The following is a 62,064-nucleotide window of genomic DNA, read 5'->3' on the forward strand; positions in this document are numbered from 1 at the left end:
CCAAGGTGCGGAGGCAGGAAAAGAGAGGCCTCCTGGCCACCAGCTCAGTGAGCACCTTGCCTGGGGCCCAAGCACGGAGTCTGGTCAGAAGCTGGGCGGCACTTTGGACTCCCCAGCAACTTGAGGCCAAGGGCAAGTTAGAGACCCAGGCTGGGAGCCTGGGACCAGGGTCCGGGTCCTGGCTGAGCTCCCACCTGGGCGCTCTGAGGCTCTTCACCTGCTCTGGGTTTTTTTCCTCACCTATGAAAGGGGAATATTGAAACTTGACTTCCCTCCCGATCTTACTTACTATCGTGACTGACCATCGCGTGGGAATATGACATTTTAAATCAGTAGGTAAAATGCAAAGTCCTGTTCTTCAAGGTGAAAGAGAATTCGTGGACCATCTACACGGCTCTGGGGGAAATGCAAAGGACTAAATCATTTAACGAGGAGGCTTGTGAAAATCATCTAGTACAATGCCTGACTCATAATAGTAGCTGAATGATCTCTTTCATAATTGATTGGTTGGTGGACTCACTCATTCAGTCATTCATTCAGGGTTCTTGGAGTACCCACCGCAGGCTCGGTGATGGGAAAGAGGTGTGCCCAAGACAGGCATGGGTCCTGCCCTGAAATGCTTACAAGCAATTCACGAAACTGGCAACCTGAGGGTGTCCCTGTGCCCCACACTAGCAGCTTCCGTCCCGCTGGCCGTCTTCTGGCTTCTTTCAAGGATTATTGCTGTGAGACAATTGCTGTGGATTATTGCTGTTTTTTTTTTTTAGGTTGATTTTAGGCTCCCAAGACACTATCCCCATGGGTCTGCAGAACACCTCCTCTCTGCCCTCTGCTGGCGGGGAGTTGTAAGTGCTTCGCAGTAAACAGCTCAACGTCCATTGCCCCTCCACACCAAGCGTTCTGTCTGCCTTCCATCACCCCTGAGATGAACTGAAGTGCCTTAATATTTAAAAAGGAATGAATCTGTAATTAGCACCTTAACATTATATCAGGGCCATTCCGGAGGCTTTCTATTTAAATGCAAATTGAACCTTCCTGAAGAAAAGCTAATAAGTGATGAAAATAGATAGCAAGAGAGGAGGAAGCAGGCAGGAGGAGGGAGGAGGGGCAGATGTGGAGTCGCCACTGGGGCCACTTTGTTGCTGCCTGTGGACCACACTCCCCTCACCCAGAGACCAGGCGCGGGGCACCTGAGGAGAAGTCCGGGCACCTAAAGCCTGAGTCTCAATTCCCCTCTTTGTTCAGGGGGCGGATCTCCAAACCAGCAGCCACTCGGGTGGGCCCTTCCGGGGCTGCTGGAGGTCATCTCAGAGTCATGGCGGCCTGGAGAGGATACGGGCTTCGGCTACAGCCAGACTGGGGTTTGAATCCAGGATCCTCTTCTGAGTAGCTATAAGATCTTGGCCAATTTCCTAATCCCTCGGAGCCTCCGCGCCTTCACAACGTAAGCGGCTGTTAGTGCTCGTTCCTCTCAAGATTGCTGTAAAGATTATGCGATAAACAGAAAAACGTGCCTGGTATACAGTAGGTGCCTAACAAATGTTAGTTCCCTACCCTTGTCTCGAGATCTTGCTGGACCAATTTAACCGGTCAAGGTGACAAGCAGGTTCTCAAGAAAAAGGTGGCATCCATGCTTTCCCTTCAAATAACCTAGGCGAGGGGTCGGGGAACACCAACACTTTCTGTAAAGGGCCAGATAGTAAATATTTCATGCCTGGTGGGCCATATGCTCTCTGTTGCAACCACTCCACTGCACCGTCGTAGCGGGAAAGCAGCCACAGACACCACACAAGTGAATGAGTGTGGCTGTGTTCCAATATAACTTTATTTATAGACACTGAAATGTGAATTTCATACAACTTTCATGCATCACAAAATATTTTTCTTTGGATTTTTGTCCCCCCTAAACATCTAAAAATGTAAAAACCATTCTTAGATCACTAGCTGTACAAAGACAGGCGGCGAGCTGGGTTTGGTCTGTAAGTAATCGCTCCCCGAAGGTTTGACAAGAGACCTTCACCTGTGATTTTGTGGAGTCTGCACCAGGGGACCTCTCAGAACATAACTCCTAAGGCTGGGACTAATGGAGAGGGACGGCATCCAAGGAAGCAACGAGCCCTTTCTGGGCCAGGACCACCAAGGACAAAAGGACACATAGGGTCCCTGGTGGTGGTCTCTGTTGGGGTGCCAGCCATTAGGTATCAGGGCACGAGTACAGGTGTCATTCTACTTTTTCCCAGTGATGTCCAGGAAGGAACCAGTAGCTCCTTGGGCACCGAGCCGGCCGACACATTCTCCTGGTGACAGGCCCGAGCCCAGCCCTCGGAGGAGGGGGAATGTGACACCTGAAAGAGATCCAGCCTGGGAGCCTGAGACCAGGGTTCTAGAAGGGGGTTCAAGGGCTCAGACCCTGCTGCTCTCTCCCCAACCAGGAGAGCGGTGAGGTTCCCCGGGCATCTCAGCCCACCCCAGGAGTGCCTGCTGGTAAGGACGGGCAGGCCCTCTGATTCACCCGAGACTTGGCCCGTCTCCCCCCTTTCCTGGGCTCTCTGACATCTGTCCTTAGAGACACACACAGAGCGCTCTTGCAACTAGTCCGCCATGCCTCCCCACCTCCTCTCTGTCTTTAGCACAGAGAACACGGGTCACCACACCAGATGGCAACCTCACCGTTGTGGCAGATTGCCGGGCTCCCGGGAGAGGTGGGGGTTAAAGCAGAGCACTGGAGGCTGTCCGTTCCACAGTCCCCACCCCTCTTCTTTAACATGCCTCCGCCCGGCCCCTTCTCCAGAACCTCTGGGGAGGAGGGCCTGTGTGCGTGCACGTGCTTGTGCACATGCATGTACGTGTGTGCGCGCGCGTGCGTTTGTGATGTGAAGCAACAGGGAAGAAGGGGAAGGGGTGAGGAGAGACCGCGCCAGAGTGAAAGCCACTCTGTACCTCTGTAGAGGCCCCGCCCCTCTTCCCAGCTGGAGGGCGAACTGGACCCTGCCTCTCTGGCACCCATCAAGGGGCCCTTGGAGGTGAGCAGAGGCGTGGTGTGGAGAATGAGGCCTCTCTGTTTTCTTTATTTATTTTTATTAAAAAAAAATTTTTTTTTTTAACATTTATTTACTTTTGAGCGACAGAGCATGAGCGGCGGAGGGGCTGAGAGAGAGGGAGACACAGAATCCGAAGCAGGCTCCCGGCTCCGAGCTGTCAGCACAGAGCCTGACGCGGGCCTCGAACCCACAAACCGCGAGATCATGACCTGAGCTGAAGTCGGACGCTTAACCGACTGAGCCACCCAGGTGCCCCTGCTCTGTTTTAGAAGCTGCCCTTGGGCCTGGCTAGAAGGGAGAGGCCGAAGAGGGGCAGGGCCTCTGAGGGTGACTGTTCTCACCTCCTGGCTCTCTAGTGTCATCTCACAGCAATCCAGCCTGTGGGCCCCCCACCGCCCCTTCCCAGCCCCATGAAGGAGCCAGAGCCTTGGATCCCATCAGGCTCAGGCAAAATGGTGCTGACAGGCAGAGAAAGAAGGCGAGGCGGGCCCTGAGAAACCCTCCTCCCAAAGTAAGTGGTAATAACCAAATAGAAGCCAGTCATGTTCCTTAGCAGGCGAGCAGCCTCCATCTGGAAATAAGGGGAGCCTCTAAGGAGTGGCCCTTTTCTCTCCTGGGTGGAAATGGGACAACCACCTCACAGCCCAAGCTTTTGTCCTCCAGATAAGATAGTTTTGCCCCTGGGAGGCCTGGGGGGACTCAGTCGGTTAAGCTTCTGACTCTGGATTCAGGCTCTGGTCATGATCCCCAGCGTGCTTCGAGAGAGACCGAGCCCCCCCTGGAGCCTGCTTGGGATTCTCTCTCTCTCTCTCTCTCTCTCTCTCTGCTCCTCCCCTGCCCGCTCCCCTCCTCGCTCTCAAAATAAATAAATGAAGGTTTTTTTTAAAAAAAGATAGTTTGGCCAGGATGAGGGACGCCAGCAGGAAGTAAGCAGGAGAGCTTACTTCTGGTTACTTCTGCACCTTACTTCTGCCCCTCTGTTGGCAGAAGGCTGTGATCTATGGGACTGGGGGGAGTGGCTGGCCTTGCTCACTCGGAGCCTGTCAGCAGGACAGCCAGCCCCCCTTACCGCGCCCCTCCCGCGCGCACACGCGCCCTTCATGACAGGCAGGCTGGCCCATCTGCCAATCAATTTTCCTTGCTGATTTCCTAGCCGAAGCAGCGGGGCCGGTGTGTAAATCATTCAGAGCCCTCTCTCAGCTCTGCCAGGACATGGAGCTCTTTTTAATTAAGAAGAATGGAGGATGTTGCTGGCTCTGGAAATGGCGATATTAACTTACTAATGGGCATTTAAGGAGCCGTGTTTGAGTGGCTGCTGCCTTCCCAGCCTGCACCCTCCGCCCCTCTGCAGAGCCGCCCAGGCCCCCACAAAGGCTGTGCTGTCCTCTGCATTAGAAGGGTCAGGGTATAAGCACCGTCCTCCCGCCACCTACATTGGCCCCAGGGATCAGCCAGGCTCCCGCCTGGTGACCTGGGACAAAAAGGCACATTTTCGCATTTATTTAAAAAACATTTTTTTATGTTCATTTATTTATTTTTGAGAGAGAGACAGCATGAGCAGGGGAGGGACAGAGAGAGGGAGACACGGAATCTGAAGCAGGCTCTGGGCTCCGATTCAGAGCCCGACGCGGGGCTCGAACCCATGAACCAGGAGATCATGACCTGAGCCGAAGTCAGACGTTTAACCGACTGAGCCACCCAGTTGCCCCTATCTATCTATCTATCTATCTATTTTTAAGATATCTTTTTTTTAAATTTTTTTTTTAACGTTTATTTTTGAGGCAGAGAGAGACAGAGCATGAACGGGGGAGGGTCAGAGAGAGGGAGACACAGAATCTGAAACAGGCGCCAGGCTCTGAGCTGTCAGCACAGGGCCCGACGCGGGGCTCGAACTCACGGACGGCGAGATCATGACCTGAGCCGAAGTGGGCCGCTTAACCGACTGAGCCACCCAGGTGCCCCATCTATCTATCTATTTTTAAAGTTCATTTATTTTGAGAGAGAGAAAGAGAGAGAGTGTGTGAGTGCGCATGAGTGGGGGAGGGGCAGAGAGCGAGGGACAGAGAGAATCCCAAGCAGGCCCCCTACTACCAGCCCCAACGTGGGGCTTGAACTCATGAACCATGAGATCATGACCTGAGCCAAAAGCAGGAGCGGAAGGCTTAACCGACTGAGCCACCCAGGCACCCCTCATTTTTGCATTTAGAGGAAAGGCCGGAAGCAGGACGACTTGAACCCTTGAGTCCTCTGCCTCTTGTCCTGGCAGCCTGTGGGAAGGCCACAGGCTCCCCAGAACTGTCAGGACCCAGCAGGAAACATGGGTAGGCCTCCAGTGGGTGCCCAGTGCCCACAAGGAGCCAGCCCGTCAGCAAAAGCTGCAGCTGTTGCAAATGAGCAGCCGAGCCAAGCAAGGGCCCTCACTAAGTCCCGTCTGATGACTGAACCTGGGGTAGCTGGCGGTGCCCGTGAGCGCCGATGGAGCCAGACCCCTGCGTGTGTGCCACTCAGAAGAATGTGAGGATGTCCATTCTGGGGCCTGCTGCTTTGTCACCATGGCTAAGTGACTCTTCCTGTGGGACTTCACACCCCGGATCCCCCTCAGAGTAAAGAACACCCAGCTGGGAGACACCTCAAGCCCGCTGTGCTCTTCCTCTTTCTCCCTTCTAATTTTACAGACTGGTCCGGAGGTGCACGGCCCAGTTGGGGCAAAATGTGGCTGGAACAGAAGTCTCCTGGCTCTTGGTCCCGTGTCTTACCTATTTCCAGTATCTCCCAGGGCAGGTGACGCCACGGCCTCTCCTCCCACCTCATGCTGCTCTTTTCATTTTCTGAGGCTCTTGGGCCTCTGAAGTTCTTCCCTCTTTATAACCCAGATCCTCAGGCTTTATTCCAAGTCCCATTTCCTCTCACGACCTCCTCAGTCAGCACAGGGCAGGGGCCGAGGTCTTTCAGAGAAGGTCTCGCTTGCTCCTGTCCTTCTCATCTCTATGCATGAAACAGCAGAGGAGGGGGCAGCTTCCTGACTCTTCTAAATCATGCAGCTCCTGAGTCTGAAAACCAAGATGATCCCTTCCCCCCATCCCACCATCACATACCTGAGCCGCACTTTCCATCAGATGCACCCCTTAACTGATACCCACTGAGTCCCTCTGGGCCCCACGCCCCGCCCCCCACTCTGCCCTGGGGGAGGAGGGAACAGGGCTGGTGGCTGAAGGAAGGTGGCCGATTCCGCCGCCCATCTAGTCAAGGCTGCAGGGTCAGAAGGAGGCCATTCCTCGGGACCCCAGACTGCCAACCCCACGGGTGGCAGTGCCACGTGAACAGAGGCCGATTATGGTTCCGACTGCCGGCACCTGTGTCACATCATCTCCAGCCGAGTCCTCTGGAGCCCTAAATCCTTCTTCTGGGCTGCTGTTGGGACGGGGCGGGAGGACGCCCCAGGGAGGCTTTTCGGTGTGGGGGAGGAATTTACCCCTCCCTCGGTCTACAGGCAGCCTCAGTTCTGATTGGATGGGCCATCGTCACTTCCACCCCCTAAACACAGCCAGGCTTCTGGTGAGGGATGAGAAGGTGATTCTCTGCAGGAAGGGCGACAGCTGTTCTCCAGATCAGAATGCAATTTAGTTAGTGGGAGAGATTTCGGTGCGCTCAGAGGGTAGAAATCCTGTCCGAGACGTAGGCCCCGACACAGTGGGGCACAGGAGCGTGGGCCCCGGTGAGATGCCTGCTGTGTGAAATGGGCACCTGCTGTCTGGGCTCACCGGTCTGGATACGCAGAAAGTCAGGGTGCAGGAACTTGTCGTCACACAGCGGGGAAAGAAGTCTACTCGTTATAGACTACCTCCTACATGCCCAGCATCTACACCAGGCATCTCTTTCCGCCCGTAACTCTAGAAAGTAGATTTTCTTATTCCCCTTTTCCCAGATGAGGAACTGAGAGTCAGGGGTATAAGTGACTTCTTCACGGTCACACAGCTAGAGGGGTCCGAGCGAGGATTCAGACCCAGTCTGCCTAATGCCAGAGTCCACACACTTTCCCCTACCCCATGCCCTGTGAGGCACTGCAGACAAAGAACTAAGGAGAGAAGGTGGTCCCGGCCTCCAGGAACTCAAGATGCATCTTTCCAGCCCTCACGGTACCCTGCAGAGGGCGTCCAGGTGCCCCCCCCCCCCCACCGACAGGAAGGTAAACTGTATTTCTGAGGAGGGAGAAGGAGCTGTTCTAGCTTCTAATAACTAAACAGCTCCCCTCTCCTGTCTCCCCAAAATGTACCCTGCACCTGGGATTCCCCCAGTCCCTTGTGGCCCTACCTACCTCCTCCATCCATGGTCTGCCACGCCGGGACTCTGCTAGTTAACGGGGACAAAATTGTCCCTACCCACCCTCAGCTTCCCCACGAGCTACCCCAAGGTGGTGACGGCGGGCCCCTGCTGAATACCTAATAAACCCAGTCACTACCGAGTCAAACTGTGCATTGTATTCTGTATGAAAGAGACTGTACTAGATCCTAGGTGCAACTTTAGAAAAAAAAAAAATACTGAGTGACTCTGGAGCTGAGCACCCCTTCAACAAGTCTGACGCGGCAATATCACATAAGAAAGAAAGACTCCACAGTACCAAAGGCTTTATCATTAGAGGCTTTCATCAACTTTCCTTCCCCCGCTTCTCTCCCCTCCCCGTGCCACCTTGTGACCAAGGCAAAGAGTCAAAGCCTTTTTAAGAGAGAAGAGAAACCCAGGACTGATGTGATTGCAAGGTCTCAGAGCAAGAGGGATTTGGGTTTGACGTGAGGAAGAACTCCCCGACAGGGAAATGGCCACCCTGTGGAACGGGGTGGTGAGGAATCAAAGGGGTCACTGGACTCCCCGCCTCTGCACGGTGCCCCTTCAGGCCCCAGCTGGGTGCACTCTGCCCAGGCATGGAAACCTCCCGTGACTCAGGGAATCTTAAGTGGCGGTTGCTAGGTTACAAGTTTCCTCAATGTGCACTCAATGTAAGGATTAAAGGATGTCACCTGGCTGAGAGGAAGAGCCATGGGGGAAGGAGTTGGGGAGATGGAGAGAAGCCAGGACTTCCAGAACAAGCAATCAGGCCACGACCTGAAAGGCATCCTATTCTCAGTACTTTTCCAAGGGTCTGAGTCCCTAGATCCCGTGGTCCTCATGGAGGGCGGTGCTTGCAGAACATGAGCGTTAGGCTGGAAGGGGGCCTATTCTGGGATTGGATTCCAGTCCTTCCCCAGTTATGCTGCCCAGCACACAATATGGCAATGCGCAGAGCCATTGCCGGAACCCTTTGGGGGCCTGGGCTCCTTCCTTCAGTGTAATTGGACAAGAAGCCGGAAGCCAGGTGACGGTTGAAAAGCTTGGTGTCCTTAGGAACACACAATTCTTTCATTTGTGATTTAACGGTGTTAAAGTGGAAGAGGGTTAGATTTGGAATTCACAAGCTAGACCCTGGTGTCGGCCCTCGGACGGTCGTAAGTCCGTTACTTCACCTCACTAAGTCTCAGCTGCCTCACCTGTAAAAAGTGGAAACCGGTACCTGCCCCCGTCATCTTTCCCAGGGTTGTTTTAAGATTATGAGAAAATGGATGTGTGAGGACTTAGGTCAGTTCGAGGAGTTCTGCAAACACAACATCATATGGAACTGTGTATAACTGCTTAGTAAGCTGCCCCAGCTGGGGTGGGTGGGGACTCCAGGAGCCTTGCCCCATTGCTTTGGTAAAAGGCTCAGTAGACAAAAGAAGCTGAAGACGGGTCCCCCACGAGACCTTTTGAGGAAGACCTATGGCTTTCAGTCTTCCTACTCACCCTGTGCTGGTCTTCTGAACACAGTTCAAGTTGGGGGTCGAGGATCTGTCCCCTATTCCTCTGGGCAGATTGGGATCCTTGGGAAGGAAGAGAAACGGTTGGCGTTTCCTGTAAAACTTCATTAATTCAGACCACATTCTTTTGGAATTTATGAGTTCTTACTGAATAGAGAAAACAGAACACAACCTTCCTCTGAAGGTTCTAGAGGTGCTTACTTTGTAAGCACAGAGAATTCAAACAAAAAAAGCAGTTCAATTTCTAAGCCAAGAACACAAGATATTAAGATGAGTTGTGACTTCTGTTTCTCACAGGAAGTCATTTCTAAACAAGGGGCAAAAGTTTGTATTTGTTCCGTTTCCCTTTTTCTGCATTTTGTTGATAATAGTTGCTGGCCATGGTCTTAATAGCGATTTACCAAGCCCTTGCTATGTGTCAGAAACTGAACTGTTTTACAAACAGTATCTCATTTAATCCTCACAAAAATCTACCAGGAGCCATCCATAGCATGAAACACTACTCAGAAATTAAAAGGAATGACCTACTGGCACATGCAACAACCTGGATGAAACTCCACAGAATTATGTTGGGGGCGGAGGTGGGGTTCCTAGTCAATCCCAAAAGGTTACATACTTTATGATTCTATTTATCTAACTAATCGATTCTTGAAAAGACAAAATGAGGGAAACGGAGAACAGAGTAGTAGTTGCCAGGGGTTGGAGAACAAAAGGTGGGAGGGAAGCAGGTGTGGGTATAAAAAGGCAACACAAAGAATCCTTTTCTTGTGGTGAAAATGTTCTGTACCTTCACTGATCAATTTCCATATCCTGGTTGTGATATTACTGTACTATAAGTTTTGCAAAATGTTACCTTCGAGGGAAACTGGGTAAATGGTTCTATTTCTTCCCCCTGCATGTAAATCTACAATTTATCTCCAAATAAAAAGAGATAAATTCAAATAATATAAGGAAATTGGGGCTCAGGGTGGTAAAACAATTTCAGGGCCAGAATTCAAACTCAGGTGTCAGACTGCCAAACCTGAGCGTTTGGAGACTTGACTCTATTCAAGGGAACCAAGAGGAAGGAGGACCCCATCGGCCTAGAAGTCCATTAGACCAGGGGACCCACGGGTGTCATGGGCTGATGTGTTACCGGGGGTCTACTGTCCTGAAAAGGCTGAGAATGTGGCTTGGAGAAACTATTTGGTAAGCCCTGTGGGTTGGTGCTGAGTGCCAACATTGAACAACCGGGTTTCCCCTTCCCAAGGTGTGTGAAAAAGGGATGAGAGTGTGTGTGGGGGGGGGGTCCCCCTATGTGTTTGTCTATGTGGGTGTCTCCAGTTAGGTATCCACATGTCTGTACCTTTGTCAGTTACTCCGTGAATATGTCAGTTTCCGGGTGAGAGAGGGTAGGGTGATGTGCAAGTTCTGCCTACGTGTGTGCAGGTCGGTGTATACGTTATGTTTGGGTGCACCTGGGGCAGGTCTCCCCGGGTCACACCCACATAACTTGTTTCTATGAGGTTAAACCATTTGATAATACCTCCCCCAAAGCAAAGCTGACTATTGAGCCAGCCTGTCACGAACTGGGTCTGTGTACTGTAGATAAACTGGGTAATTGGACTCTCCGCCTCTTCATCCAAAACAAACACTCACAGACCGCCCACCCCCACGCTGGAAGGAGTCTGGTTCCTGTCATCTGGGTACTTGGCTCCAGTGCCCCGCCTCTCTGACCCTGTAGACAAGGTGAGCGTCTCCCCGAGGGGCCCTTCCCCTCCCCCGCGGGCGGACGCTGCCAGCGCTTATGTAAAGAGGTCACGGCCTGCTCCGCCGCCGCCGCCGGGCGCACGCGGCTTCCTGCACAGGTGTGGCGGCTGCGGGCGGGGATGTGCGTGGAGCAGCCTGGCGGGCCTCCTTCTCCCGGGCGGCTCCGCGTCTCCTTCGCGCTGCTCGTTCCTTCTCCTCGTCTGCATGTGTGACAGCGGTGTGCGGGCTGGGGAAGGACAGCGCGCCCTGTCCCCAGCTCCCCGCAGCCCTGGGGGGGCTCCCCGCTCCCGGGTGATGCGCTGTCTGCGCCTCGCCGCCGCGCTCCTCGGGCCTGGCTGTGTAAGTGGCGCGGGGGCGTGGGCGGGAGGGCGCGGGCAGGGGAGCGGGGGCGGGGGGAGAGAGGCGGCGGCGCCCGGAGGTGTTAACTCCTTGTTCCGCCGGGAGGCTGCCGGGCGCCGCGAGCCCCGGAAAGCCCCCGCCCGCCGTGCGCCCCGCGGGTGTCCGAGCCGCCGACCGGGAGGGGCGGGGCACACCGCGCTGCGGGGCGCGATGCCGCCGCGGGGTGGCGCCCTCGGCCGCCTTCCCTTTGAAGTTGGCCAGGACCTGGGAGCCGGGAGCCAGCCCGCCCCGCCGGCGGTGCGAGGAGGCGAGGGCGCGGGGCCCCGACCGCCCTTGATTCGCCCCATCCCTCCCGCAGGGCCAGGCGCGGACGCCGCCGGACCGCGCAGTCTGGAGGGACTGTGAAGCGCTGGCCGGCGTCGGGGCCCTTGCCCCGGGGTCGGGCGGGAGCCGGCGGACGGGAGCCAGATGGAGGCGGCGAGAGGGGGCGCGGAGTAGCGGGCGGCCCCCCGGGCTCGCATCTCCCGCGGCGCCGTGGCGCTCCGCGGGCACTGGGGCGCGGCGGGCGGGGCCCCCGGGGCTGCCATGGAGGTGCCTAACGTCAAGGACTTCCAGTGGAAGCGCCTGGCGCCGCTGCCCAGCCGCCGGGTCTACTGCTCCCTGCTGGAGACCGGGGGGCAGGTCTATGCCATCGGGGGATGTGACGACAACGGCATCCCCATGGACTGCTTTGAGGTCTACTCCCCCGAGGCCGACCAGTGGACCGCCCTGCCCCCCCTGCCCACCGCCCGGGCCGGGGTGGCCGTCACCGCCCTGGGGAAGCGGATCATGGTGATCGGGGGTGTGGGCACCAATCAGCTGCCCCTGAAGGTCGTGGAGATGTACAACATCGATGAGGGCAAGTGGAAGAAGAGGAGCGTGCTGCGTGAGGCCGCCATGGGCATTTCTGTCACGGCCAAAGGCGAGTGGGGCCAGGGCTGAGGGAGGGAAGAGAGAAGGGCGTGGGGGACCACGGGGAGAGGGATGGGAACTAACACTGAAGTTGGGGGCCCACTGTCACAGTCCCGATCCCATTTGATCCCTACAATAGACACGGAAACTAGAGACCCACAGGCCTTATTTTACAGATGGGAAAACAGACTCAGTAGGTGAAGTGTGTAGTAATTTCATGTGATGCCAGAACTCCACTCCACCAGCCTCCTGCCAACAAGCTGGGCAGGCCTGGCCAGAGAGGAGAGCTGGAGACTTAGTGCAGGGTCTCCACAGACCTCTTCATTCAGCAGAATGAGGAGCCTCCCACCCATAGCACCTCATCCCCTGAAATCTGCCTTCGAGGGACACCACCTCCAGACACATATTTGGGGTCCTGGGGGTGTTCACTGCATCCCTGTACCATCACTAGGCCTCTCTGGTGGGGCTTTGAGGCCTGATTGCGGGGCCTTTCCCACTACCCTCAACCTCCCCTTCTGCCTCTGAGTCTCAGAGATACTAGTGAATGGAGACTAGAATGTTCCTGAGGATTGTGCTCCTACAGCACCTCACCCAGGTTCACAGTTCTCAAGGGGTGTATGCAGGGACCACGAGGTTACTGGATCTTCATTTCACTTTCTCAAAACCCCTCATTCTTTCTCCTTGGGCCTGGTACAGCCCAGAGCATAGAGCGGGCTCCAAAAGTTCTTTGGCTGAAACACAAAGGGTTTTATGGGAAATGGTCCAATAGGAATTAGAAGACCCCAAGTGCAGCTCAGACAGACAGCCTTGGTGGGATGCAACCTTCCCTCCCTCTCTTGCAAAACCATCCCATTTGCCTGTGGGGTCTACTGTAGATCAGGAGCCAGGATTTCTGGAGGGTCTGCTGTGTCCCTGGCACATTTCCAGGTCCCAGGGAGGAAGGAAAGAGGCAGAAGGTCTGGCCCCTACTTTCAGAAGTCGGAGTCTGATCAATGAAGGTGACCAGTGAGAAACTCTAAGCCTGAATCCCTCAGGGTAGTGGCCAGTGAGGCCTCCACAGGCCATCAGTAAGGATAAGAGCAGAGGGCCCATGGGGAAAAAGAGGGAAAGGGTATTCCTTTGTTCCCAGGCTTCAGTAAATGGTGCTGAAAGACAGAACTAACGTTTATTGAATCCTTACCACGGGTGCTTTATATATTTTAGCCCCTTTGATCTTCAAAAACCTATCTGATGAGATAAGTGCTATTATTATCTTCATTTTAAAGAGAAGCAACGTGGGGCCCAAAGAGGTTAAATAATTTGCCCAAGGTCACACAGCTGGTGAGTAATGATGGAGTCTGGGCTCTTAACTGTGGCATTGAATGGGTTCAGGAGTTAGTTTAATAAGCTTTCACATGCCTGTGTGGCAGACACGGAAGCAGAGGCTGGGGTCACGGATGACCAAATTCTCTATTTGGAAGAAACCGACAAGGATTATTTCCATAACGCATGGTGAACAGGGTGAGCAGGTACCTTGGGCGGTACTGAGCCGGTGCTCTCAGCCCCGCTTTGCAGTTCAGGGACACCCAGGCGAACCCGAAGGGATGATTAAGAGCTGACACAGGAGCGGTGGTGTGGCGGGAATGAGGGCTGTCGGCTGGACGTGTGTTTCAGGTGACACAGGGATGGGAGAGGCGGAGCTTGTGTAAGGGAAGTCCTTCTAATATTAGCAGACCAGTCTCCTGGCCGCAGGCTAAGGTTAGGATTTTTTTTTTTCTTTGTTCAGTAAGATTGGAAATAGTACTCAGTAGAAGGAAATAGTAGTCTCCCTGCAATTCCCTTACAGAATAAAGGTCTCCTAGAGCTGGAAGCAGTGAGGACCAGCTACTGGGAGATAGAATCCCGGGCAGGGGTGGGTCCCCGGGAAGAAGAGTGGCTTGTGGGCTGGGGGAGGAGGGGAAGCTGTGTCTCTGATAGGCTGCAGGAGGCACTGGGGTGAGGCCCAGGGAAACGCGGGTGCCTCGCTCATCCTCTCTGATGCCCTGTGTCAGGGGTGTGCCTTGAAAGGCTACCTGCAACCACGAGCAATAGAAAAAGGGAGAGAACTCACTTCTCCTCTCAGAGTGCCCAGCTTACTGCCTGGGTTCCTTAAAGGGGCCGCTTTTCTCTCCTCCAAAGCCTCACCCTCATTCACCCCTAACCCTATCCCATCTAGCTCAGGATGTCTTCTGGAGCCCACAAGCCTCCTCATGTGTGAAGGAGGATGGCATTCCCCCATGGGGATGGCAGACAGAGAAAGAATCAGCAGCAGTCCAGGGTCCCACAGGGCCGGCGGCGACAGCAGGGCTGACCTCATTTCCAAAGGCTCCTGCTGGGTCTGGAGAGTTCCAAGCAGGGAGTGCCTAAGGAACAGGCCACTATTGGAGGACATCAGAGGATTACCCCTCCTCTTCGGCATCCCCTCTGGCTGCCCAGGAGGGAGGAGTGTAGAGGGGACAAAACCTGCAAAGGGTTGTCCAGGCCTTGACTCCACCGCAGTCTCTCCGCCACGGGCTGGGCATCGAGGCGTTCAGGCCTGACATGGCTTCAGGCTCAACCATGGCAGAGACTCTCCATGGTTCCGTCAACCTCACCCCGGCACAGCAGCGGTTGGGAACCTGGCCTGGCCTCCGTGCTGGTGTGCGAGGGGTTGATGGGGCCTGGCCTGGTAGGTCATTACTGATGGGCCTGTCTCATAGTGTGCGTGAGCTGAGCCAGGGGTTGTGTGTGGCCTTTCTCCTTAGATTACCGAGTGTATGCGGCAGGCGGGATGGGCCTGGACCTCCGTCCGCACAACCACCTCCAACACTATGACATGCTCAAGGACATGTGGGTGTCACTAGCACCCATGCCCACCCCGAGATATGCTGCCACCTCCTTCCTCCGAGGCTCCAAGATCTATGTGCTAGGTAAGGACAGGTTATCTGTCCCACATCTATCCCTCCTTCTCTTCCTTGGGTCAGTTTCCACAGAAAGTGGTCAGTGTCTGTGTGCTGAGCATCTCCTTGGGGGCAATCACCGATGCCTTACCCCGCAGGGAGCTCCCTGTGTGGTTGGGTAAACGTGGAAAGGGGAAACCCAGCCCCCCGCCCTCAGGGACTTACTCTGGCCCAACCCCCCTGCCCTCCCCCCACCCTCCCAACCCTGGTCCGGCCTCCAGGGGGACGGCAGTCCAAGTATGCAGTCAACGCCTTTGAGGTTTTTGACATCGAGACTCGCTCCTGGACCAAGTTCCCCAACATTCCCTGTAAGCGGGCCTTCTCCAGCTTTGTGACCCTGGATGACCGCTTGTACAGCCTGGGAGGCCTGAGGCAGGGTCGGCTCTACCGGCAGCCCAAGTTCCTCCGGACGATGGACGTGTTCGACATGGAACAAGGTGAGCAGGGCACCAGCCTCTAGCCGCCCACCCCCCTCTGGCTGAGTCCCCATCCCATGTGCCCGCCCAGGCCACTGATCCAGGGGGGGCGAGCCTTTCAGGGGTCCGAACAGCCCTCTCCACTCAGGCCTCCTCTTGGGATCGCATTCTCTCCTCTGGACAGGGCTCCTCTGGGTTGGCTGGTTATTTTTATCAAAGCCTTTCCCATTTTCTCTTCTTACGACATTCAGGCAGGGCGCGGTGAGGGAGGGCTTTTCCAGCTTTTTACCGATGCAGACACAGAAGGATCCCGACTCCCACGCTCACTGCCTCTAGTTAACCTCCTCTCCAGCTCAGAGACCTTGAGAACAGAGGTTAGAACAAGGTGATTGGTTGTAGGGGATTATGGTTCCTTGGACTGTAGCAAGCCTGGGAGAGGGTGTAGAGGCCCCGGAGTGCATCATTTCAAACAGCAGGAGGCGTAGTTTATGCCCTGAGCACAAAGCCTAGATGGGGTGGACGCCCACCCAGGATGTGAGCTCTGGGGACTCAGTGTGTACTTGGCGGGGGAGGTCAGCGTCTCACTCTCTCTAAATTTATCCTGCCGTGATCCACGGCCCGCAGGGGGATGGCTGAAGATGGAACGCTCGTTCTTCCTCAGGAAGCGGCGGGCAGACTTTGTGGCCGGCGCTCTGAGTGGACGGGTCATAGTGGCCGGAGGACTTGGTAAGGATGAGGCTTCCAGGCTGTTACCTGACACCGTGCCCGAGCAGGAGAAGGCACCGGCTGCCTGCGCACTGCCTGCCTACCGCGTTCTCCCAAATCGTTCAAAAACCCCTCTTCCCAGCTGGGCTTCACAAACCCATGGGGGCGGATTTTTAGTAAAAGGCAAAAGAGAGGCAGCAGTGACTAGAAACTTCTGGTAAAAGCAGAGGGTGGGGAAAGAAAGCCTTCCTCTCGAGGAGACGGAAGGACGGAGAGAAGGCAGGAGGGGCAAAGTGGCTGTCGGACAAGAGCGAGGGCTCAGGGTAGGGAAGGAGCGTTTCTGCAGCCCAGGAACTAAAGTCCCTTGGCTTCTGCTTGTGGATTCCAGAGGGGGGGGGGTGGTGGGGGCATGGATTGGGGGCTGGACTTCTTCGTAAGGTCCGGTTCCCTTGGCGCTTTCAGGGAACCAGCCCACTGTCCTGGAGACAGCAGAGGCGCTCCACCCCGGGAGGAACAAGTGGGAGGCCCTCCCCACCATGCCCACGCCCCGCTGCGCCTGCTCCAGCATTGTCGTCAAGAACTGCCTCCTGGCTGTGGGGGGCGTCAACCAGGGTCTGAGCGACGCAGTGGAAGCCCTGTGTGTCTCTGACTCCTAGCTCTCAGCACAGCGCCTGTGCCCCGGACCGGATCAGCCCACTCTCCACAAGAGGAATGGTCTCGTCAAAGCAGTGTGGGCGACTTCCCAGGATGCCAGCTCCTGTCAGCAGCTAGTGGGGTCAGGCCCCGGGGTTCTGAGGGACCTCCCTCCGCCTCCAAACCCTACCCATCCCAGGAAACCATGCGAAGTCCCAGGGACTCAGCCAGCCTCCAGCTGGAGGCCAGCTGAACTCTGAGGAGAGTCCCCCCTTCCTGCTCAGGCCGAGAAAGACACAGGAGTACTGGCTACCTGCCCTTCCTGTGAGTTCCACCTCCCCCCGTGTCCAGGGTAGGGGGTGGGCAGGGCCGAAGACAGCTGCTATCACTGTCCTCTCCCCAGCTCTGAACTAGTTTGAGGGTCCCTCGGGATGGAAAACGGAGAAGGTTCGCAAGGAGTCCCAAACCCCTCGCTTCTCCCTTGGTCTACATCCCTTCCCCATTTGGTGGTCAGCCGTGGGCCTGCCCTAGCCCTCGTCCCCTCAGCAAGAATTGGCCTTGGAGTCAGGTTCACGGGGACTGGTCCAGGTCAGTAGCCTCGGCCAGGAAGGACCCGTGCCTCTCGGGTCCTCGACGGGAACGTGACGATGGGGAAGCAGCAGACGCCCAGCCCAGGCTCTGCTTCCCGCTCCTCCCCTCGCTCACTTTCTCCTTCCGCCACCCTCCCCTCGCCCTTTTGTCACCCGCGGCCCCAGCGCATTTCTGGGCAAAACCTTCTCATGTACACTGTGGCATCCAAATCCACGAAGGTTGGATTAACTGCACTCTGGTTAACAGCAGCAGCACAACAATTAAAATCTATATTCCTATTCTCTCGGGTACCTGGTGCATGGGTGGGGTGGGTGGGTGTCTTGATGGGTAGAGGGGACCCCATGAAATAGTCCCTCTGACTGTCTCAGACTAAATAGGGCCCCAGGCGACCAGCTGTTGTGGGTTCCGCCTCCAAAGCACCTCCTGCCCGGTCACCTCACTCCCAGTACAGGGCAGCCCTCCTCAGTGCCTAGTCTCCTCTGTGTTAGGAAGGGCTGACCTCTTCGTGCCTGGCCTCAATTCACTCAGCTGAAGTTCACTTCTGTCTTGCCTGAAGTTGGACGGGGATCGCTCACTGACTTGCCGTGAAGGACGTGCCCCCTCCTGGCTCGTAGAGCGCCTCTTTCTGATTTCCGGTTATTTTGAAAAGCTGTGCCAGCACGGGGACGACAAAGGAAAACCTGCTCCCCCCCCCCCACCAAGGGCTGTGGGGGAGTCAGCACTTCCTGTGTGATGGTGTCATTCATTCTAATGAGGCAGGAACAGAGGGAGCCTCCTGGAGGAAGTGACTCTGCCCCTGGGTCTTCGAGGGACAGGGGTGTTTGTCCCTTCCTCAGGCCCCAAGGGTGCTGCCCCCTGCTGGCCCAGCCTTGCCTTCCCACCCTGGCTAGAGGCATCCTGTGGCCAGGGGGCGGTTCCTGGTGAGCGGACTGGGAGGAAGGGTGCCTTCTTATTGCTTCTGGAACCCCGTACTTCGGTTCTGTTAGCTGCTGAAGTAACTGTTAGAAGATCCTGGAGGAACCACAGATCCTGTGAGGGATGGAACAGTATGTTAGGGAAGCCACTCCAAAATCCAGCCCTGGTCTGGTCTTCCCCTTCCACGTTACTTCTGTGCCATCCCCTTCCATTCTCCCTGAGAAGAGGGGTCTCTCCCCACTTTCCAAGAGGAAACCAAAGCCGTGTGTGTGTGTGTGTGTGTGTATGTGTGTTGGGGGAGGGGACTTTCCAAGCACACAAAATGGTACCCGATCTGTGCATGGGACTGAAGTATTTTTAAATGGTCGGAACCTCAGGGGTACAGCCAGTCTGAAAAAGGTTCTTCCCGTTATGAGAATGGGGGACTAGCCACTAGAATCTATGAGGGCCGCTAAGAGCTGGAGCTGGTACCTGCTGAGGACTTACGTCTTGGAGGTCCATTTCGGGGTGCTTCACCGAGCTGGGGAAATAGGGAATGTCAGCGGTAAACCCCTTGGTCTGCACCTCATGGTGCCATGGAGGCAGCTCAGGATCTGGGGTGAGATGGCCTGACTCCAGGCCTCCCTCCCCCTCTCCCCCCATAGGCTTTCCTATCACCATCCCTCCCTGGAAAGATCCCTCCCCTCCTCTCATCTTTATTTCCCAATCTGTATAACAAGAGCGATGATGATGCCATCTCACAAGTACTCCAATCCTTAGATCAACTTTACGAGGTAAGCAGTTTCCCATTTTGCGGATGAGAAAACTAAGGCTCGAAGAGGTTATGTAACTTGTCAAAGGTCACAAGCTAGGAAGTGACTGAGCCATGTCTGATTTCAAAACTTGTGACCACAGCACCGCTTTACCTCAAATGAACTAGCATACAGGGAAGGCGAGGAAATCAGCCGCGCCGCACCGTGTAAGGGGTTCCACATGCCAAACCTGGAAAGATGGAGACTCTTTTCCCAAGGAAGGAGTCTGAGGATTAACAAGGAAAGAGTAGAAAGGGCTCCCTAATAAGAAATAAACATAGGGGTGCCTGAGTGGCTCAGTGGGTTAAGCAGTGGACTCTTAAAAAATTTTTTTTAATGTTTATTTTTGAGAGAGAGAGAGAACACATATGTGTGCACATGGAGGAGGGGCAGAGAGAGAGGGAGACCCAGAATCTGAAGCAGGTTCCAGGCTCTGAGCTGTCAGCACAGAACCTGACGCGGGGCTCGAACTCACAAACTGCCAGATCACAACCCGAGCCAGGGTCGACCGCCTAACCCGCTGAGCCACCCAGGGGCCCCTAAGTGGTGGACTCTTGATTTTGGCTCGCTGTGCAGAGCTTGCTTCGGATCCTCTGTCGCCCTGTTTCTGGCCCTCTCCTGTGCTCGCTGTCTCAGAAATAAACGTTAAAAATCGAAAAAAAAAAAAAAAAAAGAAATGAGCATATTTCTACATTTATATCCCAGGAAAGCTCCCTTCCAGCTTTTTCGTTCCATTGGCTGTTCCAAAGCATTGTTTGACATTCAACACCCATTACCTAGACGTGAGTTCCCGCCCTCTGGGCAGTTGCAATCTTAGAAGGGAGACAAAGGGACTAAATCTGCATTTCCATTTGATGAGATAAGTGTCGGGCCTTTGCTAGCGCAATCCAGAGGTACCCTACCAGTGGTGACTAGGCAGTAGAGAAGGACTGGGGGTGTCAGGACAGGTTTCCAGAAAATCCCAAACTGCACTTTGAAAGAGGAGAGAGACCAGCCAGGCAGAGGAGGATGACCCCAGGCTTTGAAGCAAGAGAGATGGGCTCAAATCATGACTGTCGTGTGCTGATTGACTATGGATATGTTGTTAACCTCTCCGAGTCTGTTTCCTTATTTGTAAAATGGGCAAAATAATTCCTCGCTAGGAGAAAAAGAGCCCCCCCGCCCCCCGCCCCGTAAGTAAAATGATTCGTGTATATTAGGTGAGTAGCTGACTTGTTGTTGTTGTTGAAGGAGGGGTAGGGGCATTCTCAAGCCAGCTGGGAGAAAGGGTCTGGCTTATTTGGGGTACAGCTTGCACATCGTGGAGATTCTAGGGGCCAGAAGTGCAGGCAGGGCAGATCAAAAAGGGCCTCGCGTACCTTGCTAAGGAATTTATCCATATGAGAAATTGGGAGCAGATTAAGGATTTTAAGCAGATGAGCACCACGATCAGATTTGTGGGATATCCCAAGGTCCTCTTCTGAGGAAAATGAAGGAAGTGAAATCACCAAGACACCATCTAAAACGAGAATCCCAGCTGGGGTTGGAGTCCTTGGAAAACATGGGAGCCAAGCTCCCCAGGCCTTCTCTGGAGGAAGGTCCATTTGTTGGGCAACAAGCTCCGGGGGAGGGGGGGTGGTCGGGACCACAAGGAGTAAAGAAGTCTCTCCCCTCCATTGCTTCATTTTCTCCAGATTTTTTTTTTCTAATAATCTCTTACACTTGCGTTGGGCTTTCTGGCTGGCCGAGATCTTACACAGGAGGTGGGGTAGGGTTAGCCATTTCCAACCCCCGTATTAAAGAAGAAACGGAGACCCAGAGACCCCCTGTGGCTGACCCATGTGGCACAACTTGTAAGTGAGGGGAGGGAAATTCTAACCCAGCTCAGAGGTGTGCAAGACGCCTCCGAGCTCTGCAGTAAGGGGAGTGGCTACAAAGGTCAGTCATCTATCCATGTCCCCAGGTGGCTACAGACTGGACCAAAGCCTTGAGCCAAAGGCCTCCAGCTCCAGAGAACTGGGGTTATCCAATGGATGAGATCAAAGAGGCGGGCACATAAAAGGACCCAGGCAGGTTGGGCAAAATAAAAGCTGCCATTCGCATTGGCTTCCTAAGCCTGCCCAAACAAAATGCCATAAACTGGTGGCTGAAAGCAACAGAAATGGATTCTCACAATTCTAGAAATCTGAAGTCAAGGAAGGGGGCTTCCTCGCCTCTTCCTAGCTCCTCGTGGCTCCAGAAATCCTTGGTGTTCCTTGGCTCGTGGTCACACGACTCCAAGCTCTGCCTCTGTCTCCACGGCCTTCTCTCCTGGGTGTCTGTATCCACGTTTCTCTCATCTTGTAAGGACACCAGTCACGGGATTAGGGCTGTCCTAATCCAGTATGACCTCGCCTTAACTTGATTACATCTGCAAAGACCCTCTTTCCTAAAAAAGTCACATTCACAGATATCAGGGGTTAGGGGGTCGACATACCGTTTGGGGGGTCCCAGCTCAACTCAGTGGATGCCGTGGATGGACGAGTGAGGCAACAAGAGTCCCCTGAAGACTGAGCTAATCTAGGAAGGCTTCCTGGAGGATCCTGTTGTTATAACTGGCTCTCAAGGGGAGGGAGACTTGCGGTGCCAAGTGCACCCACGAGTGGGGAGTGGTGTGAAAAGAGGTCAGGATGGGGCGCCTGGGTGGCTCGGTCGGTTGAGCGTCCGACTTCGGCTCAGGTCATGATCTCGCGGTCCGTGATTTCGAGCCCCGCGTCGGGCTCTGTGCTGACAGGTCAGAGCCTGGAGCCTGTTTCGGATTCTGTGTCTCCCTCTCTCTCTGCCCCTCCCCTGTTCATGCTCTGTCTCTCTCTGTCTCAAAAATAAATAAACGTTAAAAAAATTTAAAAAAAAAAGAAAAAGAAAAGAGGTCAGGAGGCAACGAGGTGTCTGTGCAGACCTCGAATAGCAGACTGATGCCTCAAGAAGGGTTTGGGGAAGGTCAGCTTAAAGAGTGTGATGTCTCGCTCCACCCACAGTGCAAGGAGTGACAGGGCAGAAGAGATGGCCTCTGGAGAGAGGATGACAGGCCAGCTGGCTGCACGGGCAAAACATCTCCAGTGTCCTGTGTTAACTCATGCCCGGTTGGCATTCTCCATCGTGATATGGCCCTTTGTTTTAATGCTTTACATGATGGGCTGTTTTTCCAAATATCCCAGTTCGGTTGAGCTCCCAGAGAGCTGTGGGCCTGGCTCAAAGGACCCCCAGCACCCATGTTCCCGATGGTGGAAAGCAGAGCACCAAGAAGCCATTGTCTGCAGCCCAGAGGCCCGAGTACGCCTCTTCCCAAGAGCGAGCTCTTTGTAGGTCACGTGCAGTTGGCATTTCGTATCAGAGGAGTTTCTTGAGACTTCACCCAGCATGCTCTGGGGCAGCCAGCCCCCCAACACACACGCACTTCGTGCTCACAGACCCCTCCCAAATGCCCACTCATGTTTATCTCACACACTCACACACCCCTCACTCTTGCACAGACACCTTTTCCATGCACATTTGTGTATTCACACTCACGTGATCATCACCCGTGCTCACACAACTCACACAGCTCACTTTTATGCCTCGTGCTGGCCGCATCTCTTACAGCGTACCTCTCAGTTCCACGCGTGGAACACACGTAGACACACTTACCCAGTCACCTCTCACACCTATACGTATATCTGTTCACACACACGTACGTGCTCTCATGCCTCGCACACACTCGCACACTTGGCCCCGGTGCCCAGGCTCAGAATCCTTTTATTTCTTTATTTTTAATTTGTATTTTTTTAATGTTTATTTATTTATTTTGAGAGAGAGAGAGTGCACGAGCTGGGGAGGGGCAGAGAGAGGAGACAGAGGATCCGAAGCAGATTCTGTGTTGTCCGCGCAGGGCCCGATGCGGGGCTCGAACTCACAAACTGGGAGATCGTGACCTGAGCTGCAGTCGGACGCCCAACCCAGGCAGGCGTCCCCTCTCCGAAGCCTTGGATGGTGGAAGGTGAGTTGCTGAAATGTCAGGCCGTCTTCTCCAGGGCCAGGTCCCCTGGGGCTACGGACTGTTCAGGACCTTCCTGAACCTGCGCGGGTTTGGCATAAAGGCTGGAGGGCCTCTTGCGCCCTCATATCCCTGTGAGTTTGGGAAAGACTGGGGTCAGTCTGTTCTACAGATGGGGAAACCGTGACTTCCACAAGTTGTCATGAGCTCCGGAAATGGGGGAACCCGGTCTTTCTCACCTGCCCTCACGGACTCGGCCCCTAGTTCATGGCCAGCACAGAGCCAGCGCTGGATAAACATGCCTTGAGTGAGTTTAGGGGATGGTTCCTTTAGGGGAAGAACTGGGAAGACTTTCCTAGAGGCCCAGTCCCAGCTTCTCATTTAGCCCGACTGGACAGTCCTGACTCCCGAGACATTTTGTTTTGTTTTGTTTTCCCGTGCAAAACCTCCTCCAAAGAGGAAATATTTGGCAGATGATTCAGAGGGTCAGTGGGGTGAGGGGCTGGAGGCGGGAAAGCGTCTGAAGACTTCATGCCTCAGGTGACACCTAGAGTTGATAAGTTTTCTAGGAGGTTCAGAGAGAAGTCTGTCTCCCCCAGCCTCCCTCCACCCTCCACACTGCTGCTGTGGAGACAGGGGGGTGAGGACGCCCAGGCTTGCAGCTGGTGGCCTACTTGGGCTCTGGCTGAGCCATCCTGGCTCCTCCTCGGGAAGGTGTGGCTGTGCCCTCACGCCTAGGGACTCCTAAGGCCCCACTCACTGTCTCCCAAGGCGGCCTGCCCTGCCCTCCTTTTCTGGAGAAGAGAAGGAGGACTTTGGGGCACCCTCCCTCCCATTCAACAGAAAATGTGCAACTCACATTCTTAAGGGAATTTGTCAAGGAACAGTAATTTACACATCCCTTTCCCAGGCTCCCCTATCCAGATCCAGGAGAAGGGGACTGGACTGGAGCTGCCCTTCCAACTTGGTCTCTGTTCACCTCAGACCTCTGCTTCCAACACCTGCAGGAAGCGGGCTCAGCCCTGGTGACAAGTGACCACCCCGCCTTCACTCTCCTCATCCACACATCCCGCAGGCTGGCCTCTCCCCCATGCCCATGGCCACCATCTGGGTTCACACGCTCATCTTCCTGCATGAAGACCACATCACAGCCTCCCCCTGTGGCTGTGCTGCCCATCACTCTCCTCCAGCCCACCTGCCACATCGGTGCTAGAGCCCCTGCACTTTCAGAAATCTTTCTTATTGGGGCGCCTGGGTGGCTCAATCAGTTGAATATCTGTCTCCTGATTTCAGTTCCGGTCATAATCTCTTGGTTCGTGGGAATTGAACCCCATGATGGGCTCTGCGCTGACAGCTCCCTCTCTCTCTGCCCCTTCCCTGCTTACACGAGCACACACACTCTCTCTCTCTCTCTCTCAAAATAAATAAATAAACATTAAAAAAAAATTTGAGACAGAGAGAGACAGAGCATGAATGGGGGAGGGTCAGAGAGAGAGGGAGACACAGAATCGGAAGCAGGCTCCAGGCTCTGAGCTGTCAGCACAGAGCCCGACGCGGGGCTTGAACTCATGGACCGGGAGATCGTGACCTGAGCTGAAGTCAAAAGCTCAACCGACTGAGCCACCCAGGCGCCCCTAAAATTTTTTTTAAAAAGAAATCTTTCTCATCCCCAAATCCAGGTGTCCTTACAGAGCTTAACATCCCCTTTCAGCTTCCCCAGCCCTTCGGGTGATTTCCAGCCTCAGTCTGGGCCTCTGAGCCCCTTGACAACAGTCCCACCTTCCTGCCACCCTTGCCTCTGAGCAGGGTTCCTGTCCCTTGTGTACCTGGTCAAGGCAGCCACCGTCTCCACACAGCACCCCCATACACAAAACTTTCTAGATTCTTCTCAGGACCATGACAATGCCATCCACCCTTGGAGGCCCAGAGCATCACAGGGTGCTGGGTACACAGTGTCTAAATGTATAGCAAACAACTGAATAGAATACATGTGTAGCAGACAACTGAGTTGAATGAAGCCAGAAAATCAAAGAGCCCAGAGACAGCACTCTGAGAGTAACCTTTACAATGCTCCCTCTTCCTCTGAGCCCAGCTACAGCCTGTGGCTGGCACAAAGAATCCAGTCCAGGAAATCAGCAGTATTTCAAATCCCCTTGCTTAGGGACTGGGTCCCCTTTCCCTTTGCAGCAGGCTCTGACAGGAGGAGTAGGTCAGGATTAGGCCCTTCATAAGCTGTGGGTGACAGCCAGCCTAGTAATCCAGGCTTGTGATAACAGCCCCCAGCACCAGACTGTGCTAATGTCGTTCAGGGCCAAGAGAAATGCGGGCTCCTGCCTTCCTTACCAAGGGTCAGGAGCTAATGACCCAGCTCAAGAATGTGCTTTGTTCGGGGTTTGCATTCCAGGATCAGCCCGGGAGGGCCAAGGCTCAGGGTGCCAGTGGGAGCCAGGCACGGGCAGCGAGGTGGCACCGGGCAGACCTTCCCCCTTTCCTCCCTCCTGGGCGTACCTCCCATGCCCTAACCTGCCTGGTTCTCTGTGGACCTCCATGAGTGTAGGATGGCAGCTGTGGAGGCAGGACAAGGAGGAAGAACACACTCAGCCCCTTCAAGGGAGCAGCATTTAAATGGAGTATGTAGGAAGAACAAATATCGTTAAAATGTCGATACTACCCAAAGCAATCTACATATTCAATGCAATCCCTATCAAAATAACACCGGCATTCTTCACACAGCAAGAACAAATAATCCTAAAATTTGTATGGAACCAGAAAAGACCCCGAATGGCCAAAGCGATCTTGAAAAAGAAAACCAAAGCAGGAGGCATCACAATCCCAGACTTCAAGCTCCACTACAAAGCTGTAATCATCAAGATAGTACGGTACTGGCACAAGAACAGACACTCAGATCACTGGAACAGAATAGAGAAACCAGAAATGGACCCACAAACTTATGGCCAACTAATCTTTGACAAAGCGGGAAAGAATATCCAATGGAATAAAGACTGTCTCTTCAGCAAGTGGTGCTGGGAAAACTGGACAGACACATGCAGAAGAATGAACGTGGACCACTTTCTTACACCAGACACAAGAAGAAACTCAAAATGGATGAAAGACCTAAACGTAAGACAGGAAGCCATCAAAATCCTTGAGGAGAAAGCAGGCAAAAACCTCTTCGATCTTGGCCGCAGCAACTTCTTACTCAACACGTCTCTGGAGGCAAGGGAAACAAAAGCCAAAATGAACTACTGGGACCTCATCAAAATACAAAGCTTCTCCACTCATCTGAGGACTTTAAGAGACAAAAACAGATGAACATAAGGGAAGGGAAACAAAAATGATATAAAAACAGGGAGGGGGACAAAAACTTAAGAGACTCTTAAATATGGAGAACAAACAGAGGGTTCCTGGAGGCGTTGTGGGAGGGGGGATGGGCTAAATGGGCAAGGGGCACTAAGGAATCTACTCCTGAAATCATTGTTGCACTAGATGCTTACTAATTTGGATGTAAATTTTAAAAAATAAAAAATAAAATTAATAATAAATAAATAAATAAATAAATGGAGTATGATGTACTCAGCTCGGAGTCACGGGACCTACCACCATAAATGCCCAGCCACCAGGGAGCCTTTAACAGTGTTCAAAGAGGCTCCATGTTCCAGGTCTCCTTCTATCAATTAGAAAATGAGGTGTAATGGGGCGCTCGGGCGGCTCTGTCGGTTAAGCGTCCAACTTTGGCTCAGGTCGTGATCTCATGGTTTGTGAGTTCGAGCCCCATGTCGGGCTCTGTGCTGACAGCTCGGAGCCTAGAGCCTGCTTTGGATTTTGTGTCTCCCTCTCTCTCTGCCCCTCCCCTGCTCACGCTCTGTCTCTCTGTGTCTCTCTCTCAAAATAAATAAACATTAAAAAAAAAAGAAAGAAAGAAAATGAGGTGTAGGGAAACAAAGCACCTGCCCCAGGTCATGTGGCCAGCTAAGGGTAGGGCTAGGTGTAAAATCCCTTTCTCTGACTGCCTTTTTGGGGCTCATGTACCCCTGGCCTCATGTACTTCGACGGCCTCTATACCGCAGGATCCTGTAGCAAAGTTCCTGTCTTCACAGGATCCGTGAAGGATCAATGGTGGATATGAAAAGCGTTGACCCTGTAAAGATGAGGACTTCTTTCTTATGTGCTATAAAAACTTTTACCCCAGTCATAAGCATAGGTGCCTCCCGCCCCACCTGCAACCTCACAGCTATGGGAGATACACAGCTTCAGACACTGAGAACAGCACATAGGAATGAGGGGCAGGAAAAGAGAAGGATCAGTTTGGTTTGCCATTAACAATAGGGTAAGAAGCCGCCCACTCCACCTCCCAACTCTTAGAATATCCCTGTTCTGGTTACAACACCAGCACTGAGAGTGGTTCTCAGGCCCTTCCTCTTCTCCCCCAAGTCAGGATCCCTCCTCTCCTTTCCCCAGCACAGAGCTCCTGCCTTGGGCAGTTTCAATGACCACTTCCTAGCTCTTAGCTTATCTTAACAGTCCTGTGTCCCAGATGAGATCAGCTGTAGCTCAGGGAGTCTGATAAGCCCCTTACTGTCATAGCGCGCGCACGCACACACACACACACACACACACACACACACACACACGAATCTCTGCCAGGACTGGGGGGGAGGGGACTTGAGAGGATCAGGGCTCAGCAAACCCCCAAGCAGACATAGGAAATCATCAATCTGACAGCTTCACCTCTTGTTTCACCCCCACAGAAAGCCCAGAAGACAAGTATGAGGCACATTTCAGGTCGGGTAAAGTATGACATAGAGAATCAGAGTTTACTGGAGACTCTGGGCAAATCAAGTATTCTCTCTAAGCTGAAGTATGATGGCTAAGAGTGCTGTTTCTGCAGTATGGAGGTTCCTCAAAAATTAAAAACAGAACTACCCCACAACCCAGCAATTGCGCTACTAGGGATTTATCCAAGGGATACAGGTGTGCTGTTTTGAAGGGACACATACACCCCCATGTTGATAGCAGCACTATTGACAATAGCCAAAGTATGGAAAGAGCCCAAATGTCCATCGATGGATGAATGGATAAAGAAGATATGATATATATATAAATATATATATATATATATTTATATATATATATACACACATATATATATACACAATGGAGTATTACTCAGTAATCAAAAAGAATGAAATCTTGCCATTTGCAATTACATGGATGGAACTAGAGGGTATTATGCTAAGCCAACTTAGTCAAATAAAGACAAATATCATATGATTTCACTCATATGAGGAACTTAAGATACAAAACAGATGAATAGAAGGGGAGAGAAGCAAAAATGACAAAAACAAGGAGGGGGACAAAGCATAAGAGACTGTTAAATACAGAGAACAAACTGAGGGTTGCTGGAGGGGTCGTGGGCGGGGGGACGGGCTAAATGGGCAAGGGGCATTAAGGAAGGCGCTTGCTGGATGAGCACTGGGTGCTATATGTAGGCGCTAAATCACTAGAACCTACTCTTAAAATCATTTTGCGCTATAGGCTAACTAACTTGGACATAAAAAAAAATAAGTAAATAAATAAATAAATAATTTTTTTTTTTTTTAAAAAGGTAAGGGGTGCTGTTTCTGAAGCCAGATCGCCTGGGCTCCAATCTGACTCCATGACTCGCCAGCTTTATGACACCGCAGTTCTTGAATTTCTCTGTCTCAGTTTCCTCATCCGTGTCATGGGGGTAATCACACGTCAGCACCTACTTCACAGAGTTGTGGTGAGGATAGACCCCATTTGTGCAGTGGTCAGCGCACAGAGTGTTAGCTATATATAAAAGACAACAGTTCTTGCCCACGGAGTTGCCACGAGATGAGAGATAGTCACAGCCAGTGAGTGGCAGAATCTGGATTGCCAGATTCCTGAGCCAAAACGTCATTCCAGCCCTGGGGGTGGGAAAGGGGGTGGGGCTCCTGAGTGTCTCGTAGTGATGGAATGACCTCCCAGGTGGGCAAAGAAGGGGAATGACGAAGATTTCAAGTGTGTCCTTTCTTAGACATGACAGAGGAGTCACAGCAGAGTCGAAATGGAACTCAGAGCTGGTTTATTCAAATCCCTTTTGAAAGATGAGAAACTTCCTCGAGAGAGAAAGTCCTTGGCCATGACCGCAGTGGGTGGGTTGGCGGTTAAAAGAGGAGCTGGAACCCAGGACCCCTGACTCTTCATCTGCATGAGCTCTCCCCGCCACTCCAGGCAGGAGACAGGCAAGCTTTCTGGTGTGGGGACAAGAGCTAGGGTCAAGCCTCTCCCAGGCCTAACCCGTGAATGACATTCCATTTCCCATAAGAATCCAGCAATCCGGGGACGGCTTTCAGTGTTTGCTGCGCACAATCCCCCCAGGCTCCTGGTAAGGCTTACAGAATTTAGACTGTGAGCAGCTCACCATTCCATCGTGTATTTCCAGAGCCCATTTGGGCACCACAAAGCAATGCCACCCTTAGGAACTCGAGCTACGATGCTGGACTGATAGGGTTGGCCTCTCAGCTCTGTTACTGCCGGCTATAGCCAGGTGGTCTTGGACATAACACTGTATCTAAGCCATTCAGAACCAGGGCTGGCTCAATAAATGTTAGATATTCTCATACCTATTATTGTCGTCGCTCAGTACATATTTGTGGAATGAATGAATGAGGGAATGAATGAACGAACAAGTGATTGGCTCATTGCAGGAACAATTACCTAAGCAGAACAAAGCTTGTGGTCACAGCTTTGGGCATCCCATAAAGCTTGCTAGGCTTAGGCTGGTCAGAAGAGAGCAGCATTGAGTCAGGGATCCTAACTTGTCAGCCACTTCCAGAATTTACAACCCTCTCTTTGGACTCTCGCCTCCTGATCTTGGAGGGCCACTTCTAACACACAGTTCCTATCCAGACAGTTCCACCAGCCCCTGAGAGGGGAAGGTCGGCACCTTCAAAGCCAGATTGTCCACTACCTGGGGGTGACTGAGCGCTGTAACCTGTCCTCAGAGCTCCGGGGGAAGAAAATATATAATGGTTGGGGTCTCAGGCTGGAAGGGCATGATGAGCTGGGCCCTCCAGCCTGCAGTAGCTCTTTTCCCAAAGAAAAGGAAAGATGGGCTCAGACATCAAAACTGAGATAAAGCCCAAGGGAGGAGATGCTCTAGGGCCTGGGAGTCCCCCTAAAGCTCATCAGATCCAGAGAGTGCTTGGCTGGTCCTTTTCTACTCTCCTTCCCTGCCCTCCCCGCTCCCGCACCCCCTCTCCCCGCCAACACACTCAGTATCTCCTCCAATCATCTACCCTGACCCCATCCCTGAAGGCTGTTCCTCATACTTCTTCCTTCCAGGCCCACCTGACCCCCTGTGAGGCCCTCCCTCAAACCCCTGAGCCAGAGTAAGACCCACGCTTTCAGCCTCACATGGCACCTTGCACCTTCCCACCATCTGCCTCGGGTTATACAAGAAATTGTGCATTTATCTTATTTCTTTTACTAAACTGTATACTTCCTGGGAGCAGAGAGCTAATTCTTAGTCACCCCCCCCCAAGGCTCATCTTAGATGTGTTTCTTTTTCAAAAGAAATGCTTCACCCCTCACCCCCAAAACATGGCCTTGGTGTCCCTCACCTGCTCTCCCACCAGCACCCTGCCCTCCACACCCCACAGAAGTCCTCACTCCGAGCCACATTAACATCTGCTTTTACTAGTCTAGACTCACACAGACACGCACGCACACAGGTTGTAAAGTGTGTCTGGACTGGCACAGACACTTGTTTCTAATTGCTTGCCCACTGTGGCATCTAGTAGGCCCAAAGAACGGTTTTCCCCAGAGCCCTTCAGACAGTGATCAGTGACAGGATGTGGGGGTAGGTGGATAGGCTTCCCCTTCCCAGGGTGGGATGGTGGGGAAGCAGGACTGACATGGCCTAGCTCAGCCCAGCTTTCCAGCCACGTCCGAGCACATGACCCAGGAATGTCCTAAAAATCTGCAGCAGCCGAGGCCCCTGACATAATCAGATTCCCTGTCAGGGAATTCTCACTCTGCTGCGACAGACCAGGTCTCCCTTCAAGGAATCTGAGAGTTGAGTTTCAGCGGTGAAGCTCATTTCCGAGTCGCAAACTGTTCCGGTTCTGTCTGAGTCTGCGTCTGCCTGCTTGGCCTGTCTCTGTGGACAGAGAGCAGCAGCCAGGTCCGCTCATCACTGCTGTCTTGTAGTCCCCCAGGGGCCATCAGGCTGCACGTGGCTGGAACAGGGCAGATCTCTTTTCTCTGGGGTCTTTGATCATGCCTGGCTTGCCCCCTAAAGAGGGATTCACATTCTGGTCAAAGGAAGCTGAAGTGGGGTGGGGAGGGCCCAGGAGGCGCAGGAGATCGACTCCCCACGGCCATGGCCAGTTCAGCGGTGATGGAGGAAAATCAATCATCTATAGATGCTTTCACTTTAGTCTTTGAATCACATTGCATATATGTTCTTTGGTTCATAAGCATCCATTGAGTGCCTTTTGGGGGGCCTAGCCGTGCACTAGCAGTCTTGGGCATACCTGGAAGAATTCATAGGAATCTAGATTAAGCCTGCAAGGGACACTTCGGCTCATCTGTATGATTCTTTCACCTTATTTATGAGGAGATGTTGATTCATCTGGCCGTCTCCCACTCTTCAGGTCTCAGCTTAAAAGGCCCTGTCTCTGAAAGCTGCCTTTGACTGACCTCCTCCTGTCCAGGCTAGGGGCTCCCTCCTGTTATACACCCCAAGGGCATTCCGTTCTTCTCCCGTCTTGAACACATCTTCCTCTGGCTGGGATTTGCTTGTTTATTTCTCACTAGACTGAGAATTCTCTGAGGGCAGAAACCATGTACGCCTTGTCACCATCATGTATATCCATAGGCCCAGCACCTAGTGGGCCCCCTTATTTGTAGAATGACTGATTACTGTGATTAGTAAAAGGTCACAGAACTGGTTGACGTCAGCAGGACTGGAACTCAGGTCTTCCAGTACTCGGCCCTGTTCACCCTCTCCTACTACCTGTGCTTCCTCTTAAGAACTCTAAGAGGCCCCAGCTAGCTGGGCCCCCAGGATGGATGGAGATCTCAGGGGACACAGGTCAAGGGAACTGTTACCTGGGCCTTGTTCTCATTTCTCAGATGATTCAGAGCAAGAAGGGAGGCTGGCAGAGGGAAGAATACCAAATTGGCTACCACCTCCCATGGCCCTCCAGATTTGGGGGAAGGGAGGTTGGTTTCCTGCCTAAGTGGATCCTCTCTAGCTACAAAGGATGTATTCTCCATCCCTAACACACACTAGACAGGATCAAAGGATCAGTGGAAATAGGAAAGTGAGCAGACACTAAATGCAAAATTCAGTCACTGGGGATGTAGTCCTTCTTGATCTTGATCTTGATCTTGATCTTGATGTCCTGAATACACAGCTGGAGACACAATCCTCCTGGGGGTCTGAATCCCAGCTCTATCACACTCTCACCGGCTGGATGGCCTTTGGCAAAATAAGACCCACTTCAAAACTGGGCCCACAAAAAACTGGAGTTAGCGTGAAGACACAAGGGGAAATGTCTCTCTCTCCCTATTGCTCTTCGCATCTAGAGGAAGGAGGACAGACTATGGATAGTTTCGTTTCTTTGTAAATGACAGTGCTCCAGGCCTTAAATACCAAGCCAAATCTCATGACCTACCAACCGTCCTCCTGGCTCTGAAATCACAGAGAGGAAAACTTTGAGGGGACAGCTATACACAGATTTAGGGGACACAAGTGAAATAATAGGATTGTAATGCATTTTTTAATGGATGGGTGTTTCCCTTTGTCTGCTCCAACTCCTTCCAAAACTTCAAAAATTCCTCTACATCTTGAGGGAGCCACTCAACCCTAGAAGCGTTCTTTGATGAAGAGATAGGAACTTTCCAGAACCACGTTTCTGGGATCCAATCAAGGTAGATCTAACTGAAGACAGGTGAAGTGAGAACCCCGGAACAGCTCTCCACTAGCCCTCCCACTTGGCTGGATTCAGTCTCCATCCCTCTCCATTCCCCCTTCCCCCCTTATAGCTTTAAAGAAGTGATCCAGTGACTTCATAGACTTTTGGCTTGAGAGATGCAAAGTACTCAGGTGGAGAAATACTTTGGTGACATCTAGAACTGTCAGATTGCCCCTTCGTCACAGAGAACACAGTACAGTGGAAGGACAACAGGTGGCTGTAACTAGGACAGGGTGCCATTCGGAAGCAGGAGCAGTTCCAGGGCCCTTCAAAAGTTCCAGATCCCAGTAGTACCCACTGATGTCCCCTATCCCCGGTGCGTGTCCCTCCGGGGCCCAGGTGGGCGGGGCTCCCTTGACACCTTTCCCGGCCTCGACTGGGGGAGGAGCCGGGGCCGGAGGCCCGGGAGAGCCAATGCGGGACGTCCTGGTCACGCACAGCCGGCGAGCAGGCCAATGGACGCGCGGGGGGGCGTGGCCAGGGCCTCCGGCTCGAAGCGTTTATAACAACTTGGAACGCGGCGACTTGCCGCGCGTTCTGCTGCTGCTGTGAGTTCCCAGCCCTGGTGCGGGACGTGTGCCCCGGGCTCTATACCTCTCCCCTCGCAGCACGTACCCCCTCCGCCCTCGCTCACCATCCGGCCGCCATGGAGCCGTTGGCTTTCCCCCGGCGGCCCGGCCCGGCTCCTTCGGCCGCCACCGCCCCGGCCACCGAGCTTGCCCGGCCCCTGCCCGACAGGCTCATCAAGTCGCCCAAGCCCCAGATGAAGAAGCAGGCAGTGAAGCGGCACCACCACAAGCACAACCTGCGCCACCGCTACGAGTTCCTCGAGACCCTGGGCAAGGGAACTTACGGGAAGGTGAAGAAGGCGCGGGAGAGCTCGGGGCGCTTGGTAAGTGCGGCTCCCTCTCGCGGCGCGGCCGGGCGGGCGGGCTTGGGACTTGTCCGCGGGCGGTGAGGGATGGAGGCTGGGCCAGGGGCTAGTGCCTTCCTCGGGGCGGGGGGATGGCCAGCATTTAGTCTTGGCCATGCTGAGGTTGCGCGCGCGCGCGCGCGCGCGCGTGTGTAGTGGGGGCGGGGGCCTGGGGTATCCATTGCAGATATGTCTGCCCGTGATTGTAGGGACAATGGTCGTAGACCTGGGGATCCCAACACTAGCCAGCATACGATGATTGCCCAGTAAGTGAGGAGGACGGTTGAGGCAGGGTGCCTAGGGATAGTGCCCTGTCTTGAGATGAGAAAACTCCCCAAAGAAGATGAGACTTACGTTGAATTTTACTTGGAGCAGACTGTCCAAAAGAGTGGAATGGGAAGAGGAAGTAGAAGGTGCCAGATCATAGGATGGGTTTAGTAAATGAGTGTGTGGTTGAATGAATGTATGAGGTCCAGTTTCTCAACTCAGTTCTTATAATCTGGCAGCCCAGCATACCGTGGGGTTCGGCACTGGGGTGGGTGGGAAGTAAGCTTGACACTTCGGTCCTTTCCAGCTCTAAAATTGACTCAGAGTTTCATTAGGATGCGTTTTTTATTCTGGGAAATGTGAAACAAGGCTCTGGTGCAAAGTCTACTGTGCCCCAAGATACCTTTGGGTGAGAGGCCTTTTCAGAAACCTGTCTAGTTAATTTACGAGAGGGGCGGGTATAGGCAATAGAAATAGTAGTAATCTGTGAGACCTTGAGCAACTTATCTCTATACTCAGTTTCCCCTTCTGCGAAAACAAACAAAACCCCACAGCCTCCCTCACAAGTTGCTATTAGAATTGAATGAGATACAAACGTGAATTTAAATTGATCCTGATACATAGAAACTGCAGTCAGAAGTGATACTTATATCCGGAAAGGCAAGCCCTGAAAGGGTAGCAAATTTGCCAAAAGTGAGTTAACAAACTTGCACTTAACATGCATAGGAATCACCTGGAGTGCTTCTTTTAAAATACTTATTCTTTGGTTCCACTTGCAGAGGATTTTATTCCAGAGGTCTAGGACGGGGCCAGATAACTTGCATTTCTAGCAAGGTTTTTAGGGCAGGTGATCTAGGGACTGACTGTTTTGCCACCTTCAAATGGGTACTGGTTATGAGACATGCATGTGTGTGTGTTTGTCTGTGTGTCCGTGGTTTACCCTATTGGCTGTGGGAGCAGTCACCTCCCCAGATTGTTTGCTTTTGCAGCCAGAAACTGGTTTGAAATTCAAGAAGTCATTTCATTGGTGAAGGAGAGTGGATGCTGGAGAAAGGGAGTGGATTATGGCCTCATCAATAGGACCGAGTATGTTTTTCCTGCTAGGGCCTGGCACTGTCCCCAGTTGCCTGCTGCCAGGTTACAGCTATTGGGCAATCATGTACTTCCTGGCTTTCCTTTTCTCTTTCTCTTTCTATAAAGTGTGAGGGCCCGGTGAGGCTCCAGGCTTGAGACCACTGGGCTCAGGCTTTGTCAGGCGCTCAGCTGGAAAATAGCTGCTCGTAGCATGTGCCTCTTGTTGAAAGACAGGCTGAGCTGGGGGACTGGGGTGGCCCAGAAACTGGGAAACTGAGATTGAAGTTGAGATCCCATCAGACTCTTGACCTGGGTCACTGTATGTGCACCTGTGTGTGTGTGTGTGTGTGTGTGTGTGTGAGAGAGAGAGAGAGAGAGAGAGAGAGAGAGAGAGATTGTGTCATTGATTCTGGAATGAGATAAACCAGCTTTCAGTTTTCAAACCTCATTGGCTGAAGCAGGGATTCCAGCCCTTATGACATCAGAACGGAGAGAATTCAGAATGTACTCCCTGGCCTCCCGCAAGGGGCCCAAGGTCAGTAGGAACGGGGTCTGCCCTGAACTTCCCTAATCGACAGACCACTTTGTACTTCTACTGGGAATGTGCTCAGGGTCTCCCTCTTCCTTGGAGGAGAGCTGCCTGCTGTGCTAGTGATTTCTCAGTTCTGGAGAGGAGCTGTCTTCCCCACTCCACCCCCATCCCTGCCTCTTCACTGTCCTCCCTTAAGAGAGACTGACCTTGGGGCGCCTGGGTGGCTCAGTCGATTGAGCATCCGACTTTGGCTCAGGTCATGATCTCACAGTTTGTGAGTTCGAGCCCCACGTGGGGCCCTGTGCTGACAGCTCGGACCCTGGAGCCTGCTTCGGATTCTGGGTCTCCCTCTCTCTCTACCCCTCCCCCACTCATGCTCTGTCTCTCTCTCTCTCTCTCTCTCAAAAGTAAATAAACATTAAAAAAAAGAGAGAGAGAGAGAGAGAGACTGACCTGGTGCCTCAGGATCTTCTGTGAGGGAGAAGGACACCGGAATGGCTCAGTTCATTGAACTGAGGCAATTCAACAGAGGCTGTTGGTGGGGACTGGATTCAGAGAAAAGCCTGCTGGGTGACTCCCATCCCAATATTCTCTCTACCTTTCTAGCATACTTCCCCTTCCCAGCCTACTTAGATGAGATTATCAGGGGCCAGATGGGACCCTCCAGAGGAAGGGGTGGGTGGGCAGGACTAATGGCTACTCCAGGAGGGCATCAAAGGAAAAACAAATATTTGCCCTGGATCTTCTAGTCTCTGACCACATTCCTGGTATCCAAATGACATTTCCTCCTGTGACTCTCCCAGTTCCCCTTACCACCCCTCCCCTCAAAAGGAAAACACCTGCTGTGGGTCCCTGGAATGGTAGAGCCTTTGGGGTGATCTGCATGGCAGTCTTCTCTCCAAGGGGTGCCACGAGGAGCATTAGGGGAGTCCAAGTGGATAGCGATCTGGGACAGAGATGCTTCTGTGTCTTCTATATATTGGACTGCTGCAGGGCGTTTCAAAATGTTTGCAAATGACTGGGCTGGTCTGATTCCTTCATTGACAGTTGGGGAAACTGAGGCCCAGAGAGACGATGGGGTTTGTCCTGTGGCTGGTTAATGGCATGCCGGTGACGCGGGCTCCTGACTTGACCACCCCAGGCCATGGATGACCAACAAGGAGTCTTGGACTTGGAGTTGCCTTGAGCTGAGCCCGGGCTTCCCTCCGTGTGCTTTATCATTCCAACAGCTAGCCCGGGCCACCTTTCCCAGAGCTCCAGGCAGTGCTGAGGGTGGGAACAGTCACTGGGAACTAACTCCCACCCGCACACATGCTGACTATGTCGAGGGATCCCGAATGGGTGGACCACTCTACATTCCTGGTTTTTACCTCGTCGGGAAGGCTGGGCAGCTCAGACTCAGACCGTAAGGGCTCCAATTCGGACTCTCTCGCTTACCAGCTATGTGACCTCTCTGCATCTCCGTTTCCTCATCTGCCAATGAAGGAATCAGACCCTGTAGCGGGGATTATAATAATTCCTGCCTCGTGGAGTTCTCAGAAGATTACATGAGATAATGTATGTAAAATGCTCAGCACGGCAGCTGACACACACACAGTGTCATTATCCCAGCCAGGCTGGCTTTGCTTGGCCCTCCCCTCTCCTGGGATACCCCATCCTGGGTCTGTCCTGCCCTGAGCGAGAGAAGGGGTTGTGCTGAGCTTTCCTAAGCCAAACTACTTTGGTCTTTGCTTTGTTCAGAGCCCTCTCCTTTGGCCCCAGCTCCCAGAGGAAGGCTCTGCCTGGCCGGCTGCCAAAGGCCTCTTCTGCGTGACGCTGCCCTCCCAGCTTCTCCTGCACCTCCCTGCTCAGCAGCAGGGAGGGAGGCTCCGGCTGCAGGCGACTCTTGTCCTTGGGCTTTGGCCAAACCACACAAGAGGGCTGAGCAGGGAAGCGCCTTGCCTGGCAACCTGGCAGAGTGGGCAGGAGGGTGGCGAGGAGGGGGCGGGCGCGGCGTGGGGTTCAGGGGAGGCGGCTCAGGCTCCCTTCGTTCCTAGAGCCCTTTCCTGCTCCCTGCCTGGTTCTCTGGCAGGCTTGGTGAGATGGTGAGCCACCCCCAGACCCATCCCCGCTCTGCTCAGGCCGGCCCAGCCCGGCCTAACCTCCCCTCCGTTATCTAAATAGGTCATCCTCCAGCTCCTTGCCCCACCTCCCAGATGGCAGCTGCTCCGTGCAAGGCCAGAGAGGAGTCGAGGATCTTGGCTCCAACTCCTGGTGATAGCCATGACCGGAGATGCCCAGCTTGCATCCTTTCTCCCGGGACCGGGGACCAGCACCTGCACATCTTCTTTTTCTAAGGCCTTTCAGCCATCCTCTCCTACATCCAGATTATTCCTGATCTGGGTTCCTGCAGGGGAGGCGGTGCTTAACCACCGGAGCCCCAACTCGCATGTCCCCAACTCGCATGTCCCCGGCAGGTCTGTGTGTCTCTAAGTGGGACGGGGCTGCTGGTGGCGCTGCACGGGCGCAAGGCAGGGTGCGAGGCATTCCCTTCTCCAGGGGTGGGAAGCAGGGAGCTAGAGGCAGGGCAGGGCACCTGCAGGGAAATTTTGTCTTCTGAGAACTCCGCTTCTGCAGGCAACACTTCCATCTTGCACTGTAATCCCGCCTCGGTGCGTCAGGGAACCTTGGAAGAGTAGTGTGCCTTTTTGGACTTCAGTGTTTGCCATTTGCAAAATGGGGTGGGGGGTGGGGAATAAGTCCTGCTCCCTTCGCAATGTGGGCCAGCATCTATAGGACTTTTTGCCCAGGCAGATTCACATAGATCTAGCCTAGGGCATCGAAATAAACCCGTTACAACAATCTTTGGCCAGAACCTTCCTGGGATAGTAGCTGGTGACCCATTTCTGAAGAACCTTAGCGGAAAATGCTACAATTTGGAAGGGAGCTTAGAGGTCCTGATGTACCAATTCATGAATGGTTCCTTTCATTCTGGCCTTCGCACAAACCTTTCTCTCTGCCTATAATGCTCTGTTGCCCCTCCCTACCTTACCACCCCCTGCTCCCCCTGGCTTGGCAAACCCCACTCATCCTTTAAGAGCGAAAACAAAGTTTTCTCCCAGAGATGGTTTTCCCTGTTCTCCCAGGCAAAGAAAACTCTTGTCTGCACTCCTGGAGCCCCTGGGCAGGCAGGGACCTCAACTGTCCTGTTCGTCACACTAGACTGGCATGGATTTAATTACCAGTCCTCCCCTTGGGCTGAGGGCCTTGGTTGCAGGGACTATCCATATTTTGTCTAAATCTCTAACACCTAGCATAGCACCAGGCACATAGTAATTTTTAGCAGATGTTTGAGGAATAAATAAATGCCCTTTCAGTTTTCAGATGAGGACATTAAAACTAGCCACACTGTTAACCAGCTCATTTAAGTGACTTGTCTTGAGTTGCGTGGTGCCATAGGGACAAATAAGGATCAGATACCTGATCTGGCACTCACATTTACATTATCACATAATTGTTGCGCCTGGGTTTCCTGCCCCCTCTGAGTAGGGTGGCGACATAACATGTCATCTAAACTCAGGTACTTTGGGCGTAAAAGGGGCTCTATTAATAATTATACCAGGATGAACCAGGCTTATCTCCAGGCACGTGGCCTGCCTACCTCTGGGTGACCCATTCAGCAATTGTTACCCTCCTCCTTGGCTCTAGTTTGTTTTAATTCTAGAGAATGGTTGCTCAACCAACTTGCAGATCAGAACAAAGGTCCCTCAAATTAGTCCTTGTAACTGAGACTGACTCTCCACCCATGGAAGAAGGGCAGAAAATCCTATCTGGGCACTGGTCACATCAGTCAGGGATCGGCCCGATGACTTAGCCAATAACTATTTATTTGTGATTTATGTTCACCAGTAAACAGTTGTTGAATGCTTTCTGGATGCCGAGCTCCTTCTAGGCCTGAGCTGTTGCTGCATCTTCTTTACTATGACAAGCTAGACAGCACATGGCTAGGGGCCTGTCCTGTGGGGCAGGGATAGGTTGGGGAAGAGTGGCCCAGCCCTACCAGGGCAGTGACACATCGCTCTGCTTGGAGGCCTGATGACTTACCTTGTTTCCTTCATAGGAAGTGCTAACCAAGCTGTAGTCTCCTAGGACCTAATGGGGATAACTTGAGGTGGAGGGAGGTGGGGGTGTCACGGGGGTCTTTGACCTGGCCCTCAAGGCCCGAGTGGGCTTGCGGAAGAATGGAACTGTTCACTGAGGATGAACAACTCTGAGTTGGAATCCTAGACTTCCAGAGTTGAAAGAAATGGATCTTGGGGCTCAACTTCTGTGTTCTCTCTCAGAATCACTCAGGGATTCCTACCGCTGCTCAGACCCCTTTTTTTGGGGGGGGACCTCATTTCTTTTAAAAAAGGTTTTTTAATGTTTATTTATTTTTGAGACAATGCAAGAGACGGAGTGAGAGCAGCGGAGGGGCAGACACAGGGAGACACAGAATTGAAATAGGCTCCAGGCTCTGAGCTGTCAGTCCAGAGCCCGACGCGGGGCTCGAACGCACGAACCTTGAGATCATGACCTGAGCCCAAGTCGGATGCTCAACCGACTGAGCCACCCAGGCGCGCTGGGAACCTCATTTCTTTTAGGCTTTATCTTTGTTAGATCTCTCCCCCCCTAAGCCTGTAATGATTTATCTCCTTGTATAGGTTTGTGTGTACAGTTGTAATATGCCTAGTTCTTACATATATGTGCATCTTAAGCTCTCAACTATTTGTTTCATTACTAGTTGTGTGATTTTTATGTGATTTTTCTTTTACTGTCTATTAACACAATACTTAAGGCCCTTTATCTGAAGAGCTCATACGACTTTTATCTACTGTCTGATTTTTAAAACAAGGAAGTTTAGAAAAGAACTAGTCCGTAAAATCTCCCCTTCAGGGAGAGAAAGGTATGGAGAGAAGGGTGTGCAAGAATGATTCTGCAAGTTGACTCCTCATAGTTGGAGGAGGATTCAGGCCCTCACCTCCCCATCCCCACCCCTCCGTTCAATTCTCAGCCAGAGATTTTTCTGCTTGGCTCATCAGGGTGGTTTGGAGCAGAAGCGGGGGCGGGTCGCAAAGAAAGGCGCTGAGGTGCAGCCCTGTCCCCGGCAGCTGCAGCGGGGGCCTCTCCCGTATCTTGGGGACGAGGCTCCCTGGCGACAGGTCCCTCCTGCTGCCATTGTCCTCCCTGCTCTGCTCCGGGAGGGCACAAGAGCTGGGCCTCCCCTCTTTCAAGGATGCAGCTCCAGGGGAGGAGAGGGGCGGAGGGCACGCCATCCCTGGCCCGTTGCCGGGGTGACCGGGCCTGGCCATTGTGCGCAGCTCCCCTTATGGGATTAAGGCTGTTCCGCATTCTTGTCCGATGGGGAGCGCAGGCCCGCTCGGCCACTGTGCCTGCGAGCCGGAAGCCATTGTCTGCCCCCAGAGCCCTGTGAAAGGGTGGATTAGAGGCCCCTCCCCTGGAGCTTGGTTTCCTTTTTCTCCCTGTCTCCTTTTGAACCTTGAGGGGAGGCGAACCCTCCCGGGAAATTGAATGGGGAGCAGTTTACCTCGGTCTGTGCCTTCAGATTTTTTCACAACGTGTCCACCTCCCCCCCGCCCCCCCCGAAAAGGAAGTCCTGAATTTACCATTGGTGTCCTGGGACAGGACTTGTCAGGAGCTGACCAGCCCCGTGACAGCCCTCCCGGGCCCCTGCCCAGCGCCCGAGCCACCACCACTTCCCCCCCACCCTCCCCAACCACGTTTGGACCGCTCATCTCACAGCTTGAGAGCAGGAACGCACCTCACACTTGTTAGTTCAGCCTGTGTGTCACAGAAAAGAAAACCCAGGCCCCGAGCGGGGCGGGACTTGCTCCCTTGGGGACAGCGACAAGAGCCCGGAGGAGGTCTCCCCACCCCCCCACTCCCCTGGCGCTCCCCAGGCCCGAGCCATCTGCACACACGGAAGGGCCCTTGTCCCTCTCCTCTTTCTGTCCCTGCGGCTGCTGAGTGGAACAGAGCAGGGAAAGGACAGAGACTCCTCAGCGGCTAAGAGTCCTGCTTACCAGCGATGGCATCTGGCACTTCTTTCTCCATTTCCTGTTGCCTCCGCCCTTCCTGAACCCACCGCACTTACCAGCCCGAGGGCTGACTCCTTATATGGTGTTTTCACCTTTGCAGCGGAGATAGCCAGGACCAGAGGACGCTGTCTTGTTTGTTTGTTGCTAGGAGAGGGACATTCCTGCCCTCGACTGAAGGGATGGGTGTTTTTTTGATAATTTTTTTTGTGTGTGTGGAAAAATATACAGAACATATAATTTGCAGCTCAGTGACCTGTTAGGCACAATGACAGTGTTGTGCAACCATCAGCATTATCCGTTTCCAAAATCTTTTCATCACCCCAGACAGAAGCTTCGGACACATTAAACAATAAGCTCCCGGCCGCCCCCGCCTCTACCCCGACCTCTGCCATCCCCCACCCTGGTAATCTCTAGTCTACTTGCTGTCCTGTGCGCGTGCCTATTCTGGTTACCTCGTATAAGGAGAATTGAACATTTGCACTTGTGCGTCTGGCTTCTTTCACTTAGCATTATGGTTTCAAAGTTCATTCGTGCTTATGCCCGTTAGTAACTAATATGACTTTGAACAGGTCATTTCACCTCTCTGGGTACCGGTTTTCTCCACCTATATATGAGGACGATGAAACTCTGTGCCTGCCTCTCAGGACTGTTGGGAGGGCCAGTGTACTTACTAATGCAACACACACTTATTCGGTGCCTACTGTGTGCCAGGCACGACGCGTGGCCTCAGGGATCCAGTGCTGAGCAAAACCAGCCCCATCGTAATCATGGCGCCGTATGGTAAATTTGCTTCGTAAATCACAAAGCATGGGCCTTACAGATGCAGGCTGTACTTTCCTTGTTCATCTGTGGACTCTGGGTGAGGTCATTGGCCCCTACGCCTCCCTGCTGTGTAGACTGCACCCGACCCAGGTTTAAACCTTCTCTAGGGAAGGTGCTCTCCAGCCTCTCTGTCACCTGCCCTGGTGAGGGATGGAATGGCTTCCCTGGGTGCACGCTGTGGACTTCTAGCAGCGGCAGGTGGCCAGGGGCAGCACCCCAGAATATCCACGGATGCCTTTATCTGCCAAAACCTTCTCCTCAGTCTCCTGCATTCTCTGTTCCCAGGTGGCCATCAAGTCAATCCGGAAAGACAGAATCAAAGATGAGCAAGACTTGATGCACATTCGGCGAGAGATTGAGATCATGTCATCACTCAACCACCCCCACATCATTGCCATCCACGAAGGTACAGAGGCAGGGCATTTGAAGCAGTGTGTATGTGTGTGTGTGTGTGTGTGTGTGTGTGTGTGTGTGTGTGTAGGAGCAGTCAGAACAGGACACAAAGAAGTGGAAAAGACCCAGATTTTAGAGTTGGACAAAAGGTGGATTTGAAACCCAGCTCTATGACTTTGGGCAACTAATTTAATTAGGCTCTGGGTGGACCTCAGTTCCTCATGTGTAGACCGGGACAGTCCCACCTACATCACAGGGTAGTTGCAAAGATCAAATTAAATGTCACTGTGTACTTAGCTCACGGGAGGAACTCCGTGGACTGTAGGCTTTCTTGTTGTTATTCTTAGGTTTTCCATAATTGAACACTACCTCCCCAACCCGATGAGATCCTTAGCGTCCTGGGGGAGGCTGGAACGAACGGAGAGACCTGCACCTGTCTCGGGTGCGTGGGTGTTATCCTTCACACGTCCCAAGAGCCGGCCTCCTAGAATCTGACCTGGGCTCTGAACCATTCCTGCCATGGGGCCGGCTCCTACCTTTTCTCATCTTTCTTAGCCTCCTCTTGCTCTGACATCAGTGCCGGCTTTCTACTCCATCTGCCCTGCTCCCTGTGACCCAGACAACAAAGTGAGCAAGAGAGAGTGATGAGTAAAAGAGGGGGAGCACCCTCCCACGCACACCTGTCTGCTTCCAGCCTTTACATAATATCGGTTAGATGAGAAACCAGCCATAACAGTAGCAGCGGGAGGGAGGGAAGCCTGCGGCTTTGCCCTCTGTCTGAATATTCCTGGTGGGAAGTAAGACAGAAGTCTCCTCTCTTGGGTTCTGTTCGTGGAAAGACTAAGAGCAGAGCCACCGACACGGCCCCGTGGCCTGAGCCTGTCCCACAGGGATCCCGGGCAAATGGCTGAGGAGGCTAATTGTATCTCTGTGTATTTCCCCCAGGGAAGAGTGGGTAGATGACAGAGTATTGGTTAAGCCAGGTGGAGCTTGGTGATTGGGCAGAGAGAGTGTGTGTGTGTGAATTCTCCCCCACCCCCATACCTCCAGCTACGTCTGGGAACCGAGTCTTGAAGCTTAGGCTGTGGACTTGCCTGCACCTCAGATTCTGCGATCGTAGGGGTGTCACAGTTACTGTGTGACAGGCAGGCCCCTCCACCCCATTCGTCCCCTGCCAATCTTCGGGAGATGTGAACCAGGGGAAGGCTCCAGTCTTTGGAATCTAGCTGCTCTCCAGGATGTACTCTGGCTGGCTCTTGACCTCCAGTTTCACGACACAAAGATTGTACGCACCCTTACAGACATATGGAGAACCACAGCAGTAGGATCTCATCTAGGTACCGCCCCCCGGCCCCGGGAGATTGGGCCACCATGCGTCAGGTCCACGCACTCATGTGCGAGTGGAAGAAAAGCACAATCCTGCTGGCTCCTGGCCATGTATCCAATAGCCTGGCACCTGGGGTCCCTCTTGGGAGAAGCCTGCTCTCTCAGCTCCTTGTCACAGGCTAGACAACAGTGCCTCTGGGGCTGGCTGAGCATGCCAAACTCCTAGGACTCGTTCGACACAAAGATGCAATGTCACGGACATACATGCTCTGACACGTACCCAGCCAAAGGGCCAGTTTGGTGAACCAGTCCTTCCCTACCTTTGCAGGCGGCTAGAGCCAGGGCGAAGCCTGAGTGGCACGTGAGCTTGGGGGAGGCTGATTGCCAGGAAGTCAAAGATGCTGAGGGTAATAGATATCTTATCTCCGCTTTCCATGGTACTGTGTCGTTCACAAGCCACCTTCCTATCCCTTTTTATCCCTCTTCTGATCCTCAAGGCAAACATTATTATGGGAATTATTTTTCAAGTTTATGCGCGAGGATACTGATCGTAACTATGACAGTAGGTACGATTTATCGAGCGCTTGTTTCTATATCAGACCCTACGCCCACCTGCTCAGCCAGCCCCAGAGCTATCACTGACTTTCATCTATTTCTTACCCAATCCTGTGAGGTTGCCATTATATCCTACTCTTCAGATGAGGAAATTGAGGCACCCTGGTTGAAAAACTGGCCAAAGTCACCCCGCTAATAAGTGATGGGGCCAGGATTCAAACCCCAAACCTGTACTCTTACTGATGTATCTAGAAGAGATTTGCCCGTGGTCATAAGGCCAAACAGTACCAGATTTTGAGGCAGAGAACCTGACTTTTCATTCTCATCCATTGATTCCTGCCTTCCTGGGAAATTTGCAGGGTAGTTTTAAGATTCCTCCAAAGCCTGAACTTCCCAAGAGAAGGAGGCTAAGCCAGTTCCCTTGGCCTTACCTCGTGGTTCCTGGAAGATGGTGGGAGCTTTAGAGGCCCCTTTTCCTGCTCTTACCTGCCACTGTCCCGTCCCGTTGGCAGACATCCCTGGACAAAGGTCCTGTCTGGTTTGGGGCCAGGGAGGCGTGTGTGACCCCCCACCCCTCCAGTGGGGAACAGTGTACTCTGGAGGGAGCTCACGTTCCTGCCTTGCTCTGCCCCAGTGTTTGAGAACAGCAGCAAGATTGTGATCGTCATGGAGTACGCCAGCCGGGGCGACCTGTACGACTACATCAGTGAGCGGCAGCGGCTCAGCGAGCAGGACGCCCGCCATTTCTTCCGGCAGATCGTCTCGGCCGTGCACTATTGCCACCAGGTGAGCGACCTCCTGCCGGTTCTCCAGGGCTGGTTTGAGCCAGAGAGATTCCGTGACCCCTCCAGGATCCCGCAGGGAGACAGAAACAGAGGCAAAATTCCATCTGGACTCTGGGCCTCGGGGCTGTTGGCGTCTCTGGCTGACTCCCTCGGGAGTGGAGGGGCCTGTGTCTGTTGCGCCGTGTTCCAGTGAGATGGGTATCCCTCGCCTGCCTGTGCTCCCCCAACTTGGCCCCCTTTGTGTTTACCTCACTTTCCAGGCGAGGCCTTCGTGTCGTCCTGTCCCTCCGTGGCGACCTCTCCCTGACCATCCATCTGCCCTTTCTCTTTCAGAATGGGGTTGTCCACCGTGATCTCAAGCTGGAGAATATCCTCTTAGATGCCAATGGAAATATTAAGGTGAGCCCCGCTACTTGTTTCCAGCAGCTTCTCTACCCCACCACAGCCTTTCTGCCGAGCGTTTATCTCTAAGTGCTTAGGGGACTCCAGAAGGAGTTGAGCAAAGCTGAGACTTAGATGTTGGTAGCAGTAGAGAACTCAGCCGTCATCCTTTCCAGTACCTCTTTTTATGGATGAAAAACTGAGGCCTCAAGATAAGCGGTGACTTACTCAAGATCCCATGGCAAGGGAGTGGCTGAGCCTGGGCTAGAACCAAAGTCTTCTGACTCCTCAGCCAGTGCTCTTGACGTCCGTAAGGCTAACTGGAGTCGAGATCCAGGATCAGCCTTTGCACATAACCTTGGGACTGGCAGGGAGAGAGGGTCACAGCCCGAGTTCTCCCCACCTGCCTGCACGCACACACATGTGCACATGCACACGCACATTAATCTGTCGCAGTTGGGTAGCCCTTTGGTACTTTTCTCCATAGACCACGCATCCCGGCACCAGCTTTCTGCCCCCTGCAGCTTCTGAATTCCCATGCCTGAGTGGTTAAGCTTAGGTCTGAGAGGTTCATGCTGATGAGATAAGCTCAGCTCTCAGGGCTAGAAGGGGGAAATGGCAAGCGCTGACCCCTGCAGGTACCTGGGAGGGCTTTGATCCTGCACTCGGACACTCCTCAGAATCTTCCTGAACCCAGGACACAGTCCCTTCCCTTCCGTGACCCTTGAACTCATGCCCTGAAGCACCCTGGCACTGAGTTCATTCCCCTTACCCAGCCAATTCCTGGAGCCGGGTGGGGCTTTCTTTGATGCTAAGCAGGGGGAGGGGAGCCAGAGCCAGTAAACTCACGTAACCAGACAGGCACGAACCTTCCCATCTGTACCAATCATCTGCGTCTTTATGGGCTTCAAATGGTAACTGCTCGATAAGAGGCCAATAAAACTATAAATGAAGAAGCCAGAGCTTCATAAACAGCCCCTCCCCACCCTGGGCACACATGACCCTCTGCTGGGGGTGAAGAGGCCAGGAGAAGCAGGGCATTGGCCTCTGCTTGTATCTGAGGACAGTTAGGGGAAAGGGTCTCCCTGGGAAGTAAGAAGACGGGCTTGGGGCCTCTCAAGCCCGCAGTATCAGATGGCTCAGGGAGTCCTGGGAGAAGATTCCTTTTCCTGAGCTCTGACCACAGCTCTGATCTTTGTTCTGACTTCGCTCTTGCTTCTTAGCTCTACTGGGCTGACCCCAGGCTCCTGCCACTATGTTCCCACCCGGATCTGGGCAGAGATGAGCCCTCTGTTAGGAAGGGCAGGCCAGGCCTCACGTGGTAGTCACTGATGGGGCTGGCTTGCTTCTGAGGGCCATGGCGTTGGCATGAGAAGTTGATTCTCTCCGTACATCTGGTAGACCCTTCCTTCAGTTAGTAGTTGTCTGTTGAGTCCCATCCGTGGGTCACGCCTGTGCGAAGAGCTGCAAGAGGGGGAGGGGCAGAAGGAGGTGAGCACGGGGGACATACTGACAGGACAGTATGAGGAGGAAGACTGATGAGCAGGGACTACAGCCAGCCATTGGGCTTTGTGCGAAAAGGAGGTGTCAGGGGAGGTGGGCTTGCCAGGTCAGAAGGACGTTTATAGGCAGGAGAGTGCATCCCTGGAGTGGGGTACAGCATGAGCAAAGGGGCCTGGGGAACATGGAGGACCCTGGAGGCCCCACACACTTAGGCATTCCTCATGGACATGACCTCCGCAAGGCTGTCTCTTGCAGGGCCTGAGCTGTGCTCAGGGGGCAGGGGGCATGGGCACGCTTTCCTCCTGCGAGGGCCGGGGTTTCCCTGGGATCGGGAGAGGGGCAGGCTAAGAGCTGCAGAACAATCCAGGCCTTGGTATGACCCCCACCTGTGTTTGACCCGACCCTACAGATTGCAGACTTTGGGCTCTCCAACCTCTACCGCCAGGGCGAGTTCCTGCAGACGTTCTGTGGGAGCCCCCTGTACGCCTCACCTGAGATCGTCAACGGGAAACCCTACACGGGCCCAGAGGTGAGTCTCTACTCTCCACCCACGGCCTGCCTCGGCACCCCCTGTGGCTCTAGATCCTCTCAGAGGGGTGGGCTAGCTTTCCAGCTTCTTCCCTCCTTCCAGAGCCCAAAGCTCAGCCCCCTACCCTTCAGTGACTTGCCAGGTCCTCACAAGAGCAGTAAAACTGGGACAAGAACTTATGTCTCCTGACCCCTGGTCTGGTTCTGTGCCCCCTCACCCTCCGGGTTCCCGTTCTCTTTCCTGGCACCCACCCAGACTCCCTGGAGAGGCGGGCGCTCTCACAACCACCCCATCCTAGCCCAGAAGGGTGACCTCACCACTGCTCTGGTCTGTGGCTGCCCCTCCCAAGGGCAGGCAATTGACCACACCTTTCCTCACGAACCTCAGTCCCTTCTACAGTGTCACCAGCTTTGCTCCTGGGTACTACTAGAAGGAGGTGGTCCTCAGGTGCCCCAGCCCCTGAGTTCTCCAGCGTGTACCCCTTTCTTCTCTGGTGTCGCCACAAGCCCGCCAGCCTGGGGCATGCGGGCATCCTTGCTGACACTCTCCCTGTCTCTCGCCCGCCCTCCCTCAGGTGGACAGCTGGTCCTTGGGTGTCCTTCTGTACATCCTGGTCCATGGCACCATGCCCTTTGATGGGCAGGACCATAAGACGCTGGTGAAACAGATCAGCAACGGGTCCTACAGGGAGCCGCTTAAACCCTCTGGTGAGTGAGAGGCGTGGGTGTTCTCATCCAGGCCCCGTGTGTCCTTCCCTAGCTCCTGAGGCAGGAACCAAGTGGGGGCAGGGAAGGAAAGAAGATGACCCACTGTCGATGGGGGTAGCTCCTCACCACCCCCTCCTGCTGTCGTCTCTCTGCCTCCAGGGTCTGTGACCTCCGAGAAGGAAGGGGTATCTCTTCTCTCCTTTGTGAGATGCTATATCCTATTTGGGAAGGGCTTCTGGTGGTTGAACTTGGACTGTCTTTGCTGCAGTTTCCTCATTTCCACCTGCTTGAGTCCTCATCCTTGGAAGTCTCTTTGTCCTTTCACACCCAGTGGAGAAGGCAGGAAGCAGGGTGTGAGAACCTTGGTTTCCTCTTGAGCACAGTCTCTACCCTCAGGGTCGCATTCAGCCAAGAGAAGGAGAATACACTAACGTACAACAAGGCTAAAGAAGGGGCCAGGGGGCGCCTGGGTGGCTCAGTCGGTTAAGTGTCCGACTTCGGCTCAGGTCATGATCTCACGGTCTGTGAGTTCGAGCCCCGCGTCGGGCTCTGTGCTGACAGCTCAGAGCCTGGAGCCTGCTTTGGATTCTGAGTCTCCCTCTCTCTCTGTCCCTCCCCTGCTCACACACACACACACACACACACACACTGTCTCTCTCAAAAATAAATAAACATTAAAAAAAAATGTTTTTAAGAAGGGGCCGGGTCCTGGGGGGTCGAGGGATGGAAGAAGAAATGGGCAGAGTCAATCCCTGAAAGCTAGAGGCTGTGGGGAGTCACGTGGGCTGTGGCGTGTACCGAGCGCAGGTGGGAGTGGACATATCTGACACAGGACTGAGAAGCCTTAGCCCAAATGGGGGTAACCAGTGAGAGGGGCCGCGGGGTGCCCGTTCTCGTGGCTGCCAGCCTGAAGCCCCTGTCTCTTGCCTTCCAGATGCCTGTGGCCTGATCCGGTGGTTGTTGATGGTGAACCCCACCCGCCGAGCCACCCTGGAGGATGTGGCCAGTCACTGGTGGGTCAACTGGGGCTACGCCACCCGCGTGGGGGAGCAGGAGGCTCTGCACGAGGGCGGGCACCCTGGCAGCGACTCTGGCCGGGCCTCCATGGCTGACTGGCTGCGGCGGTCCTCTCGCCCGCTCCTGGAGAATGGGGCCAAGGTCTGCAGCTTCTTCAAGCAGCACGCGCCTGGAGGCGGGAGCATCGCCCCAGGCCTGGAGCGCCAGCATTCGCTCAAGAAGTCCCGCAAAGAGAATGACATGGCCCAGTCTCGCCAGGGGGACCTGGCTGACGATCCCTCTCTCCGCCCCGGCAGGGGCAACCTCAAGCTGCCGAAGGGCATTCTCAAGAAGAAGGCACCAACCTTGTCAGAAGGGGCAAGGGCAGACCCCGAGCCCAGCCTGGGCCCTGCGAGCCCAGGGCAGGCTGCCCCCCTGCTCCCCAAGAAGAGCATCCTCAAGAAGTCTCGGCAGCGGGAATCTGGCTACTACTCCTCTCCGGAACCCAGTGAATCTGGGGAGCTCCTGGACGCCGGCGATGTGTTTGTGAGTGGGGACTCTGAGGAGCAGAAGCCCCCCCAGGCCTCAGGGCTGCCCCTCCATCGCAAAGGCATCCTCAAACACAATGGCAAGTTCTCCCGCACAGCCCTGGAGCTCCCAACCCCCTCCACCTTCGGCTCCTTGGATGAACTGGCCTCCCCTCACCCTCTGGCCCGGGCCAGCCGCCCCTCCGGGGCTATGAGTGAGGACAGCATCCTGTCCTCTGAGTCATTTGACCAGCTGGACTTGCCTGAACGGCTCCCCGAGCCCCTGCTGCGGGGCTGTGTGTCTGTGGACAACCTCATGGGGCTTGAGGAGCCCCCCGCAGAGGGCCCTGGAAGCAGAGGCCTGAGGCGCTGGTGGCAGGACCCCCTGGGGGATAGCTGCTTTTCCCTGACCGACTGCCAGGAGGTGACAGAGGCCTACCGACAGGCACTGGGGGTCTGCTCAAAGCTCAGCTGAGGGTGGGGGGGGTGCCGCCCCATCCTGGGTAGGCTCTAAAATGCAGCTGCACCCTGAGGGGAGACCACCACCGCCCCTGCCTCCTAAGACTAGTATCCCGGCCAGGAAGGCTGAGGTGGTTTGCACTTGAGCCCTAGAGAGGGCTGGACGGGAAGTGGGCAAGTCAAGTGCATTGAGGGTTCCAAGTCTTTGGCCCTGTGGAGCAGAGAAGAGAGTAGAGGGGAAGCTAGTAGAGGGAGGAGGGGAAGGCCTGCGGCCGAGAGTCCGGGTTGCCCGCTTCTGGTTCACACAGTAGGGCCACAGACACCAGGAAAGAACACTCTCTCAGTGCCAGTCTCCTTTCTTGCAGTAAGTTTTGTGCGTGGTGACTTCCTGCTAAGGTGGGGATGGAAACTCCTCAGATACAGGTCCCATCCCCATCAACCACTAAAACTGGAATGTGGCGCCCCCGCAATGTGCCTGGGGTGTCCTGGGAATGGTCTCCTACCGTGTACCCTTCCTTATTTATCTCGACAGTAAGAGAACCCAACCTTTATCTCCTCGAAGGTTTTCTCCTCTTTCCCGTCCTCCAAACCCGGCCCAAGCCTCCTGGAGTCGCTGCTAGGGATCTAAAAGACTCAAAAAGGCTCAGGCTGCTGCTATCGGACTTCATCTCAAGGGGCCCAGATTCCCCTGGACCCCACCGTGGACCTCGAAGACTCTGAACCTCTCTGGCCTCCAAGCTGCTCCTGCTACTGAGAATGGAGTGTCTATTGCTCTGGGCTTTCCAGACCCTGGGATGCCCTTATTTATTTTTATGTGTTCAGCCCTGTGTTTTTAAAAAAGTGAATCTAGCTCTTTTCAATAATGTGAATACTATGTTCTGGGAAAGTCCACTGTGATGCCTAAGTTTTGTGAACAGGGAGATATTTTTGCAGTGATTCCCTACTGATCATGGGGGGAGGGGATCAATCACATGTCCCACTGCACTGTCCGGGAGGGGGTCTCTGGCTCCCTCCCACCATGCCCTGATTCTGTCTACCTGATGGTCCCTCTTCCCTTCCACTGTGGCTAGAAAGAACCCCTGCATTAAAACCAGAACCGTGGTTGGAAGATAGCCTCTGTTGTTCTGTTTGGGCAGGTGGGGTGCAGGCCTTCGAGCCTTCTCTTAACCCACATTTCCCCTGGGCTGTCATAGGCGGGAACTGGGGCACCTGCTTAAAAAAAAACAAAACACAGGGGCGCCTGGGTGGCTCAGTCGGTTGAGCATCCGACTTCTAACCGACTTCGGCTCAGATCATGATCTCACGGTTCGTGGGATCGAGCCCCGAGTCGGACTCTGTGCTGACAGCTTGGAGCCTGGAGCCTGCTTCGTATTCTGCGTCTCCCTCTCTCTCTTTTCTTCCCCTGCTCTCACTGTCTCTCTCTCAAAAATAAATATTTTTTTTTTAATTAAAAAAAGAAAAAAAAAAAAGCAAAACGCAACAACAAAGCCCAGCTCTTAGTTCCAAAAGGCTCCCGTGCTGCGGCCGTCCGGGGTTCTAGCCTGTGGAGCACACAGGTGGGAGAGCCCTGGACAGAGGTTCCCACTTTGCTCTTCCTCTTTGACTTCAGCCCTAAGGGAAGGGCTGAGTCTGCTGCATCATACAGCCCTGCTCCCACCCCTCCCCCAGCCACCTCTGTCCCCCGCCCCAAGCTTAAAGACCACCCCTCTGCCTTTATTCTCTCCCTCCAGAGAAACCCCCTTTCCTCCAGTGCTGCGCGGCTGCTACCCCTCTGGCCCCCACCGCCAGACTCCGCCGGGACATAAAGAATGCTTGGAATGCCCCCCTCGTAGGCCAGCCCTCTCGGCCCCCTGCGGAGCATTCCCCAAACGCCAGCTCCATTGAGAAACTCCCGGGCTCAGCGGGCCGGGATGAAAGGGAGGATAAGGACAAAGTGCAGGCTGGCAGCCGGCTGGCTCCGGCTCAGGCGGGCTCCCTCCCCCCTGCCCAAGCTGCAGCTGGCATTCGCTGCTCCCGACACCCCCCTCCCCCGAACATCCCCAGTCCTGGCCGGCTGCATGGCACACCTGTCCTGTTGGGGTAGAGCATCTGGACCTTAGTGTCTCCTCTTTGCATCCGAGGGGGGGCAGGCACAGTCACTGGGTCTGGGCCAGAAGCGGGAGGAGGCAAGGCAACGACCGGGTCAAGATGCGAGAGCAAACAAGAAGGTGCATAGGCTTACAACGGGGGTGTTTCGGTCTGGCACCCCGGAGGTCCTACCGAGTGCTGGGGCTCTGGGCGAGACCCTGGGTGACACTGGCAAAATAGAAGGGAGCGTCTTTCCCCCTCAAGAAGCATGGAGTTCAGCTATGGAGTTGGCTGTGCTCACTTATTCATTCAATTCTGGAATCCAGCCCTATTGTGTGCTAAGCTCTGTGGAGGACAGAACTGCTGTGTCCCTGGTGCCACACTTAAGATCCCAGCCTCAAGGAGGTTGCAGACTGGCCAGCAAGCTGGCATGCATAAAAATACATAAAATTCAGCAGAAAAATTGTTGTCAGTTCAGCTAAGGTCGACAGGGAGTTTGGATGACGGAAGAGAATTGCAATTAGAGATAATAATTGCGCTACCGTTTATTAAGGACATATATATCAAGCACTTTATGTCTGTTACTTGATGCTCACGATGGCCTCGTTAACTCAGTGCAAGTTTTATCATTCTCATGTACAGAAGAAATCGAGACTTGAAAACACGAAGTGACTCGCCTAGCTAGCAAGTGGGAACACCAGAACCCAAATCCAGATCTGCGGGATGCCAAATCTTAGCGGGGTTGGGGGCTCATCGAACCTGGATCGGGCTGGGAGGGAGACGGGCAGTGAATGGAACTACAGATACCTATTGAGCATCTATTATATGCCAGGCTCTTTTCCAGGCACAAGGAATCTGGCACTTCCCTCTCCCGAAGTGCCTTCCCCTCACCTCCACAAGCCCCAAAAGGGAACTGAGAAAAAAGGGGGTGAGTGGGAGTGGGGAGAAGCTGAAGTTGGGGGACAGGATGGGAAGGGAGAGGGGAGGCCACAGAGGACGGAAGGCAGGAATGTGGGGGAGGGAGAGGCCACAGCGCCTGCAGCCATGTCCTATCAGCATATCTGGGAAGGGGGGTGGGGTGCCTAGAATTTCTGGGAAGGAGAGGGAACCCAGAGGTGGTTGGTCCTGAGGTCTTTGTCCTCCTTGGGGTCCGTTTGCTCAACCTCTTCTAAGTAGGCACGGTAGGCAGGAGAGGGAGTGGATATGGGGGAAGCCCGCTGGGGAAGAATCTAGGTGGGAGAGAAGGTCTGTTACCACAGCCCCAGAGAGATCAGACTCTGGGCTGCAGATCCCATGCTGCAGGGCCCTTCTCCTCACCTACCAGGGAGCTTCGTATCAAAAACATTCCAGAAAGCAGGCTCGGAGAGATGACGCTGGGCCCCTGGGGCAGAAGGCTGGAGCCCTAGGAATATTTAGTGCCACATCAGCGCTTCCGGAATGTGAATAACTCAGACAACGGACTGGGGAAGGGGGGGGGGGCGCGGGCGTGACGGAGGGGGACGGGGGAGGGGGAGACTCGGAGAGACAGGAGGGGCCTTCTGAAACCGAGACAGAAAAGTCTCCGTCAGAATCCTGTCCCATTCTTAGCCCTTCCTTGAGGCAAGTCCATCCCGGCTGTCCCTGAGTGGAAATCCCCTTTGCTGGGGAGAACCGAGGCTCCTCTGTGTGGAGGGAGGGACACCCCCCTGGCCTGTTAGCCTGTCCCCACCATCAGGACGGCCCCCTCTTCGCTTCTCCTTCAGCTCATGCAGTGGGGCTGCCTTGGGCCCTCCTGGTGGACTCACATGAAGGGGAGATGGCAATTCAGATGGGTGGGGGGCAGTGGTCCCGCTAGAGCCCTCCTTCAGCAATGCCTGTCAGAATCTGAAGACTGACAGCCAGAGCACGTCTTGAGGACCGAGGTGGACCCAAGACAAAGGATTAGCTGAAGAGTCTGGACATTTTTAGGCAAGAGAGGGCATTTGGGGGCATCGATTATGGGGAACCACATAATAGAAGACAGGGGTGGTCTTCTGAAAATGTGGACACACTCACAAGCCCGTGGCCCAAAAAGCAGGACCAAGACCAGTGAGGAGGGGCTACCGAGGCACAAAATTCAGTTAGATAAGGCAGTCAGCTGCACAGTATGTTCGCTCATTCCTTCCAGAAGTATTTACTTGCCCACAACATGCACTGTTTCAGGCTCTGGGGATATGTTCGTGAAGCACATTGACAAAAATCTCTGCTCTCACAGGGCCTTCCATTCTCGTGGAAGAAGAGAGACAAAGCAATAGGTATAATAAATAAGTTGGGGCGCCTGGGTGGCTCAGGTGATTAAGGGTCCAACTTCGGCTCAGGTCACGATCTCACTGTTCATGAGTTCGAGTCCCGCGTCAGGCTCTGTGACGACAGCTCGGAGCCTGGAGCCTGCTTCGGATTCTGCTTCTCCCTCTCTCTCTGTTGCTCCCCCACTCATACTCTGTCTGTCTGTCTCTCTCTCTCTCAAGAATAAATAAAGATTAAAAAAAAATTTTAATATGTAAATTATACAGTATGTTCACAAGTCATAAGTATTAGGAGAAGAGGGGTGGAGTACAGGGATGGAGGGAACAGGGAATCAAATTTTAAATGATGAGAGAAAGCCTCCCTGACAAGGTGGCATTTCAACAAATACCTGAAAGGTGGGGAGGGAGCTGACCATGTGAATATTTGGGGGAACAGTGTTTCAGGGGTAGGGAACAGCCAGCACAAAGACCTTCAAGTGGGAGCGGGTCAGGCAAATTCTAGAAGGGCCAGTGAAGCTGGAGCAGAATGAGTGAAGAAGGACAGAGCGGGAGAGATGGGGTCAAGAGAGGTGAGGGAGAGTGAGGGCTCAGATCACATAGGGCCCTGCGAGCCATCATACAAGCTATGGCTTTTTGTTTTTCAGTTTATGTATTTATTTTGAGAGAGAGGCGGGGGCGGGGGGGGAGGGGAGGGGGAAGTGTCAGAGAGAAAAGGAGAGAGAGAATCCCAAGCAGGCTCCACACCGCACAAGTTTGTTTGTTTAAAGAGTAAGCGGGGGAGGGGCAGAGAGGGAGAAAGAATCCCAAACAGAGAGCTGTTAGCAAGGAGCCCACCAAGGGGATGGATCCCTTGAACAGTGAGATCATGACCGGAGCCTAAATCAAGAGTTAGACCACCGACTGAGCCACCCAGGTGCCCCCAAGCTATGATTTTTATTCTGAGTGAAATGGGGGGGCCTATGGGAGGTTCTGAGCAAGGGGAGGGAGTGGCATCATCTGACTTTTTTTTTTTTTTTTTTTTAAGATCTTCTAGCTGCTGGTTGAGAATAGCTTGGGGTGGGGGGGTGGGCAGGTAGGAGTCAACACCATAATTTTTGGCCTGGAGGGATGAAGGGATGACGTATGCACTAGCTGAGCCGGTAAGAGCCTGCAAGTGGAGGGCTGTAGGGAAGCAAGGGAGCACGAGGACTTCAGTGGAGATAAGAGATAGAAGGAGTCTGAGATTTGGGAGAAAGTTGTGAGTTGGGCGAGAGATAGAGACTTAGGAGTTATTGCTACAAGAAATCTCTGCTTGGGGCACCTGGGTGGCTCAGTCGGTGAAACATCCGAGTTGGACTCTCAGGTCACGATCTCACGGTTGGTGAGTTCGAGCCCTGCGTCAGACTCTCTGCTGTCAGCGTAGAGCCTGCTTTGGATCCTCTGTTTCCCTCTCTCTGCCCCTGCCCCGCTTGCTCACACACACACACACACACACACTCCACTCTCTCTCTCTCTCAAAAATAAATAAACATTAAAAAAAAAAAAAAAGAAATCTCTGCTTTGAGTGTAGACTAGACAATCTGTGGAGTCCTGAGTTGTAAAGATTCTAGGATTGTATTGAATCGGAGGGCAGGTCTTTCCACAGCTGATGAGTTGCCGGTGAGCTTGAAAGCGGGTGGTGGGGGTGGGGGGGTGACATGTGTGGTGCTAAGCTGGGGAGGCAGTTTTGCTGGTTAGGGTCAGCTTTCTCCTCCTGAGGAGGACCAAGGGCTTTCTCTTTGGGCTGGGGGAGAAGGTTGGAGGGAAAATGTCCTTCACAGAGCTGAGCCTTCCTGAGACTCAGTTTCCCCATCTGCACAATGAGAGGGCTGTACTCGGAACCGCACATCTTCAAAGGCTTTCACGGGTTTCAGAAGACCCTTGGAAATGTCGCCCTTGGGCCAGGGCCCTGCCTCTGACATTGGCAAAGGGGGTGCAAGTCGCCCTGTACAACCAAGGCCGGAAGAAAGAGCCAGCTCCCTGACTGCCAGCCCCCTTCCTGTGTTTCAGAACTTCCTGCTTCAAATCACAGGGGAGTTTGAGCACAGCCCGCTGAGAGCCAGGGAATCTGTATTTTAACAAGACTGGCAAGTGGCCCGAATCTCACTGGAGTTTGAGAACGTACTCCAGGTGAAGGCCCTTAAACTACCTCGAGGGGGCTGCTGCCTTTAGAGGAATTTCACACCGCTGGGCAGGCAGCTTCTCCCTGGAATACAAACCTTTCTCCCTCATTCGGCCTCCTTCTGGCTCTAAAATTCTCCCCTCACTGGAAGTCCCCATCCTTTTCAATCATCTCTTCCCCTGTCTCTCCTGCCTCCAGTCCTCTCCCAGGGCTAATGCCGCCTCCTCAATGTTACCCTTTCAGTCCCAGCCGAGGTGTTTGGGTCAAACTGGAGGAATGAGTCATCTTAGGGTGGGGGCAGGGGGCTTCAAGTCCATAAATGGGCAAAAGCTCTGATTTCAGCTTTCCGTCCCCAGGAAAGGGCTAGTCTCTCCCTTCTGTCGCCCTCCCCCAGAGGAATTCCCCAGAGAAAAGGAAGGCGTGGGAGTGGGAGGCTGGCTTTGACCAATGGAATTCTAGAAATTGCAGAAGCTTTTTAGGAGATAGGTTCCAGTCTGACTCAGCTTCCCCGATAAACAGACACTGCCGGCCAGGATTTTCCCAGCCCGAGAGGCCAAAACCTCATTTCCGGATGGAAGTGTCCAGCTCTGCCTCAGCACCACCTCCTTCCTAACACATCACTGCTCTCTCCTCACGACGAGAGTGCGAGCTCCCGGCTGCACTGACCTGAGCTTTGCACTGCGGGGCCTCTGGATGCAGCTACCGCCGCAGGACTGGCCACACGCCCCACCTGGAAGCTGGGGGACTCTGAACCACCCTCCTGGCTGGACTCTGAACCACCCTCCTGGCTTGGCCTGCAGTGTCTCTCAGCCTTCCTGATCCCCGGCTGTGATCACTGCTCTGTCCACCAAGCCGGTGGGTCCTCGGTGGGTAGCAACTTCGTACCGGAAGCAGGCCAACCACTAGCACGGATCTTCCCTCTGTTAAGGGACACCACTGTCTCTGCCTGCTGGCCCAGTGCCCAGTCCTCTGGGAATGGAAAGGCCACTGGAGAGGCCAGGTGGGGCCTGAGGAGAGCTGGGTGGCCCGTCAACAGAGCCTCACGTGGCGGCCGAGTCTCTTTTGAGACCTTTTCGCCATTCAGGGGCCAGCTTACGCTTTGCTGCAGAAACCTTGCTTCCAACAGGCGCTGGACAGTCTGGGGCAGACTCACAAGGCTCCGGGAGATGAACAGATACCATCCAAGTGCCAACCCGTTGATTTATAATGAAAAATAATCACTGCTGTCAAACCAACCAGACCCCTGGGTTTGCGGCTGGACACCTTTACTGTGGGCAGCTTCACACAAGGGAGGCCACAGTTCGGCGGGAACGTAACTCAGAGAGCGTGGAAGCTGGGCCAGGAATGCGGAATGGTTTTCACAGCATGCCAGGCTCTCCTCTGCCAGGATACTCTGGCTAATCATGAGCAGGACACCCTTTCCCCCCGCACGGCTCTGGAGAGAACCCCCCCCCCCACACACACACCTCTAGTGCCACGGAGACAACATCCCCAGCTTAGTGCATCCTTTCTTGAGGCACAGGAGAGCACACTGTCGTTATTTAGAGAGTCACTCATAGTTTACTCCCGCCTATCAGGCTGCTGCGGGGATTAAATGAGACAATGCGTCAACACACTCTGTAAGGGATGCCTCATCAAAGAAAACCCAAGGAGTGAGAGTAGGTACTCAATAAATGTTTAATGAAGGGCCTCCGCCTGCTTTCCCAGCCCCAGCCCCTTATAAAGGGGAATCTGATCATTAAATCAGGGAAAACCCATCCCCTAATAAACCCATCAACATGTATTGAGACCTTACTGTTGTTCTAGGTGCCACGGAAAATACAGAAGCAATAAAGGGACGGTCCCCTCCCTCAAGGAATTTCTATATAATAAAGTTGAAGCTATAAACTAGCACCTACAGGATGATCGTGAACAGCACGAGATAAGTGTGCCAAGGGTGTGTGTCTGGCACAGAAAAATCGTAAGATACTCAAGTCCCACTGGGTTTGGTTGTAAGGGAACCACTAGTATGGACGAGGGATAGACCACCAGCTGTTTTGGGGTCCGCACTGTTTGGTCACTAGGTTCGTCAGTAAAGGGATAAGTCCTGCTGACTGGGGGCTCGAGGCGCCTCCGTCCTGGGGGCAGGCTCTCACTTGAGGTCACCCAGCTGAGAGGTGAGGGGTCAGATAGCTAGACTCACTCTCAGCTACCTCTCACGGGAAACAACCGGCAGGGTCCCAATGAGCAGATGTACACCCAGGAGGGACAGGGGATAGAGCTGGTCACCTCCCTCCCTTGCCAGCCCTGGTTGGGGGAGGGTGGGGCAGCAAGAGGAGCCTCATCAATCCTGTTCCCAAGGAGCCAGAGTCACCATCAGCCTCATTCATTCTTTTCTCCCTGCCTGGAGGGGTTTCCCTCCTTGGGATGCCTCTCAGAGCCCCAAGCCCGGGCAGAGTTACAGCTCTCTCCCAGCTGAATCAGCTTGCTCCGCTTGTGTCCCATGCCCGCGTGCCTGGAGTCAGCATCTCACTACGTCCAATTTTTCATCCCTAGTGAGGTGAGGGACCCAGCCTCAGCTTCCTCCCACCCGCTTAGCTCAGAAAGAACCAGCTTGGAATCCCATCAGATGATGGGTTCGATGTCACCCCCTCCCCACCCCAAATTAATTTAAGGGGCAAAAGAGTTGGTACTGATCATCACTAAGATCTCTGGTGTTGTTCTAGAGCCCCAGTTCTCACAGTGTGGTCCTGGGAGACCCCTGGGGGTGTTCCCCAAATCCCTTCCAGAGGATACATAAGGTTAAGCGGTTTTACTGATAATATGACAACCCTGTTTACCTTTTCATTCTCATTCTCTAGTAAGTATACAGTGGAATTTTCCGGGGGCTTCAGGGTATATGATATCACAACAGACTGAAAGCTGAAAGAGAAAAATCTGATTTTTTTTTAATTTTTTTTTTAACGTTTATTTATTTTTGAGACAGAGAGAGGCAGAGCATGAACGGGGGAGGGGCAGAGACAGAGGGAGACACAGAATCGGAAGCAGGCTCCAGGCTCTGGGCCATCATCAGCCCAGAGCCCGACGCGGGGCTCGAACTCACGGACCGCGAGATCGTGACCTGAGCTGAAGTCGGACGCTTAACCGACTGAGCCACCCAGGCGCCCCGAGAAAAATCTGATTTTATACAACAATGTGAATGTACTTAACACTGTGAACTGCACACTTAAAAATGGTTAAAATGGGGGCGCCTGGGTGGCGCAGTCGGTTAAGCGTCCGACTTCAGCCAGGTCACGATCTCGCGGTCCGTGAGTTCGAGCCCCGCGTTGGGCTCTGGGCTGATGGCTCGGAGCCTGGAGCCTGTTTCCAATTCTGTGTCTCCCTCTCTCTCTGCCCCTCCCCCGTTCATGCTTTGTCTCTCTGTGTCCCAAAAATAAATAAAAATGTTGAAAAAAAAATTTAAAAAAAATGGTTAAAATGGAAAAGTTTTGGTTATGTATTTTTTACCGCAACTTAATTTTTTTTTTTAATTTTTAAGAAAAGAACCTAGCTCACTTTCATTAAGCCAACATTAAAAAAACATTTGCAAAGGGGCACCTGGGTGGCTCAGTCAAGCATCCGACTCTTGATTTTGGCTCAGGTCATAATCTCACGGTTTGTGGGTTCAAGCCCCGCATCAGAGGCTCTGCACTGACAGCTCAGAACCTGCTTGGGATTCTCTCTCTGCTTTTCTCTCTGCCCCTCCCTGGCTCACCTGTGGGCTCTTTGTCAAAATAAATAAATAAACATTTAATTTCAAAAACAAAAAACAAAAAAAACACTTGTTGGGAGCCTGGTGGCTCAGTCAGTTGAGCATCCGAGTTCGGCTCAGGTCAAGATCTCCGGTTCGTGGGTTCGGGCCCGCGTTGGGGCTCTGTGCTGACAGCTTGGAGCCTGGAGCCTGATTCAGATTCTGTATCTCATTCTCCCTCTGCCCCTCCCCCATTCATACTGTGTGTGTGTGTGTGTGTGTGTGTGTGTGTGTGTGTGAAAAATAAACATTAAAAAAAAATTTTAAAGATCATTTTCTTAGAAAAAAAACACCAAAAATGTAGAACAATGCCTCTCTTCTCACTTTTTTCTGTTTGTTTTGAAAACTAGAGTTTATTTTTATAAACATGTTTCATTTATATAAACACATAACGAGTTTTTACTGTTACTTTTTAACCGTTACCTGAAAAATAAATTAACAACTGTTTTTAGAATTTCTGTTTTAATTTCTAATCTGGTAAACATCAACTCACCCACGTAAAGGCTCTTCGAGTGTCCTCAATAATTTTTATAAATATGAAGTGATCCTGAGGCCAGAACACTTGAAAACTGCTGCTTTCAGAAGAAGGCAGACAGCGGCTAGGGCTGCCACAGAAACTACAGGACGCCCGGTTGCACTTGAATTTCAGATAAACAACAAATAATTTCTTCGTGAGATACTGCCTGGAACATGCTGAACTAAAAAGTTATTTGTTTACCTGAAATTCAAGTTTAAATGAGCCCTCTGCATTTTTATCTGCTAGATCTAGCAACCCTGATGGCAGGGAAAATTTAGGTTAGGTTGAGAAGAATTTGGGCCAGATACTGGGATTCTGACCCAGGAAAGCGGGAAGAATTCCCTATTCTGGACAGCTTTACGAAAAGTGAATGTGTCCCTGGCTTGTGGATGCGCGGGGCCAAGGGTTACAGCCTGAGGGAACAAAGGATCTGCCTGAAGCGGGGCCCCAAGACTCACCCACCCTCCCGGATACCCACCCTCCCGGATACTGAAGCGCAAAATCAGTAGAAAGTGAAAGGTCTCTTAGGTTGTTGTTATTTGAAGAGGGAAGTGACATGCGGGGG

At 53.5% G+C, this 62,064-nt stretch overlaps 2 protein-coding genes across 2 annotated transcripts; both read left to right on the top strand.

Annotated features, from left to right (window-relative positions):
* Positions 1-11,230: 11,230 nt before the first annotated feature.
* On the top strand, positions 11,231-17,489 carry KLHDC8A (kelch domain containing 8A). The gene is made up of 5 exons (XM_047076621.1): positions 11,231-11,918; positions 14,671-14,835; positions 15,087-15,302; positions 15,906-16,007; positions 16,449-17,489. The coding sequence occupies exons 1-5, from the start codon at positions 11,543-11,545 to the stop codon at positions 16,640-16,642; spliced, it is 1,053 nt and encodes a 350-aa protein (XP_046932577.1). The 5' UTR covers positions 11,231-11,542; the 3' UTR covers positions 16,643-17,489.
* Positions 17,490-33,427: 15,938 nt separating this feature from the next.
* On the top strand, positions 33,428-51,850 carry NUAK2 (NUAK family kinase 2). Its single transcript, XM_047076622.1, has 7 exons — positions 33,428-33,788; positions 42,867-42,987; positions 45,490-45,641; positions 45,974-46,039; positions 47,934-48,053; positions 48,628-48,760; positions 49,695-51,850. The coding sequence occupies exons 1-7, from the start codon at positions 33,543-33,545 to the stop codon at positions 50,756-50,758; spliced, it is 1,902 nt and encodes a 633-aa protein (XP_046932578.1). The 5' UTR covers positions 33,428-33,542; the 3' UTR covers positions 50,759-51,850.
* The last annotated feature ends 10,214 nt before the right edge of the window (positions 51,851-62,064 follow it).

Source organism: Lynx rufus, unplaced genomic scaffold (assembly GCF_022079265.1).
Source record: "Lynx rufus isolate CCGP_SWC_20201006 ecotype Redwood Valley unplaced genomic scaffold, mLynRuf1.p SCAF_15, whole genome shotgun sequence".
Taxonomy (NCBI): Eukaryota; Metazoa; Chordata; class Mammalia; order Carnivora; family Felidae; genus Lynx; species Lynx rufus.

What these genes read in the sequence shown, in the direction of transcription:
- KLHDC8A (XM_047076621.1), top strand. Translation starts at nt 11,543, where the DNA reads ATGGAGGTGCCTAACGTCAAGGACTTCCAGTGGAAGCGCCTGGCGCCG. An exon ending in CGTGTTCGACATGGAACAAG is followed by an intron (nt 15,303 to 15,905) that starts GTGAGCAGGGCA and finishes CACGGCCCGCAG; the next exon opens with GGGGATGGCTGAAGATGGAA. An exon ending in CATAGTGGCCGGAGGACTTG is followed by an intron (nt 16,008 to 16,448) that starts GTAAGGATGAGG and finishes TGGCGCTTTCAG; the next exon opens with GGAACCAGCCCACTGTCCTG.
- NUAK2 (XM_047076622.1), top strand. Translation starts at nt 33,543, where the DNA reads ATGGAGCCGTTGGCTTTCCCCCGGCGGCCCGGCCCGGCTCCTTCGGCC. An exon ending in GGGAGAGCTCGGGGCGCTTG is followed by an intron (nt 33,789 to 42,866) that starts GTAAGTGCGGCT and finishes CTCTGTTCCCAG; the next exon opens with GTGGCCATCAAGTCAATCCG. An exon ending in AACCCTACACGGGCCCAGAG is followed by an intron (nt 48,054 to 48,627) that starts GTGAGTCTCTAC and finishes GCCCTCCCTCAG; the next exon opens with GTGGACAGCTGGTCCTTGGG.